Source organism: Pinus tabuliformis, chromosome J (genome assembly GCF_031772625.1).
Source record: "Pinus tabuliformis cultivar Carrire ecotype Pingquan chromosome J, CPIR1, whole genome shotgun sequence".
NCBI lineage: Eukaryota > Viridiplantae > Streptophyta > Pinopsida > Pinales > Pinaceae > Pinus > Pinus tabuliformis.
In genome coordinates this window covers 1,189,667,259-1,189,739,347 of record NC_142295.1, presented here as the reverse complement: position 1 = coordinate 1,189,739,347, position 72,089 = coordinate 1,189,667,259, and the positions used below count along the sequence as shown (strand labels likewise).

General features: G+C 36.7%; 1 protein-coding gene and 1 long non-coding RNA gene across 2 annotated transcripts; both read left to right on the top strand.

Moving 5' to 3' along the window:
* Window positions 1-28,651: 28,651 nt before the first annotated feature.
* LOC149231352 (uncharacterized) lies at window positions 28,652-29,235 on the top strand. The gene is made up of 2 exons (XM_089376275.1): window positions 28,652-28,841; window positions 28,886-29,235. The coding sequence occupies exons 1-2, from the start codon at window positions 28,652-28,654 to the stop codon at window positions 29,233-29,235; spliced, it is 540 nt and encodes a 179-aa protein (XP_089232401.1).
* Window positions 29,236-53,851: 24,616 nt separating this feature from the next.
* LOC149231351 (uncharacterized) lies at window positions 53,852-54,696 on the top strand. Its single transcript, XR_016247437.1, has 2 exons — window positions 53,852-54,009; window positions 54,179-54,696. It is a non-coding gene; the product is annotated as an uncharacterized LOC149231351 (long non-coding RNA).
* Window positions 54,697-72,089: the final 17,393 nt, after the last annotated feature.

Sequence of the window (72,089 nt, the reverse complement as noted above, 5' to 3'; positions counted from 1 at the left end):
TGATGATTTGAGGATAATCTATTTTGGAAAAATGGAACTATGCAACTATGTTGTTTCCCTGGTGAAACTACATTGGATTATACCAATTTAAGTGTCATAAAACAAATTTGTGTAATTTTGACATTATCCTTGAAACCATAGTTTCTAATAAGTTATGCAATTGCTTTTGTGAATTTTACATTTTTTTTTTTTTTGGTATCAAGGGTTAAAGTTAAAATTCATAATCTACATGAGATTAAGTAAAACATTGTTTTCATCCAATCGTACATCAAGCATTGTCAGAAGTTTTCCAATTATGTATTGCGCATTAGCTTTGTATATGCATTGTTTTTCTGATTTTCCAATTTTTCCAAGATTTCATTTCCATTAAATTTTCAAGTGATTCTTTATTGTTTTGTACTTTTTCTAACATGTTATACTAGAACCTTAGAAATATCATTTTCTTACTTATTCCTAAATTGTAAGCTCTTTTATATGTGCTCGTTGTTGTTTGCACTATTCAAATATTGCACCTGATCCAAAAAATTATGTATAGCTAAAAAATGGGCTTAAGGAAACCTCCCCATAAGATGCTTCAACGTTCTCTACTCTTCCTTTATACATAAATGTTGATTTCCATATTTGAAATTCTACTCATTTGTTTTTACATATTATGTTGCCACCATTTCCTGTACCATCTTAATGGGGATTTTTTGCTACAACATTATGACACACATAGGGTGCTTTTCTATTTGCACTTCTTGTGATAGCTTGGCTCATTTGTATCTGTGGAAATGGTATTCACATTGGAATATGAAAGTGTTCCAAGCACTTTCTACTTACGATATGGATAATTTTCTTAGGAAGACAAGATGTAGAGTGTTGGGTGTCCTTTGGAGGTATAGTCCTTTGCATCATAGGTTTGTGCCCATATCTCACTCGACCTTCAAAAGTGTGTTTGTGGTATTTGTAATCTTGTGTGACTTTGAATATTGAGGTTATGGAGGATGAAAATACATAAAAATTTAATTCATTTATATTAGTTTTCCAATGTGTGTTTGGTAGTTTCTAACTTTTGATGCTATGTTAGTTGATTTGGGACATTTCACCTAGTTTTCAATTAAGGTAAGTAATAATTGTGTATAAATAACTTCATGTATCTACATTCAATATAAATATTCTTTGTCTCAATAACTTCATGTATCGACATTTAATCTTCCAATACATTGATTTTTGAGTATGTTACCACATATGGCTTTCATAGGGTTGGTATATCCTACTTGATTATTACATACATAGGCCATGCTACTTTCCTCTCCAAATGTAAGTAGATGTTGGAGGGGCTTCAAATAAGCATATAATGTAAAGATGATTGTTAAGATAAGTCAAAGTAGTTAAGAAGTTTGGTCGGGCAGTTAGATTGTTATAACTGTCTTGACATGGTATAAATATTTGTTTATGTATCGATGTATCAGTTCAAATTTCCTTTTAACAGACATAACATAAAGTGTGGTTTTGTTGGTTCTCCATTACTTGTATCTCTTCTTTTCCTTTTAGTTGTGTTATTTTCTATGTGAATACTTGATGTCTATGCTACTGGTAACTATGTACACTTTTCCCTAGATTACAACATTGATTCCGTTGTCAGTATTCTGGACTCGAGTCATGAAAATGAAAGCATAAATGTTAACTTTATAAGAGATACAATTGTGGTGGTGTTGTAGAGGCTACAAACTCCCTCCAAAATTTTGCCTATGCTTCATTTTGGAGCCTCCCTTTTAAACCACAACAACTCATCTTGTACTAATCCAGGTACTTGCACTTTGATTGAGATTTATTACTTTCATCTTGGATTGTGTTTGCTCACTTGGTTAATTTTCTAACCCACAAGGCAATCTCTTGACTTGGTCTTTCGACAATTCCGGACATTCCTTAGAGAACTATGTAATTCTTGAGGGAAACTAGCCTTTCTCTTGGGAATTGTGCAGTCCTGACTGCCAATGAGCATTGATCTCAGGAAATGCATAGTACTGGATGGAAGCCAACCTTGAGATGGGAAATTGCGTAGACAGGAGAGGCAGCCCAGAGCCACTCAACCCAGAAATTGCGCAGAACCCACTGTGCTCAGAAACTGCGCAATGCATGAGCCTTAAAGTTGCCTGGTTCTTCCCAAAACTGCACAATCTTTTCGGGAAATGCATGGCATTTTTTCCCAAAAAAGAGAAAAAGAAAAAAAAGCAAAAAAAACATCCATAAAAAATAGGGATCTATTTTTAGCAACTCGAAGGAGGCACTTGAGTTGTTTTGGAAGCTGCCACCAAGTGTCACTTTTTCCTTGATTTTTGGCATACGCGTCATAAACCCTAACTTGACCAAATCTATTTAATCGATGTTGCTAGAGATCATTTTCAAAATCGATCTTGGAGCTATAGAATTCCCGAGGAGATCAAGGAACCTTCGGTGCGATCGTCGTCACTTTTCTGGGTGACTTTTTCTTTTTTAGTCTTTCACCACTTTTTCTATCACTTTTTGTTGTTTATCTTGTGAGAGTGTTGTTTCACTTGTTTCTTTGAATGACTGTTGGTTTTTTAACTTTTTTTAGCTTGTAGAAGTGTTGTTTCAAGTTTTAGATTGCCTTTCCCAAGTGTCGCATATGTTACCATTTTTTTGCACCAACTGTCGCCATTGCAACGATTCATTTCACATGCTTCATTTTCCTTCAGTTTAATTGATTCATGCACTTGTTTCACATGCATGCATTAACACAGTCATATCTGCACTCATCATCACACCATCCTTCAAATATGCTTGTTTTCCACACTCCCCTTGGGTAGATATTGCCCCCCTTACCCAGATCTCACACTTCACTGCATGCACTGTGCAATATAGGAGCTCAAGGCCTTTGCCTTGGCTTTTGGAATTTCACAAATTCTGTCCTAGCCTGGCTCCAACTAGGCACTACGTAGTTCAAGGAGCGAGCCTCCCAGCTTGGCCATTGCGCAGTCTCTCCCAGCCTTGGCAGAAGATTGAACTGCACATTGCACAGTTCTAGTCATAAAGCTTCTCGATTGACTGCTGGGACTGCACAATGTGTAGTTCCCACAATCAGCCAGTGGCCTCTGTCAGCTAAAATTGTGCAATCTTTCCCATCATGAGCTTGACTTGTTGCTTAATCTTGCCTTGAAGTTGCTTTGGCTTTAAGCTGACATTTTCTTGCCATGGGTGTCCTCTATGTCCCACAGGTACACCATTTGTCAGGCATCTCTCTAGTAGTTATAGTTAACATGGCATCCAAGAGAGCTGTATCAAAGGAAAGAACCGAGAGAAATACTGGGGAAGCAGTTGAGCAGCTATCAGTTGATCTATCAGTTTATGCATATACTTGGTTGTTCATCGAGAATGGTTCAACATTGACATGGAAAAAAATCAAATATACTTTCACAGAGAAATTCAAGGAAGGCTTAGAGGACTGATAGGTTTATCCTAGTATCCAACAGTTAGGCTTATACAAGGTTACATGTAGGTACATCGCCTTCCCATGTGCGAACATTATCAGCTAGATTGTCTCACACAAAGATGAATAGACTATGATATTGAGTAGTGCTAGAAGGATAAATCTTTCCACCTTCAGGGCAAAGAAATTTCTGTACATGTATCATTTACCCCAGCCGGTGAAGTGCATGGACTCATTTTTCTATGCCACCCATAGCTTTGTGAACACTAGAGATATCATCAAGCGCTGGGTGAAAGAGCCATCAAAATTTAGAGAGACACCCAATCATGTTTACAAGACAAAGTCCCTCAGGAAGGCTTATCAATTCTTGATCATCTTTGTCTGCAAAATATATGGTTAAGAGAACACAAAAACCTTTCCTGAAGGGTGGGTAGTCATACTGGACCAGTTGGTGAATGATGGGAAGCCATTCAACTAGTTAAATTTGTTGGCTCAACAGTTGAAGATCCATGTGACTTACGCTCGAAATCCGTCCAAGAATGAGAAAGAAGGGTTTTACATGTCTGCATCTTACTGGATGAAATCTGTGCCTAGCAGTATTTCCCTTGGCATGAGCTAGAGATGGACACCAAAAGAGGCTTTTGTCAACATATATTGCAAGTTTCTTTTCGATTGTAGTTATCGAGGAGTGATGGCAAGGCTAACTAACCATTTTATCATCCCATTGCACAAGCTTATATTTGAGTAGGATCCACCTTGAATGCCCCGAGAAGAAATGGAGGCAATAGTAAACATTGCAAATTGGTATGCCTCACCAAGTGGCACCTTCATCAGAGTGTTTGGCAGAGACAAGCCTCCACATGTTCTACCAAGGTATGCCATTGACAAGTTGATCATGCAAGAAGTGTCATATCACCTCTCTACAAGGTTGTCAGTAGGACTACATAGGAAGAAGAAAGCTCCATGGCCCGCTCTTCCTTTGCAGATCAGATTATACAAGATTAAGAGCTTGAAGGATGCAAATGTAAAGGCTAAGGAAATAGTGAAATTCGAGTTCGGTACCAAAGACTTTAATTCATATGATCCCCACGGTATTTGCAAGACCACTGTGAGAGGGTGTATTTTCCATGGATCCATGGGGCATGTGATTGCCCAAAGGAGGACCCTTGGAGGTACTGTTACAATTCCTCCAAACTCCATGAGCCAGTCAGTATAGACACAACTTGGAAGGTTGCTCTGCAGACAATAGAAACTCCGAAAGCAACAACAATAGTAGCAATAGGTAGTAATCTAGTGCAGGACAAAGGGAAGAGGAAGATTGTTGAGAACCCGAAGGCAGAGCAAAGCTGAAAGATGAAGGAAAATCCTCTCTTGGAGAAAGCATCTTTGGTAGCGGAAGAAAAGAGGGAGTAGTGCATAAAGAAAGAAGAGTGAAGGAAGAAAGAAAAGAAGAGGCTACATGAAGCAGAACTGAAGTTGCAGGAAATGAAGAATAAGTTGAAGGAAGAACATGAACTGAGGAGGAGAGAAAGAGTAGAGAAGAAAAAGTAAGAAGAGGAACAAAGGAAAGGTGCGATGATGGATAAAACAAGGCCCATACAGAAGTTGATGATTCAGAACAACCAACAACTGAGGAAGAGGGTGAACAGATGCAGGATCGAGAGCTTGTGCAATAGATTGAGCAACTGATTAAAGTGATAGAAATGGAGATGGAACAAGAGCCACATAATGATGATACTGACCTTATGCCGAGAGCACTAAAGGTAATCTCTCAGTTTGCACCACCTCTAGTGTCAGAACCTGTAACATCCCTGGTGAAAATTTCATGTAATAAATGTTAAAAACAATAACCACAGATGAATGGGACACTTATTCCAAGTTGAATGTTGAGAATTTCATCCTAGGGGGTGTTTATTTGGTTGTTCATGGCTAAGGAAATTGACAAAGGATATGGCTAAGGCTTTGGAAAGGAAAAATGGCATTTTTGGCACAATTATTTATGAAAATAATGGAAATTAGGAGAAAAGGGAGGGAAAGGTCACAAGTTGCATGTGAGGAGGAAAATGAAGGAAAATAATGGCAAATGAAGAAAATAGAGGCCTCATTCATAAAAATTCTTCTGAGGATCAGATGGTAACCTTTTTTTAGTTCATTTTTGGAGCACTCTCATTATTCTCTCTCTCTCATACTCTTGGATAGTTAGCATTTTTCTTGGAGGACCTTGGCATTGGAGAAAAAAAGGCAAAGAAGGCAAGAGAAACAAGCATCAAGGAGGGAAAGGTAGGATCAAGTAGCTACAATAGGCTTCATTGTAGGTATCAACTTGCATGTGTATTTTCCTTGCTAGATTTGGCATGCATGGTATTGCATGTGGTTCTTTTCTATCATGGCATGGGTTTTTCCAGGTGTGACAATGTTTTCAGCCTAGCCTTGTCATTTTTGGATAGCGATGGTGTGATGGGGTTCTCATGTTTGGTTGAGCTAGATTGCCAGATGGATTCAAAGTTGAGTGAGGTGGATCTTCAAAATGATAGAACACATGGCCTAGTAACCCCTGAACCCGACTGTGGGTTGCGGTAAAGCCATATTTTGTGTTGCCTTGGATGGCCTAGGAATCCTTTGTGGTGAATGGAAGGATATACGGTAAAGCCTAAAGGTGTTTTTCTATTCGTTGGGGCATAGTAATCCTGGTTTGGGATATGGGTAAAGCTTGGAGAGTGGGTGTCGGTTTAGGGCCTAGTGATTCAGGTTTGGATTGCGGTAAAGCCTGAGAGACTAGGAGACAGGAAATTTCTCATGGTGTAGGTGGAGAAATCTGGTGGCTTCCATGTTTGTTTAGCCTAGTGATCAGGTGTAGATCATGGTAAATCTAGTTATGATGTGTTCATTGTGTTATCCTAGTGATCCATGATGGATTACAGTAAAGCATGGTTTCTATTGATGAGGGTGAGGTGGTTTAGCCTCGATATTCCTTGGTTGAGTTCTTTTGGTGTGAATCCCACATTAATGATTGGAATATGTAACGGGGGTGAATGGCTAAAGAGAGATTTGGCTCAAACATTCTATATTCGGGTGGAACGTGGTAGTCCCATCACTAGTTGGTTCATTGTACTCATTAATGATAAATTCATTTCCTTGATTTTATGCTGGTTAGATGTATATTTTGTCACAACAACTATGTATGGCTCTCAGCATGTTTTTACTAGTATGTGAATGGATAATGTGTCTATGACCTAATAGATGAATATGTGGCAAAAATATGAATTTTTCTCCAAAAATCTGCTAACCGAGCAAGAATTATGCCATGTGGTGGGCCATAATCGGTCAACACTGACTATCCATCATAAATCGATGGAGCCCTACAGTCTTATGGACTGTGAACTAGGCAGGCGATATGCGATTGCGATTTAGTTGACCCAACAAAATTCTTAATTGGAGCTTATAATTGTATCATGTCTGGGATCCTTTCATAATCAGTGGAGTACTGGGGTCCTGTATATGGAGGACTTTGTACTGTTTTGTGATTTACAATTGTGATATCGCATTGCAACCCAAACCTGCCAAGGCCGATTCTGTAGTGTTGTTCGATATGTGCGATCGCATCACAACTTGGTACCTGCCGGGTGTCAATTCTATAACACCTCCCTTCACCAATGTGTGATTTGTGAAATGCAGGGACCAAGGGTGGCATACCACCTGGCACCTCCCGATTTGCTGATGGAACCTTTCATGTCATCCAATCCTGCCATTTGAACAAGTCAAACCTGAATTTTGACTTGCTCTAACTTCTGCATACGAGATCATATTTGAGTGTCGTTCACATCGTTGGAATCATAATGATTAGCTCTCTGATATGAAGCTAAGTTTAACAAGATTCTGGCACTTTTATTTTTGAGCCTAATTTTGAGCACCTGATGACTTATGGTTGACATATATATATATATATATATATATATATATATATATATATATATATATATATATATATATATATCTCGCTTCAATCATAGTATGGTATTGTTGAGAGTATAAGCGACATACGTTTAGTTTTTCGCTTTATTTATATACTTTAATTCTCATTCCAATTTCTTAGAAAATATTGTTGAGGGTTATGTCTTCAAACCATATGAGGAGTTTTCCCCTTTCGGCGAGCTCTGTACCAAAGATTAATCATACTTCCAGTAACATTTTCCCCTTCAATCCATGCTTCAATCATGTGGTTTCGAATGGTACAATTTTCCATAATTAGTATTCGAATAAAATCATCTCTGATTATTTTTCTCCTGCCTAACATGAAGCCGGGAGGAACACTTAGGAAAAAAATCTAAAATAATAACATTTCTTTTTAATAATGAAATAAATTATGGGTCCTCTAAATCTCTATCATAGAAAATGGAACCCTCTCTGAGTCAATTTTTCTGGATATTTTGATTTTGTTGAAGTTCCATCTCTCTAGGTTTGATAATCTCAGTTTAGAAACTAATTTTATTTATCCTTAACTAAAACCTAATATAACTTGTATGAGTGCAGATTTCCCTGTACTCATTAAGAATACATAAATGCACAAATAACCCTATGGTCAATAAGATTATAGAGGAACAACCTCTAATTGTAATATAAAATATTGGTATGTTTGGCTTCAACGCCAACGTAATTTATTCCATCACAAACTGTTCTGCATGCAATTGTTTTTCTTTTTCTTTACAATAAGCCTCTATGTCTGTCCAATCATGATCAATCAAGTATTTAGAGATTCATAGTGTGTATGTTTTTTTCTATGGAATAATAGAAAACTATAACTTGTTTCCTTCCATATATTTTAATGGTTCCTGTGAGAATAATTTTTGTTCTACCAGTTCGAATATTTGAGAGATATGTTCTGTTTTTTTTCTTCTCTTTTCCAGATTATCTGGAATCATCACAGTTCTATATTGATGTTTTACCATTAAAAGAAATAAGGAATCTATAAATTAAAGTGTATAAGTACAGACATAGTGAAATGCATTGTACTCAAGACTTAACCCGACTAACTCACAAATAGAATCATTTTTGTACCTTAAAGATGTCAGTACATAATCTAGAATTCACAACTTCTACATTAAATAATTCAGGAATCTCGTTTGTCTACTATAATAATAAATTTCCTCTTTTATGCATGTGAGCATTTACTTTTGAATATATTAAATCTCTTTTTTTCCTTCTAGATATCTACTAAATGTTAATGAGTTTGCAATGCATAACTACACCGATCAATAAATTTGACATGAGGTGTTTCCCTTAAACCATCTCTAATCTTCGTGATCCCCCCTGCCCCAAACAAGATCCAAAAACATGTACATAAAATATTCATGTACAAACTATTTAAATCACATTTAAGCTACTGCTAATTGTAAATATAACTTTTCCCACAACTCAAAAAACAACAAAACGTTCATATTGTAAACACTCAAAATGGTTCATGTAAGATAATAACTAAATAAATAAACATTCATTTAAATAAGTAACCATAAATTCTAGGCATCACACTTCTCAGATGTAAACAACATAATGTTTTTTCTGTAAATAATAAATTAACAACTAGAATCTCTCATCGTAGGTCAATTGGATCTTCTTGGGATGAACAAATTTCCACCCAATCTTGAACCTTCACCATTGGTTCCCCCTAAGATGAGATCTCAATACCCCTAAATCAACAACCTCTTGTGATTCTACTTAATATATTTTTATGCCTTGCTTCCCTAGCAAACTTTCCTTAGTGACGTCCCGCTTTCTAGGGTCTGCCAACCCAATAGCCTAGGATTTTTCCTATATTTCAAAAAATGTATCTTACCTTTTTCTGTAAAAGCTCTCCTTTTCCTCCTGTGGTGCTTTATTCACCCTTACTCAATGTCCTTTCTATACTAGTGATTTAATAGATTTTTTTTTCTCCAATCATATTAAATCTCATCAAACAACCCATAGGGATTTTTAGGAGTAAAATTGAGCGAATTTTGTCTTGATATTATCCATCTACATTAGTTTTTGGATATGGGTAATGATATCTTTAACTTAAGTGTTCTTTCCCAAGTAAATCTCCAATTTTTTTATTTATTAAAATTTATTTATGACATCATCATAATTTATTTCCAATTGAGTTCACTATAGCTTTCTAGTCATCACAACTAAAAATATTTAAATCTAAACAAAAAATATTTACATAGGAATAAAGGGGTATTTCATTTCCACACCTTCTGCGCGATGTATAAATTGAGATATTTTTTATAATTTCATAGGTCAAAATTGTAGAAATTCTCACTGTAGATCACTTGATAATGCAATGTAACTAAAGAAAAATACTTGATCTACTTCTACAAACAAACTTGCGGAAGCTTAATCAATTTTGAACAAGATCAAATAGAACACATATAACAAAGAATAAGAAATCAATCACACATGAACACAGAATAATAATCTGGGGAAAGCCTCAGCTAAAAACCCCGATCTCTGTTTTATCATACAAGTGGAAATATCTCCAGATTACACAAAGCTTTAGCTCACAAGCTCTCCAGCTCTCAGTACAATCCCTCACTGCTGCTTATAGATAGAATAGACAACATATATGCCTTCCTTCAGTCCTCCAAGCCTCCTATTTCCTTGCGTAGTTTCTCCTGGGTCCTCAAGCTGCCACTTGTGTGTAATTACCCCACACACTGCTCACTAACCTCTGAAATAACTGTGCAATCCTCAAGGAAAGAATTCCTTTTGCATGCAAGAGATATCCTCGTGGGAATATTCCTACAACTGATAGTACACTGTCTCGTCCTTTGATCTCAACTAGGTCTCTGTCTGAACTAACACGCATGAGTTATTTATGAGAGAATATTTAGCTATCTAAAGTACACTAGTTGCATGCATGCATGCATTGACTAACTGAACTCACAATCAGTTCCACAAATTGTTGGAACTAATCTAACTAGACTTAACTCAGTTAACTGAGCTAGCTAGTTACAACTCATCCTGATCTCCTTAATTAAGGGATAACTATTGCATGTATTCACATAGACTTCATGTTTGATTTTCTCCAACTAATTAACTCAAGATGAATAAATTAATTATTTTACAAACAACTACTGAGCTCAAATTCGAATTTTAATTCACAATTTTAATTTAGCGACTAATTAAAATTGGAAAGTATGCCGAAATGCTATCTATAGGAATACTTTTTTAGAATTTCTTGTTGCTATTTTCAACACTCCCTCTCAACAAGAAAGGGATTATTTGTCACCCCAATCCTGTCTTTGTGGAACTCGAATTTTCATTTTGACAATGCCTTAGTCAAAATGTCTACATCCTGCTCCTTGGTCGAAACATACTGCAACAACATGATCCTCTTCACCACACAGTCTCGACGATGATGATACCAGACATCGATGTGCTTGTACCTCTCATGAAATATTGGATTCTCAGAGAGTTTGATACAACTTTGATTATTGCAATTAATCACAATTGGATCCATCCTCTGATCAAACAATCCAACTAGAATTTTCCGCATCCAAATGGCCTCACATGCTGCCTAGCTTACAGCCATGTATTTAGCCTCTGCTAAGCTAAGTGCAACTGACCTCTATTTCCTGTTGTACCAAGAAACTACAGCTGAACCAAGGTTGAAAATTCCTCCTGAAGTGCTCTTTCAATCTGATGGACTCCCTGCCCAATCTGCATCTGTGAAGCCCTGAATCTTAACTCCCTCTGTTCGTCTGTACCATAATCCATACTGAGATGTGCCTCTGAGGTATGTCAACACATGCTTATCTGCCTTTCAAAACAACTTGGTAGGCTGAACCATAGCTTGACTCAGCTGGTTCACCGCAAAGCACAAATCTGGTCGTGTGTTCACTAAATACATCAATGAACCCATAAGCTGCTGATACACAGTAGCCGCTACTACCTCACCTAAAGTAGCATCCTCCTTCCTCCAGTTACCTGCTAGAGGAGTCTGCATGGGCTTGCACTTCTCCATGTGGAATCTCTTGAGTATCTCATTGGCATACTTGCCTTGACACACAAACACTTCCCCATCCTTCTACCACACTTCCATGCCTAGAAAGTAGTGCATGAGACCCATGTCTTTCATCTCAAACTCTCTTGCAAGGTACTCCTTGCAAGACTTGATCAACTGATCATCACCTATTAATATTAAATCATCAACATAAAGAACAATGATCAATGGCTTACCTTCTACCATGATGTGGTATAGGTTTTCATCCGCTTCACTCTTTGTGAAGCCCAACCTGGTGAAATAGTTGTCGATCCTGGTGTACCAAGCATGAGGTGCTTGCTTTAGCCCATACAAAGCTCTCTTGAGTAGGCACACATGTGACTCATGATCAAGGTCTCAAATCCTTCCAGCTTCTCTATGTACACCTCTTCCTCAATCTTGCCATTGAGGAATGCAATCTTCACATCCATCTGATCGATCTTCCAACCCATCTATGCTGATAGTGGCAACATCGATATGATAGATGAGTACCTAGCTATATGAGAAAAAGTCTCATCATAGTCAATCCCCTCAACCTGTGAGAAACGATGGGCAACAAACCTTGCCTTATGTTTCTGCACACTACCATCAACTGCTTGCTTTACCTTGTAAAGCCAATGGGAACTCACCACTGACTTGTTCTCCGGTCTCGGATCAACATCCCAAACACTGCTTTGAACTATGGAGTCATACTCCTCCACCATAGCATCAACCCACACTGGCTGCTGCACTGCTTCCTCGAAGGAAGATGGTTCAGTCTCTATACATTCCCCAACAAGGGCCATGTAACCAGTGTACCGCTCAGGTGACCTCCTCTGCTTGGATTGAGAAGATGGCTCTCCCACATTCTCTCTCACATCCATCAATAATCTGTTAGCTTCCCTTGAGCATTTTCGCTCATCACTAGAAGACTTTGTATGAGTGGATGTCTCCACTCCAAGATCCTCTCCATCTGGCTGCTCCACATCAGTATGAGGCTCATCCTCCTTAGGAACCAAAAATTCCTCCTCTGCATGCAACTTGAGCTCCCTCTCAAGGGATACTTGTATGGACTTCTACTCGTCGAACTTTAGATCTCTGCGTACCACTGTCCTCTGAATGGTAGGTAAGAACACCCGATAGTTGTGGGGTGTATCAGTGTACCCCACAAGTATCCCAAACTCAGCTGTTGGCTCAAGTTTCTTCCATGTATCTTTGGTCACATGGAAAAATACCGATGAGCCAAAGATCCTGAAGTGACTCACATCTGGTCTCTTCCTGGAGAAAGCCTCCTCTGGTGTCTTCATCCCCAGTATGCGATGCAGGCTTCTATTATGCAAGTATACCACTGTATTGCATGCCTCAACCCATAAATGAAGTGGTAGGCCTTGGTCATGCAGCATCACCCGAGCTGCTCCCACAATCGTTCTATTCTTCCTTTTGACCACCCCATTCTGCTGTGGGTTATGGGGTGTCGTCAACTCCCATTTAATTCCTTCTACTACACAGAAGTCCTTAAACTCTTGAGAGACATACTATCCACCATTGTCGTTTCACAAGGCCCTTATCTTATTTCCTAATTCTTTCTCAACCAAGGATTTGAACTCACGAAACCTTAAGAAGGCTCAATCCTTCTTCTGCATGAAACAGATCCAACATCTACGAGAAAAATCATCAATGAAAATAACATAGTACCTTTGTTTAGCGGTGGAGGCTGTCAACAATGGTCCACACACATCGGTATGAACTTGCTCCAAGATTGCTTTAGCTCGACTATCTCAATCCTAAAAGGAAGATTTTGCATACTTACCTAAGGTACAATCTTTGCATGTATCCACTTGCTCAAGTTTACCCTTGGGAAGTCCGGTAGAAATCTGTTGCATGATCTTTAAGGCCCCGTGGTGCTAGTGGCCCAACCTTCTATGCCATAGCTCACCAATATCTTGGCTTTGCACCAACTCTGCTTTGGAACTCAATGCAACATAGTCATCTACCTCCAGCTTGTAGATATTCTTCACTCGAATCCCAATCCTTTTGGTTTGTCCCGTGGCAATGTGTCTCAGGAACGCCTTTCCTTTATTGAAGACTACATCATATCCTTTGTCTTCCAACATTGTGATGGATACCAGGTTCTTCTTTAGTCCAAGTACATACTTTACATCCATTAGGGTGAGAGGAGCTCCATGCTCCCTCTGAAACACAATGGTACCTTCACCTGAAACATGGTACTTTCCATCTTTTCCCATCTCTATGTGCATCTGGAGGTCCTTCTCCTCCAAGGTAATGAACAAAATCTTGTTACTGGTCATGTGGAATGAGGCTCCATTTTCTAGGTACCAAACACAACCCACCATCGATGAAACCATGCATGCGATGAGGGTAAAATCCAATTCGAACTATGAGGCTAGTGCCTCACCATCTGATCCTTTCGAGGATCCCTTCTTGGATTTCTTCTGTGGACAATTTGTTGCATAATGGCCCACCTCATGACAATTAAAGCATCGCACTTTAGATTTGTCAATCTTCTTCCCACCATGGGAAGAACTCGATTGGGAATGGGAAGCCTTCGCTTTCCCTTTCCTCGCCTTACTCGCTAAGGCTAGATTTTCTTCATCATCATGCTTTGATGAAGAACCATCTCTGGTGCTTCTCCTGATCTCCTCCTGCATCAGATCCGACCACAGTCGTTCCCAATCTAGCAGTTTCTCTCTTCCATTTACTGAGTCTTGGTAGCTATGCCAGCTCTTAGGAAGACCGAGGAGAGCAAGACTCACCATGTCATCATCGACTATCATGATTCCTACACTTCCAAGCTCATCCCTGCAGGTGGTGAGCTTGTTTAGATATGTAGAGATCGTGTCGCCCTTTTCATACTTGATTTTCCGAAGCTTGTCTTTCAACACCAGCTTCCTCTGATTGCTTCTGTTCTGATATAGATCCTTCAATGTTTTCCACATTGAAAATGGTGTCTCCTTCCCATGGAGACTCAAGACAATATTATCTCGAACTCCCTCCAGAAGAATCCTCCTCGCTCTAGCCACACATTTCTTCCATTCCGCTAATTCTTCGGCATCAGTTTTTGCTGGCTTAGGGAATTCTTGATCAATGAAGTCCTTCAAACCGTTGTCCTTTAATACCACTTCCATATGATCCTTCCAGGCTATGTAATTTGAGCTGCCATCTAGCGCATACTTGAGTCTCAAACCATTGAATGCCCTTGGTGAACTTTGAGATGTGATAAGAATTCGATTTCTATAATCAAGAACTTCAAACTTCGAACTTATCCATTCTTTGTATATCGTTCTCTGCTTTGATCACCTTTGCTCCGATACCATGTAGAAATTCTCATTGTAGATCACCTGATAATGCAATGTAACTAAATAAAAATACTTGATCTACTTCTACAAACAAACTTGCGGAAGCTTAACCGATTTTGAGCAAGATCAAATAGAACATATATAACAGATAATAAGAAATCAATCACACATGAAAACAGAAGAATAATCTAGGGAAAGCCTCAGCTAAGAACCCCGATCTCTATATTATCATACAAGTGGAAATATCTCAAGATTACACAAAGCTTTAGCTCACAAGCTATCCAGCTCTTAGTACAATCCCTCACTACTGCTCATAGACAGAATAGACAACACATATGCCTTCCTTCAGTCCTCCAAGCCTCCTATTTCCTTGCGCAGTTTCTCCTGGGTCCTCAAGCTACCACCTATGTGTAATTACCTCACACACTGCTCACTAACCTCTGAAATAACTGTGCAATCCTCAAGGAAAGAATTCCTTCTGCATGCAAGAGATATCCTCATGGGAATATTCCTGCAACTGATAGTACACTGTCCCATCCTTTGATCTCAACTAGGTCTCTGTCTGAACTGACATGCATGAGTTATTTATGAGAGAATATTTAGTTATCTAAAGTACACTAGTTGCATGCATGCATGCATTGACTAATTGAACTCACAATCAATTCCACAAACTGTTGGAACTAATCTAACTAGACTTAACTCAGTTAACTGAGCTAACTAATTACAACTCAAAGTACAACTCATCCTGATCTCCTTAATTAAGGGATAACTTCCTCAATCAAAGGGATAACTATTGCATGTCTTCACATAGACTTCGCGTTTGATTTTCTCCAACTAATTAACTCAAGATGAATTAATTAATTATTTTACAAACAACTACTAAGCTCAAATTCAAATTTTAATTCACAATTTTAATTTAGGGACAAATTAAAATTGGAATGTATCTCGAAATGGTATCTATAGGAATGCTATTTTTAGCATTTCTTGTTGCTATTTTCAACAAAAATTTAAAAATATATACCTTGTGGACGACATTCGCAAGAATGATGTGATCCTTTCATAAAATCCATGCAAATTCACAACACTTCTTGGAAAACGAGCAAGTGAAGGAATGACATAGGAAAATGACACTAAGGTGGAAACACAACCATATGTGAGAATAACTTGACTATGAACATATGCAGATGTAGGAACACCTATAGGCACTAGAATTAACTTTGTTTGTGTTGTCTTTGCATCATCCCTAGGAGCAATAGGCCATGTTGGAACATCTTTCGTAGTGCATCATTAACGGGAATAAGAGATTTTATAAAAAAACCACAAAACTAAAACTAGCTATGTTACAATTTGAACATGCTATAACCCTGGGACTATAATAGGATCAAGATCTAGAGACTCTATAACACACCTTCAACCTCGAAGGGATTCTAGGTGAAATTTTGGTGGAAGAGTGGGAGATGGTGCCTCTGCCTCTAACTATGATGCCTTTTCCTATGCCTTTGTGGGTTCTCGGTTTAGATCACAAAGTAAGTGAATCTATGATATTGAAGTAAAGGTTGTCTCATGCTTTGATTCGTTGATTGGGCTATTGAGACCCAAAGGTAGTTGTTTACTCAAAATCCATTGTAGTAGTTGTAGCTTTGCAGACGTCATAGTATTTGTAGGTATATTAAAGTGCCTATGCAACAAATTATGCCTCTCAAACTATATCAATTGGAACATATTCTTTGATTGGACCCTCTACTGGTAAATATACAGGTTCTGCAAAAGTGCTAAACTACATTGGATCAAGATCAATTGTTTCAAGTTTATAATATTATCTAATATACCACAACGTATGCAAACACATAGAAATAAGTACAATTTTATCACAAATTACATATAAATACCCTTTGTATCCCTCACATGCAGTGGTATTTCATGCACTTGAAAACTTGCATAGTTTAATTTTCTAAAATTTAATGGTTATAATTTTTTTAAATATTTATTAAGTGTGGAGGTGTGGAGGTAGCACAATGAAAGTTTCCTCCACACCTTCGCACTCCGCACAATGCTTATAGTTTAATGGCATACATATTTGAATGTTGTTTTTATATTTTATATCTTATACATAACTGTAATAATTGAGCTAAAGACCCAATTAAGTGGTTTGATCACCTAGTTAAATTGGAAGTTGTAGAAGACCATAAATAATAGTTCTTTTGTTGAAACACCAAAATTGATAGTGGCATCCACGTTTGAGACATATGCGGAGTGTGGAGGCGTTGAGAAAGAAAGCTTCCTCTGCACCTCTGTATTTTACACAATTTATCAATGTTATGGCAAGCAAGCAAAATACCATTCACGTGTGTTCTTACCCATTTTCTTCTTATCACTTGCAAACTGAAAGGTTATAGTTGGAAATTGGAGAGTATGCAGAGCTTTCGAAATTGCCAATCATTGCAAAAATGATCTAAACTTGTAATAATACATGCATTAATTGGACAAACTAATATAAGTCATTCAAAAATCAATGATAATACTTCCGCTTCCATTTTCTTAAATATGCTTCTATGCAGCTATACCCTTGTTTTAAAATACACCTAAGTCAAAAATAAATCAATTCTACCTCTTATACAATGACTCAAATCTAAAACATGCCTTTCATGCTATTTACTATATTTACCAGTTAAATGTCTCTACTGTTAGGATATTCCGACACATAGGAAATAGTTAAGTATAACTTGATCTAGTATAGAGTTAGGTAAGGTGTGTTTCTTTACTATGTACTTTTGTAACTTACAATCTGACGGTCACGATATGTTCTAGTCATGAAGTGATCCGATAGTTCATTCTCTTCTCGGTATTACTGACACTTGATCCGTGGTTTAACACCCGATTGGTCCATGATATCTATTTAAATAGCATGGATGGTAATTTATAGGGTGTCCATGCATAAGAAAAGTTTATGTAAATTTTCATACTTTTATTAATAAATTGCCTGAAGTGGTCACGTTGGCTCAGGTCGTGGACTATTTCCCTCTTTAAGGGTTTTAACCACGTCAAGAATACTGCTGTATTGATTTATGATCTGTTTGTGAGCGGTGTCCTTTGGTGTTCTATCTGAGGAACTTACCTTGTAAATTCCTACATGGTATCAAAGCTATTTGAGGGCTGCATCCGTTGGTGATCCAAATCTGAAGCCGGTACAAGTGCATGTGACTGTGGCTTCCTAGATCTACTGTTTCTGACTACCTTCAGGCCAAGAGGATTTCTCTATTGTGTTAGGAGCATCTATTCCAATGAGGAACCCCTTTTGTTTCACGTGAAAAGGTTTCCATTAGCCCTAGCTACGTCATTTTTAAGATCTGGAGGTATATAATCTTTATTTGAAGTTCTATTTATTCATCTCTCTGTTTATTTTGATTTATTTAGCTCTCTGTTTTTTTATTACCAGATCTATACCTTTCATTTCTGTGTATGCTCTTTTCCCTATGACTCTATGCAATCTGGGCAAATCAAAAACAAAAAGGAAGGATTTTTCTCATGTGTATGCTCTTTTCTATTGCACCTTAGTGTGATCCTGGAAAATTAAAAACTTTGAGGAAAATATTTAGTTTCTGGCAAAATCTAACTTCATGCCATAAGGTTTGTTTTTTTGTATGTCTGTGTTAGGTTGTGTGGTTTTTTGTTTTGTAGGAAAAAAGGGCTTTTCCAAGTAAGCACGCACCTCAAAGCTTCAGTGAAAAAAAAAATAACCCCTTCCTCTTTTCCAAAAATCACTACCCTTTTAAACTAGCTCACTTGGTCCAAATTTACTTTATGAGAATAGAGGTCTTGAATTCAAGTATTTCTTTTTGTTGGGTTATTTTTTAGAAAAGCACATGTAACTTATGTTTTAAAGTTAATTTATGTAAAAGCATTCTCACCCATTATAAAAAGTGAGCCACTTATAATTCTAAAGTCTCTTTATCTTTTATTTAAGTTATAATTTAGTGAGTAGCTCATAAAGTACCATTGTAAAAGTGACTTTCACTTATTTATAATAGTGGGTCACATAAAATATTTTTTTAAAGTGAGTTAATTAGATTAAGTTTGGAGGGGGGTTAAATATAACATTATCATTCACTTCCACACATTCCTACACTTCGTCGGCATCTTCAACAACTTTTCTTCAAAAAGCCATAACTTCTTCATTCGGAAGCCGTTTTTTTGAATCAGCCTAATTTTTTGAGATATTTTCATTGGAACACTTAGTTTCAACATCTACAGCTTCGGTTTCTATTAAAATGGAAAGTCCATGCCTAGTTATTCTTGACAACACCAACTACTTCCAATGGTGGTCCTACATTGTGGATTTACTTAGAAGTAAAGGCCTTTAGAGAATAGCCTTAGGCCAAGAAACTAAACCTAAAGATGAAGATAAGGTAGCCAAATGGGAAAATAGGCAAGATCAAGTACATGGGTTAATAGGGATTTCTATTTATCCAGGCCTTCGATTCCATATCACAAAACTTGATACCCCTAATGAAGCAATGAAACAACTCACTAAAGTTTTTGGAATTAAAAATGAAATTAGAGCCCATCAACCTGAAAATGAGTTGCTTACGTTGAACCCCAATAATTTTTCTTCAATTGAAGATTTTTTGTCCAAGTTAAAGACCCTTAGACTTCTCTTGGAAGGTGTTAAGGTTAATAAAGAAGATGGTAACCTTATCTATTCCATTCTTACGAAGTTGGGACTAGCCTACTCTGTGTTTGTTTCCACCTTCCATTCTACTAGAGAAGCCTTCATTTCTCAAGGACAAGACTACAAGTCCCCCTCTTTTGATGCCTTTTGCGATTCTTTAATAAGAGAACAGGAAAAACTCTTACATCTTGGTATTTTTAATCTTGGAAACTATTCTAAGAAAGCCTTAGCCACCTAGCAGCAACCAAATTCAAAGAATCCTAAGAAGCAGTATCCTAAAAAGAATGGTCCTAAATCAAACAAGTTTCCTAAGCAATTTTAGCCTCAAAATGAAAAATCAATTCAACAAAATGATAAGGCAAATAAAAACAAAGGGAAGAAGACTGATAGACATTGCAACTTTTGTAATCGAGATGGCCACTTAGAATCTAAATTCTTTAAGAATATGGAAGCTTTGGAAGCAACAATGAAGAAGCATAACATCCATTTAGAGCACTCTTCAACATCAACTTCATCTTCATGAATTGCGCTTTCTGCATGTGGTTGTCAAGCATCTCGGTCTAGTTATGCACTAAATGTATCTTCTTCTTCTCATTCTCATGAGTTGCTCATTGATTCTGGAGCTTTTTATCACATGGAAAAAAAAATCCATGTTTTCTTCTTTAAATGACTGTAACACAAAAAATATATATGTTGGTGATGATAGATCTCTTAGTGTTGTAGGGATTGGAGCTATTCATCTAGACAATGGTCAATTTAATGATGTATTATGTGTTCCAACCTTATCCTACAACCTTCTATTTGTATATCAGATAACCCATTCAGGTGAAGGTAAAATCATTGAATTCTCACCTCATGATGTTGTAATTAAGGACCTAAGAGATCCTAGACAAATTTAGCTACTGGCGTTGCTGATGATTCTACAAGGTTGTATAAGTTTAACAACTTTGGGTCATCAACTCTTCCCTTGGTATTTGTTGCTCATAATGATGAAGTGAGCAAACTTTGGCATGAATGATTTGGTCACTTAAACTATGGCTCCCTTCAAAATATATTTAAAGAAAATATGGTGACAAGTCTTCATATGGTATCTTGTAGAGATGGTGTTTGTTCTGGATGTGCACTCGGAAAACATCATCGAGATAGTTTTGAAAAATGTGCCTCTTGGCACGCCTTAGCCCCTTTACAAATTGCACATAGTGATTTATGTGGCCCACTTCCAGTTGTTTCATTCTCTGGCTACAAGTATTTCTTAACTTTCATTGATGATTTCTCCAAACGCACTTGGGTATACTTCTTAAAACTCAAGAGTGAAATATTTAACATGTCCTTGGCCTTTAAGACCTTTGTTGAGAAACAATCTGGAAATCAAATTCTTAAGCTAAGATCTTATAATGGCAGAGAATATGTTAACAACAAATTCATCAACTTTTTCACTGAGCATGGAATTCAAATGCAACATATTGTTCCATATACTTCACAACGAAATGGTGTAGTTGAAAGGAATAATCACACTTTAAAGGAAATGGCTAATTGTATGCTTCAATCTAAAGGACTTAGTCTTAATTTTTGGGCAGAAGCAATTAACTATGCAAATTACATAGTAAATCACACTCCTACTAAGGTTTTAAAGAATATCACTCTAGAATAAGCATGGAGCTCAATTAAACCAGATGTAAGTCACTTTCGTGTTTTTGGAAGTGAAGCATGGGCCCCTATTCCAGATGAGAAACATAAAGATTTAGAACCTAAGAGTGAACAATGTATTTTTGTTGGATATTTTGAAGATGTCAAAGGATATAGACTTATTCCACTTAAGTCCAAAAATGTTATCATTAGAAGAGATGTAAAGTTTGCTGAAAATATATTGGCCTATGACCCTAGTTCGACAGATGTGCCACCTCTCTCTGTCCCTTCTACTTCTAAAAACATTTCTTCTTCAAATGATGACAATGAGGATGACAATCCTCCCCGACCTTCTCAGGATCCTCCTTCAGCTCCTCAACTTCCTAAATGGGTCTGTGCTACTCGAGATGCAGTAGGTGTTCTTGTAGGTGATCCTACATATCAGTGACATACATGTTCTCAGTTCGATAGAGCCTCTTCTTTACTGGCTCAAGCTTCAGCGAATCATAATCGTGACACCTTTTCAGAAGCTTTAGGCCATCTAAATTGGGACAAAGCTATGAATGAAGAATATCATTAATTCTTGGCAAATGATACATGGGATATTGTTCCTCTTCCAAAGGGACGGAAACTTGTTAGATGCAAATGGGTTTACAGAACCAAGTTTGTACCAGATTAAAAGTTGATAAACATAAAGCTCGTCTTGTTGCTAAGGATTTTTCGCAAGTTGAAGGCATTGACTATACTGAAACCTTCTCCCTTGTTGCCAAAATGAACTCTATCCACCTCATTCTTTCCCTTGCTGCCTCTTTAAAATGGGAAGTCCATTAGATGGATGTTAAATATGCCTTCTTGCATGGGGACTTTCATCAAGAAATCTATATGGAACAACCTCTTGAATTTATACAAACTGAATCCAACCTTGTATGTCAGCTTAATAAATCCCTTTATGGTCTCAAGTAAGCCCCTCGGGATTGGTATGCCAAAATGGATAACTTTATTTTAGATACTCGCTCTTCAAGGTGTCATTCTTACAATACTGTTTACACCAAGAAAGTGGGTAAGTCTCTTATCATTATTGTTCTTTATGTTTATGATCTTATCCTTACTCGTAGTGATCCCAACCTTATAAACCATGTGAAGTCTAGCCTTAAAAAGCAATTTAAAATGACAGACTTAGGACACTTGCATTATTTTATTGGTCTTCAAGTCATGCAATCCAAGGAAGGTATTTCCCTTTCCCAGTCCAAGTATGCTTGTGACCTTCTACGCCACTTTCACATGGAAGACTGTAAGCCATCCCCTTCTCCCTTTTAGTTCGGAGACAAACTTTCAGTCACTTGTACTTCACCTGAAGTTAATGCTACCTTATACCGTCAGCTTGTAGGAAAACTTTGGTATCTGACCCATACCCATCCTGACCTTTCCTTTGTTGTTGGCCTTATTGCCCGATTTATGAAAAACCCACATGAAAGTCATCGGAAAGAAGCTAAAAGAATACTTTGTTATGTTTGAGGTATAGTTTAGTTTGGGATTCATTATAGTGTAGAAGCATCTCCTCTATTGGTTGGTTTCACTAATTTTGATTGGGCTGGTGACCCTGATGATTGGAAGTCTACTACGGGTTAGGTGTTCACTCTTGGTTCTGGACCTATTACATGGGCTTGCAAGAAGCAAAGTACCATTTTTATTTCTTCAGTAGAAGCAGAGTATCATGGCATTGTAGAAGCTAGTAAGGAATCCCTGTGGCTTCGTCAGATCCTGTCAGAGTTTAGCTTTCAGTAGCAACATCTGACTACACTTTGGTGTGATAATCAAAGTTCCATTCAACTATGAAAATATCCAGTCCAACATCAGCGCAGAAAACACATTGAACTACACATGCACTTCATCAGAAAGCTCATTCATGACCATGTTCTTGAAGTGCAATATTGTTCAAATGATGATCAAGTTGCAGACATCTTTACAAAGGCTCTCATAGAGGTGAAGTTTACTAAAATTTGATTTATAGTTGGAGTTCAGGAAGTTGTCACTAAGGGGGGATAGGCTCTAATGCCTCCTTCCTTCTCCTACTTTGTCATATTTGTACATCCTTCAATCTTATCCCAAGTTGTTCTTAAGGGGGGATGTTAGGATATTCTAACACATAGGAAATAGTTAAGTATAACTTGGTCTAGTATAGAGTTAGGTAAAGTGTGTTTCTTTACTATGTACTTTTGTAACTTACAATTCGGCGGTCACGATATGTTCTAGACATGAAGTGTTCCGATGGTTCATTCTCTCCTCGATATTACCGACACTTGATCCATGTCTTAACACCCGATTGGTCCATGATATCTATTTAAAGAGCATGGACGGTCATTTGTAGGGTGATCATTCATGAGAGAAGTTTATGTAAATTTTCATTCTTTTATTAATAAATTTCCTGAAGTGGTCGCGTTGGCTCAAGCCGTGGACTGTTTCCCTCTTTGAGGGTTTTAACCACATCAAAAATACTGGTGTATTGATCTGTGATCTGTTTGTGAGCGGTGTCCTTTGGTGTTCTATCTGAGGAACTTATCCTGTAAATTCCTACATTTACTTATAATATTGCAACAATGGACAATAGTTACTTACTTATGATATTATATGTTTTTTTTGTGGTGGTTAATGAGCTCAATAGAGTCATCATAGATTTTGTCATTTGAATAAAAGGATAAGACTTTATCTATGCATGGGTGTATGAATAGCTATATCATTCTAGAATATTAATTATGAGTATAAATTATGGAGTTAACAATTTATGAATTACCATTCAGGAGCTAATGATTTTAGTTTTCTTTACCTTAAAACTTTTTAACCTTTGTTTCAACAAACCACCTATTATTTATGGTCTTCTACAACTTTCAATTAATTGGGTGATTTGTATGTGGGAGACATTGTAGACCACTAAATTGAGATTGTGATTGAAGGTGGATGGATTGTCGGGTTCGAAAAATAGGTTGTTCTCCAACAACCTACCATTGTAAAAGCTAGAAACATGTAGGAACGAGACAATATGAGGGATCAACCTCATAGGGTTCTCTAACTTAAAGCTCCTTAGTAAAAAAAAACCCCAAAAAACAATACAAGATGATTGATGTTAGTAGCATTAATTGAGCCGAGAGGCTCATTCTACAACCCAGTATGATGTGTAACCATGTTCGTCCATCATCAAAGTTGAAATTTTGCTCATGTTGGCGCAAATAAAAATTTTAAAAATTTTAAACATTTTAAAAATAAAAATAAAATAAATAACTGTACAAAATAGTTAAATAATGTTGGTCATAAAAAATTTACACGTGATGAAATTGGATCCCTCTCAGTTCATGTTAGATCTGTATTTAAGATGGATCTATGCTAGTATTAGATCAAAGCTCAATTTTGTGTAATAAATGATATGATATAAGAGGATCTTAGTATGGGAAGGAGAGGTCTCTCAAATTTGGAAGACTTCGATGATGAAATTATACAAATTAATGTGAGTATTTATAACTTTAGACTAAACTCTTTTACTTCCATATTCATCCTACGATGTTATGACTACCTTCATGCTGGTTTGAATCATTCAACAAAAACCTGTATAGTGGAATGAAGAGATTGATATCAGTGTGAGCTTCGTCCAACTTAGAAGATAAACATTAATGGAAACTAAATGAAAATTCACCTATTACATTAAATAAAAGATACTAAGTATAAAGGGGGTTTTACTTTGTTTGACAAATCAAAGCCTTAGAAATCAAGGTTTTGAATGTCAGTCCATGTTTTAATATCATTAGTAGTTGCATATTAGAAGCGTTAGGATTCAAAGAAATAGTAGCTAGAATGGAATACTCAAATAAAGTTTTTTTAGAAGTTTAAAGAATAACCAATGATGCGAAGTGCGGAGGAAGCTTCCTTTGTGCAATTAAAGCTTTAATTGTAACCTCCACACAATGAAATATTCATACAAGGAAAGATCTACACAATCATATAGATGGTATAATTGGAAGGATTTGAATATATTTATCTTATTCTTAATTATTTGAAATAATATTGATTTAAGCTTTGCCACTAGTCTTTACCATCGTTTTCACCTCCGCATATTTGTTCAACCACCCCCCATCCCCTCGCTTACGTAAAAGACCTAGAACACCATCAGTTTTGGCATCATAGGGAAGATAAGTAGCAGTGTCATGATGTCAATGTTAGAGCATTCACCAATAGAATGACCACTCACAAAATTAGCCTTTTTTATTTTAAAATTATTTATCAGACATTGACAAATACTGAAAATAAAAGGCCCTCCACTAGGGGAATTATGTCTCATCAAGGATCACTTAACCAATGGAAAGTTAGAAATAAGATTTCCAGAAACTAGGAAATTAATTTTGAATTTACACAAAAGTATGAATATTAAGCATTTTCCTGAAAAAATTGGTTAAAGTTGAAAAATATCATCAAAATAAACAAGAGCCAACGAACTTTGATCGTGGGGTGAGTGTTACAATCCCTAGTGAGGAATGGACTAATAAAGAACAATATATATATATATATATATATATATATATAAAATATCAAATAATAAATTAGAAATAAAGAGCAAGTTTAGAAATGATAACACTTAAGTTTATAATATAATTTCTTCTTTTATATTTTTTGGTTTAAATAAATATAAGGAAAACTAAATAAAACATGCATACAAATTAATCATCCTATGAGAAAAATAAATAAATAAATATATCTATATCTATATATATATATAGTGAACTATAAGGTAGGATAAAGAAGATTATTGCCTTGGATAAGGCAAGATAAATAAAATTTATGCCTAGGATATGGGATCTTAGCAAAAGAGAATGTTGAATGGCTCATTGTAGGCTCAAAGAGGAATGGTATCATGAAGATTACTCATGAAGTGCCATTTATGAAGAAAGGAAGGGGAGTTGGAGATCAAGCTCATGGCGCTCTTGTTTAGAATCACACCGACAAGAAAAGGAAATGCAACATTACCAAGACAGAGATGTCAAACCTCAATGTAGAACCTATTTATGTCTGATGATCAAAGAAGAGCCAAGTGGAGACCACAAATGAGAGTTCCTCTCTCATGGAACTAGATATCTTTCTTAGTCCTCAATTATAGCTTTGTATTCCATAGAAACACAAGAGACATGTGTTTCCACCCCAATAACACAAAAATAGATGAAAATTTATATGTCCATCTATTCTAGATTAGGTGTCATGTAATGCAACATGTGTTAATCCCAATAAACTAAAGTAGGATGAATGTCACATAAAATAGGAAGGAGAAAAAAAGGCTTGCATAGATATCTATTATAGTACCTAGAACTTTTAACCATAGGTTTGCATTTGGAGTTTTTTTCTTTCAATGTAGTCTAATAGGTCATCCAAGGTCGAGATAGATATATGCTTGAATATTCAAAATTTGAGAGACCTCATTATCCTCCTCATATGGTCTTGTGCGACAAACATTAACAATCGTGTAGGGTCCTAATCATGAAACAGATGAAACTATGGATGAGAAGGATGGGACCATGATGTTATGATACCCTAAATGGAATTGCATAGAAACATTAATAGGCAAGTTGCGAGGTTAAGTTTCCCTACTAGAAATGGTTTAGATGATGAATAAAGATGGTACAAGGTTGTGGTTGGTAAAAAAGGTTATGCTTGTTATCTTTCTTACTGATATTTTCTTTGATTAAAAGTGAAGTGTTCACTTGAAACAAGTGGCTTAAAAATCTTTTAGGCATGTCAAACCAAAACTGTGAGAAAAGTTTTGAATGCCTACTTGGTAATGGAGAAAACTATGAATAGTTCATGGTTTCACCCATTCTTAAGTAGAGAATCACAAGCTTGTGCCTTGGTGATATATGGTTTTTCTCATATTTAGCTCTCGTGTTCAGGTTTCACCCATTTTTGTGTAGGAAATCATAACCTTGTAACTAACCCATTCATTATTTCACCATTTCTAAGCATAATCATGATTGAATGCATTTCTAGGCAACAAATCTTAAAAGTTTGTAAGGTGGATAATGTTTGCAAACTTGAACAAGGTGAGAATAGGGTCACACTTGTTTAATATTGTACATAAAATCCAGCGTAACACAATTATTTTCATTATATACTTCTAAATATATCTCAATAAAGATAATTACTTATTAATCATAACTATGACAAAGTTTTAAATTTGAATACACAAAAACGTGTGGAACCATAAACATAAATGAGCAAGTTGCAAGGTCATGATTTCTTACTCATAAACAAGCAAAACCATGAATGTGTAAGTTAAAGGAGGGAAGGCTTATTACCTATAAAAAAAATAATGTGTAAGTTAAAGGAGGGAAGGCTTATTACCTATTAAAAAAATAATAATAAAATCATGTAAGTGGCATTGTTATGATCAACTACCTATAATGACAAAACCACTATATTAACAATAACAGAACCACCATATTAACTACCTATAATGACAAAACCACTATATTAACAATAACAGAACCACCATATTAACATGGTTGTGATGACTTATTTCAAAATAAGTAAAATCTTAAAAGATTTATATTTCTACCCATTTTCAAGTAAATGATCATAACCTTTTATCCTTGTGATTTCACTTATTTTCAATTTACATATTTATATTTTCTTCCGAACAAAGACTCATATACTTATTTACAAGTCCGCTTATTTTCAAGCTACATATTTATATTTCTGCCCATTTCTAATCAAAGAATCATAACGTTGGAACTTACGAGATGACTGTTACGATTCAGGACCAACTTTAACCTGTTAACCTTTGAAAAGAACACATTTATATATTCATGATTTTACCATTTTCGAACTTTACCCACGCCCAGAACAACCATACTTGAGAGTCTGAGTAATGAGTTGGGCCGCCCAGATTGTCGAACATGGATTCCTATACAATACAATTATTTTCATGTATTAATTTAATCAATATCCAGAGGACCATAACCGTTAGTAACGGTAACGAAAGAAAAGTCGACCGTTATACGAACAGAGTGCTCTGATAGAGAATGAAAACGACGGACAACAGCCTATGTACAAAGACCTGGAAACTTGCAAATTGGATAGATGCGAAGCTCCTCATGCCCTCAAATATTTTTGCAAACAGTCATCGGCAGCGGCTTCGAATAATCTAATTTCACTATTCATGTCTACCGGCATGCAATTAGCAATAAATAGTATTTGCCCTCTCCATAAACGTAAGGAACTGTGATGTCAATGTTGCGAGAAAGTAAAATGTACACACCATGGTGACCAAAATCGCCCGTATTTGGGCCAAAAATGAGAAAGTTCGAATGGCTTAAAAATCGCATTTATGAGGTGGGTGTTGTTAAAGAAAATCCAAGAGTAAAGGTATCGGAACTGAAGCTAACAACAATTATCGACCAGAGCACAGAGCATTAACTGGGCTCTTTTTAGCTGTAAGTTATTTTAAAACTAGGGCAGTTGGGCTGTGATCTTAGCGGTAGGCCTGTGGGAATTTATCAGATTGGATTTCCAAAAAAATTGGATGGTCTATTCAAGAAAATGTTCAGAATGTTTTGTGATCTGTTTTTAATTTTTCAATGTCTTCAAGTGGCAACGTCAACTCTGGCATCCCCATGTCTGGGCATTCCCAGTTCGATTATTTTTTCTTTGATCCGGAAATAGACTATGCTCAGGTTCTCACCCAGATCCCATGTCAGGCCGCCTCTTATAAATATTTGCAGTTTGAACTTTGCATTAAGAAAAACAAGACGAAGGTGCATTTTACAGTTTTTAAGGATATTCTTATATTGTAATGTTTCTTTCGTCTGTCTCGCATTTGAAAGCCCCATTGGATCAACTTCACAAATCGGTGGAGGATTTGAAGAAAAAGAAGTCATGGAAGAGTTCTATGTTCTTCTGGAGGAAATCCAGTGAGAAGCAGAAGCACATGAAGAAGACAGTTCCTGTGTTAGAATCCCAAGCCAAGCCAATTTATATGAACGATATCGCTCCTCCCTACAGATCTGGTCGACCGACTTCCATTCCCATTCCGCTGGCTGCCATGTACAGTGCGATGCAAAGAAACAAGACCGATGTGCCCTATATGCCTCTGGTGCATCACAGCCATAGCCATAGTCGTACCAGGGTTTCTCTGTCCAGGCCAATATACTTGGTTACATGAAGTCTCTGTAATTTGAAGTGTAATGGTTCGTTTGAATATCTTATTTGAAGTGTAATGGTTCGTTTGAATATCTTGAATTTGAAGTGTAATGGTTCGTTTGAATATCTTGAATTATATAATTAGATGATCAATTGTTTGACTATTTTTGGATAGCAAAATTCTGAAATATTTTCAAAATATGCAATCATCTATATTTGAATATATTTAATTTATTTAAGCGAAACAAACCCTTGAAAACAAATTCGGTGTTGTTTATCTCCCAGAGATTTTGTTTGCATTGATACTAATTCTGACAACTTAGATGATAACGCAAATGACACCTTCTCCACTTTGTCTCAACTGGGTGATTTTGCATGTTGTATGACCATGCTGATTTTAGATATATACGCAGCGTTTTTCCAAGAATACAATACATGGTATATCATGTCAACCACGATGACGTTGTTGTCGTTATACTTTTATAATCTTTTGTTAAACTTAGCCATGAGACAAGCCCTTTTGCTACTTGAAATGGGCTGAATTTTATTCTAATACCTATTTGAATTCACTTAAGGGAAGGTTACATGTTAAAGGGATCAAAATGAGTCAAAGACATTGATAAAAGATACAATAAAAAGGGATAAAAGATACAATAAAAGGGGATTTTTTTATAGATCTGAGAAGTTCAAGTCATTTGAAATTTCATATCAGAAGGAATTATAAATTGTAATTGAAATAGACACTCGAATAGCCCAAAAACTTCATCAATACGAGGTCCTTGGTAGAACTTACGCACCAACCCAGCTTTGTAGAGACAAAATTTTATTAAAATTCCTTAAATAATGAATCTGATAAGTGAAAATAGTGGTGAAACCTGAAGTGCAAAAGAGTTTGTTTTTTTAATTTTTATTTTTTTTAGTTTTACAGGGTGAATGGGTGATTGCCAATCTTAATGGGAGACCTAGGATCAATCCAGGTAGTTGCCACTATAACACCAAGAGTACATCCAATTACCTGCAAGTCCATATACTAAGATCCTATGGTTTTAGCAAAAGCAAGACTCTCCGTGCCTCCAAGACGTGGGTGCGTGTTAATGAGATTTGAACTACAGTCTCCCAGGCTTCCCACAAATTGACTTACCGTCAAGCCACACATCACTGTACTTCTTGGAATGATTTTTATTAATAGCAAAAAATATTATATTGAGGACCCTTCCTAATAGCTAAAAATTGATATAGACGATCATGACTGGCTACCAAGGTAAATATATACACAGCAGAAACTACTAATAACAAAAATTTGCAAGAGGAAACTACCTACTAGAATGCACGAAAGCTGGAAGCTGGGAACTACAACAAAGTGCAAAGGAAATTCGTCAGGCCTAACAGACTCGTCATAGGTAATAAAATATGCTTAATCTATTTTGGAGTCCGAATGCTATACCTCTCAACCCAAAGCGAAGAAATCTGAGGCATTAAAATATTATCTGGTTGAAGATTTCCATGTGGCAGCCATATCAAAGCCAGAAAGGCATGAGCTAGAACCCTGGTCACGATGTTAACCGTTTATTGCATGTCACATGGTAATGATAATTTTGGTTTGACTTGTATATAAAACCATATTAACCAACGCATGGCCATCTGCAAATTAAATAATGAAACTAAATTATGAATCGCCCACGCCAATGCAGAAACATTGTCATTCCACTTCGACTTCGGTCGGATTAGGTCAAAATGTGCCCCCTTCTTTTCTCCCTGGTCCTTAGTCTATATTTTATTTCAAATTTATCCTGTATTTTATTTCAAATAATAAACTAGAAATAAATAACAACTTTGGAAATGAAATCACTTAAAATTTACCAAAAAAAAAAAACTAAAAATTGTTGGGTTTAAATATGACTAAAACTAAAAACTAAAAATTGTTGGGTTTAAATATGACTAAAACTAAATCAAACATACATGCTAATCAATTATAATAAAAGAATTAAATATTAATTAATAATTTTTGTTTTTTTAAAGTCTTCAGAGTTAGTTTCGAATTAGTTGAGTTCTCATTTTTAAGTATCTTGTTGATTGGGAGATTACGTGGTATTTGGGTTAGGCCTTCTTAGTTTGACGATGTGATCTACCCAAATTTCCCCTCATCAAGAAAATAAAAAGAAGAAAAAAAGAAAAAGAAAAGAAGAAAGAAAGAAAAAGAAGGATAAATAAGATTATTCCCTAGGATAAAGTGGGATAAAGAAAATTTAGTCCCTAAGATGTGGGATCATATCAAATTAGTGGGTTATGAATGGTTCATTGAAGACTCAAAGAGGAATGGTGTCGCAAGTATCATGAAGATTACCCATGAAGTGTCATTTACGAAGAAAGGAAGGGGAATTTGAGTTACCCATGAAGTGTCATTTATGAAGAAAGGAAGGGGAATTTGAGATTACCCATGAAGTTTCATTTACAAAGAAAGGAAGGGGAATTTGAGTTACCCATGAAGTGTCATTTGCTAAGAAAAGAAGGGGAATTTGAGAAAGGAAGGGGAATTTGAGATCAAGCTGGGGGTGGTCTTGTTTAGGATCACACTGAGGGTTGAAGTTCAAGAAAAGGAAATGCTGTCTTGTTTCTTGACACTGAGGGTTGAACTTCAAGAAAAGGAAATGCTGTCTTGTTTAGGATCACACTGAGGGTTGAACTTCATGGTGAAGGTGGTATTGTTTAGGATCACACTAAGGGTTGAACTTCAAGAAAAGGAAATGCATAACGACTAAGCCAAAAAAGTCAAACGTCAATGTAAAACATATTTATCTTTGATGATAAAAGAAGAGGCAAGTGCATACCACAACTTGGAGTGTCTCTCTCATCAAACTAGATATCCTTCTTAGGCCACAAATATAGATTTGTCCTCCACAGAAACATAAGAAACATTTGTTTCATAACCCTTTTATAGAATTATAATCATCGAAACACCAATAGTGCATCAAACAAGCTCATCATTATTCTTCCACCCTTACAAATGAGAATGCCTCTTCCTTAAATATATTGAGCCTCTCATTACAATTACGATTGGTAACAATGGGCAATTCAAAACAATAGTGCTCAAACCATGGGTTGAAAGGCCATAAGTCAAATACAACTCAAAACTACCACCTTTGATAAATTCCCTTTAAATAAGGGTTACATTCCAAATCATAGGCCAATGAAGATCCTTTTGTTCAATTATAAATTAAAATACTTCACGTATAATTGGAAGTTAGGACAATGTTTAAGCTTGACCATCTTCTTTAATGCTTGTCATTGATTAGAGTTAAAATGTCTATGAAATTTGTTGATGTGGAAACCTTTGTAGAATTGTTCATTGAGATCTTCAATATAAATGGTTATAAATAGCCCATTGGGGTGATTAGATGATGCAAACCCCAACAATTCCTCTTGACATAGTATAATCAAAACAAATTTGTTGAATTCCCTAAGTCTACCATGACATACATTCACAAAACTTTACACATGCAGTCACAACCTAGGACAAAGTGTGTTTCCTACAAGGCTTAATTGCTATGCCAGGTGGGAGATCCAGTATGAAATGAAAGGGGAAAACCTTCATGACACAACTCTGAAGCCTTTAAGAGAGTTAGGTCTTTCATATATGTCTATCTTTTAGCTAGGATTTTGTCAACAACCTCTCAAGTGGGAGCATAAGGTATTGAGGGGTCATCCCTCTGCATCACTTAATACCCCTAAATAAAATGACATTTGATACATTGAACATACCCCTTTTATTTTGATGTTCTATAGATGAGCCAGAGACCAGGAGAGAGCCACATAATGACATGACACCTTACTCAATCTTTTTTTGTTTGATATAGCTCTCCACCTCTTTTCTAATTTAGATATTCTTTAGGCAACATTGGTAATTTTAAATTTATTTAGGATTTATCAATTCATGCTTTCTTTCACACTAAGTTTTTACACATGCCATTGAGCAAACACGAAGGGGGGATGATCCTTGCTACATGAATAGAGTGGAGGTGATGAAAAAAAAGTTGAAAGTGTTGTGTGTGAGGGGATATGGGGCATTATAGTAAGCCGATGACATGAATACCCCTTGACCATGGAAAATTATGCACTTTACAAAGTAGAAAGTGTTGTGTGTGAGGGGATATGGGGCATTATAGTAAGTCGATGACATGAATACCCCTTGACCATGGAAAATTATGCACTTTACAAAGTAGAAAGTGTTGTGTGTGAGGGGATATGGGGCATTATAGTAAGCTGACAACGTGAATACCCCTAGAGCATGGAAAATTATGCACTTTACAAAGTACACTATGTGGAATCATGACTTGATGAGACAAAACAATTGCTTGGGGACTATGAAATGATAACAAATTCGACTCAGGAAAACAACACCACGATCACACTTAGAACCACAACACCATCCAATTATTTGTTTGCACTTTTCAACTATCATTCCTCACTTTGACATTTGAGTTGAGGAAGAATTAAAAAAGGCACCATGGCTAAGCTAGCATACTTGTGAAAAGACAATGAGAGAAGTTTAAATGAGTGTTGTCAAATGTGAGCAAAAAATAAATTAAAATAAGTAATATACACCCCTAGGATGCCCTTTTAAATAGTTACCCTTTAAAGACTAGCAAAATAAAAAATGTAAATAAAAAAAATCATAAATGACAAAGCTTTCAATTATACCTTTAAATAAGTGAAACTATAAACATAAATGAGCAAAGATACAATGCCATTATTTCCTACATAAAAATAAACTACACCATGGATACACAAATGAAAAATAACTAAAACCATAACAAATAAATCACATAGTTATTATTTCCCAAAAAAAATGGTGAAACCATAAAATTATATCACAATATTATGATAAGTAACTTAAAATAGTAAAATCCTTAAAGATCCATATTTTCTCCCATTGTCAAATAAACTTTAATAACTTTATATCTTCACCATTTATAACTAACGATGAGTGTTATAGTCCGAGCCCAACTTTAACTTTAACTTATCTAACCTTTGAGGAAAAAAATAATGATTTATATTTTCATGATGTTTCCAAATTTAGCCAAAAACGATGTTTCCAAATTTAGCCAAAAACATCATATATTGTTCCACATATTTCTAGAACTATCCTTGAGAGACTCAGTGGAGGAGGATGATATCGTGTAGGTCGGGCAAGTTGTCGAACATGGAATCCAATACAAAACAATTATTTTCATTACATAATTTAAGAACATAATCATTAGTAACGGTTACTAAACAAAAATCGACCGTTAGACGAGAAGAGGGCTGCAGTAAAGGATTAAAAGGACAGACGACATAAACTTGGAAATTGGATATACGTTAAAGTTGTTGAATGGTTTTTTTTTTTTAATTTGTTATATTAATTTCTAGAAAGAAAATTTTAAGGGTTGATATTGTATGTGAGTTAATTTTTTATGGCTTAAAAAAAGAGTGAATTTTTATTTTTTTGAAAATGATTCATCAAAATTTTATAACATAAAAGTATTTTAACTTAAAAATCTCTAAAATTTTATGGAGATTATGTAAAATCATTACAAAAATATGGTCAAGGCTTTTAGAGTTTGCATATTAGAGACTAGAGACTAATAATATTCGCCAAAGTTTCTAAACTTCAAAATAAATTTCTATCTTTAAATTTTCCATGGCTCTTAGGGTGGCTCTATTTTTGCACATGCATTGGCAATATTTTCACCATAAAGTGCCTTAACATAATACCTAATATTTTCACCATAAAATGCCTTAACATAATACCTTGTCAATCTCTACTCCATGTGGACTATATGTTTAAAAATTTTTAGTTTGTTTTAAATGAAATATTTTCTAGTTAAATTGTATTTTTTATTACATAAAATGTGTTTTTAATTATATTTTTATTATTTAAAATGTGTCTTTAATTATATATATGAAATTTATCTAGACATTTTAAAACACAAATCAATTTAAACTTGTAATTTCCAAAAATCCCTCTCCAATTTTTAACCAATTCAATTAACCAAAAAACTATTAAAACAAACCAATTCAATTTTTAACTAATTCAATTAAAAAAAACTATTAAAACGAACCAATTCAATAAAAAACTCAAAAACATATGACAGTTAAACTACGGCTGCCCTTAAATATTTTGCAAACTGTCGTCGGCAGTGGCTTGGACTGTGAACTGACACAGCAAGTATGCGGCATTGCTTGTGAGCCTTTCTGAAGTGCTGCAGACAGACTACTGCAAAGGCCTTGCAGAGCCACTTGAGAATTCCACGTTTTTTCCGAGACTCCCATCATTGACATCATACCTCTGTGCTCTTTGTACATTTATCTTTTGTCACATCATTGACATCACACCTCTCTCCATGTATATACCATTTATTGTTAGATACCCATCCGATAATGTATATTTACTCTCATGCAGCATTCAATACGCATATTATAGTGACATTCACCTTCGTGCAACATTCATACAATATCCAATATCGTGTAACATTGCGGATATCGATAAATAATAGTAACATTGTAGAGAAGTGGATAGTGATTTGCGTACCCTTTGTGCTGAATATTTCAATATAGTATTTTCGTTGTGGTTTTATTAATGGCTCTTTTATATGTACAACATGCAATGTGTCATTCATTTGTTGATATGATGCAATGAAGTGAATTCCATGAAATCCAAACCTAAATTAATTGCATAAATGGAAATGTTACTCTATTTGCAGAGAGAAAATCCTAGTTACTTTTGCAGAAATGAAAGACTATTCTACTTTGCATGAATGTAAATGTTAATCCTATTTGTAAAAATGTAAACATTGACCTATATCCAGAGGGTAAATGGTACATCAAAAGGTTGCCTAGTCTATGCAATAGAAATAACAATGTTGGAAATGGAAACCATAACATAAGATGTATGAAACAAAATGAAATCATTCTTTAATCACTACATTCAAGATAGATTTTGTCGATAAAGCTCACAAAATGCTTCATGAAAATCATCATTACGTTCTTCAATTTATGAATCTTTCTATTAATCCAAACCATCGAGGTGAATTGCAATGGAGAAGAGGCAAGACTTAAGAAGTCTTTTTGTCTTACTAAATCACGGATTTAGAGCATAGGGGTCATGTTTCAAGCCTAAGAGACAAAAACCAAGCTTTTGGAGCAGATATGGTCAAGTTTACACGTGCTACATGAGTGCTACAGGAGGTGCTACAAGAGGTTCTGTTTACTACACGAGCGAGATAACTTGTCGAATGCCCAAGCAAATAAAATGCAAATGGCATGAGACAATTTTTGTTATTAAGTAGGATGTATTAAGACTCTATTCCAAGTGCAATCACTCCAAAATACCCCTGTTAACATGTGCTAAAAAATAGCAGAAAATCACTACTCTAAAAACTGGAAATTCAAAAACTAGTGAGCTAGTTAACATACCAAATGCCTTAATCAAGTGCAAATGCTATGGGGTAAATTTTGTTACTAATTTGAATGTTTTTATGACCCAATACAAATGGAATCAACTCAAATGAAACTCATTAACACGTTCTAAAAAATAACAGAAAATTACTACTATTCTGCTATAGGAGACTTCAAGAAATTCTAGTTTTGTGAATTAGTAGACCAATCCAAGTAGCTCAATGGTGGATATGACTTTTCAAAGTTTTTATAAGGATGCATCATGCTTGTGAATCTATAAGTAACCTGCAAAACAACTCACTTCAATCATTTAACCATTGTAACGAACAACAAAGGATGTATGAATAGTAAATGCAAAAATAAAAGATGCAAGTGAAAAAGACATTTAAAGGAAATAAACAAATTGTACAAGAGGGCTCTGAGGCTCTTGGGATGGCCAAGCCCAAGAATACTCAGAGTCCTATGAAGGAAACCTAGCTTTAAAAGCTAAAAATGACACCAAACTTCATTATTTAAATCAATACAAGTACATCCCTGCAAGAAATAAAAGTGGAGCTGCTAAACAATAAGTTTTCTCCACAAGAAAACTAAGAAATACATGTCCCTAGAGGAAAATTAGAATTGGTACTTATATAAATAGATGAGGAAGCATTCTCCATGAAATGAAGCAACTTTCCCCTCCAAAATCCCTCAAAAAGTGGATATGGTTCTCAATGCTACGAATCTTCATTAAATGACAGAGAACACATTCTTAGATTTTCTCAGCCTCAAGAATTTGTGCAATAATTTCAATATATATTCTTAATTTATTAACCAATCTTGGTCCATCATGTAGTAGGGAGCAAGTCCCTAGATTATCTCATTCAGAATTTACTCAATATTTTCTCAATTTTTTTGCAAAAATAAATAATATTAAGCACATAATATGCAATTACCTATAAACCTTCCTAAGAACATATTAAAGCTAGCAAATCTGTTCTTCTTGTAGCAGTGATTTTCCTTCCTGTTGCAGTTTTGTTCCTTACTGTAGCACACAACCCGAATCTTGTAGCAACTAATTTTGGCATGCCAAGAGGTGGTAGGTCCACTTTTTATTTTTTATTTTTGTTTTCTTATTATATCTATCTATCTATCTATCTATCTATCTATCTATCTATCTATCTATATATATATATATATATATATATATATATATATATATATATATATATATATATATAGTTTTTTTTTTTTTAATTTTTTTCTCTTTTTTCATTGCATGAAAAATAAACTCATAGTGCTTTTTGTTAACTGAGTTGGCCCTCACTTACCCCTTCGCACTCTTTTTCCTCCATCATGACTAAATGATTACAACCCACTTTCTCAAGTCCTCTTCACTTTTGTCTTGTTCCTCTCCCACATGTGCATGTGTCTTGGTGGAAAAGTGAAGCTAACTGCTAGATAAGGCCAAGGTTGCTCTGCTACTAATTTTGGCTATAAAAAACCTTTTCCTTCATACACTTGCAATGTTTTTTAAACTAAAATAAGTTTGTAGGAAAGGTTTAGGGGATTGCATACCTGAGCCTTACCCTTGATGTGTTTTTGCAGGTGATATTGAGGCTGCTGATATATCTGTTGAAACTGCCTTTGGTGGTTCTGACGCTGCTAGTGATGATACTTTGATTGCTTTGTCTCCCTCTCCTTGTGCAATTTCTTGAGAAAAATACAAACATTTTATGTTCTTTGCTGCCTGAAACTTAATGATGCATGTCCTTTGTATTTTGTGTAGATGCTTTTGGAATCAAGTGTCACTGCTTGCTAGGTGATGAAGAATCCCGTAACAGCTATTATGAGGTCATGTGGCTACTGAAGGATCAAAATTGCAATCTTCAAGTGCTCATGGTGACTTAATTCTAACTTTGATGCTCTAGCTGTGCTTTGATAGGTGATGTGTAGACTGCTACAAAACTGTGTCTTCCTGTAGCAGTCACATAGACCCTCCTATGACCATTATTTTTTTTAGGTGATATCTTTAAAAAAACTGCTAATTCATGAGTAATCTATTGACAGTGATTAGAGACGTTTTTTGTGGTGGGAGGGATGGAAGAAGGGGTGAAAATGAGTTCTTTTCATGGACAAAGATGAAAATGAGAGTGGAGAAGGGGTCAAGTGGTGTGGAAAATGAATGACGAGGCTATGGTGGAACCTTCCTCTTGTTCATAGATGAAAAACATAAGATCTGAACCATTTTTCCATGTCAATCACGTTCTTGTAGCAATTCTGGTCACTCCTGTAGCAATCCTGGAATGCTCGTGTAAGGTAATTGTTTTATCAATATATCTCAAATGGTAGGTTGGATTGACTTGAAATTTGGTGAGCACGTTTATATTATTCTTATGCATCTCCCCATAAAACATTTTGGCCAATAGATGAATGATTCTCAAGAAAAAAATAAAAATCGTTGTAGGTGATGGAGGTCAATTTCTCAAAAAGCGTGCATTGGAATTTGTTGAAATTCCTTGAGCATGTTACCATCATCCATATGCATCTCCCCATGAAACAACTCGTCCAATGGATGCACGTTTTTTGAGGTATGGTAATTTTTTTCCCTTTGTATTTGGCCTCCTGTAGCAAAACAAAACCTTCATGTAGCATTTTATGACATCGAGGGAAATGGATGGGAAAGGCTTGGAAATGATGGGTGGATGTTGGAAATGGATGAGGGTGATGGATTGACATGACCTTGGCTATGTTGGAGCATTTGGGCAAAGGCGGAGAAAGCCCAAGTTTGACTAGGGTTTTGATAATTTTTTTCTTTTGGTGCTAAATGGTTATTGTTGCTTGCAAAGGTTGGAGAGCACCTCCATTGATCAGAGAGAGATACATGGAGCAGATAATTTTTTCCTTTTCATTTTTCATTCCCCCCCCCCCCAGGTCTACTTCTTGTCGCAATGAGGTTTTCAACCAATAGGTGTGCCTAGGCGCCTCAGAGGAGGTTTTCACCTAGGGTCTTTCCATTTTTTTCCTTTTTTTCTTTACAACCTACTGACCACCTCAAGGAGGTTTTCAATCAGTGAGCCAATCTCAGGCTCCTCAAAAGAGGTTTTCACATGATATTTTATTATTATTATTATTATTTTTTATTTTTTATCCTACTCTACTTGAAAAAAACTAATTTATTTCAAGTGTAGGAATATTTCCAATGGAGCCATGTGCATAACAAGATTATAGATAAACTCATGTGTAAGCTCGAAACATATGCTTTGACATGCACCTAAATATTAGAGACCAAATGCTTTGACTTTGATGATATCAAGCACTATTGAAGAAGAGAGTGATGCCCCATATTGTTGATTATTTGGAACCAAAACTCAATATAGTTTTGATGCCTTTGGTTTGCTTGCTCATTTGGATCATTCTCCATGTTTTGTTTTTCCGTGCCATTCAAAACTTCTACTTTATTTTTTTTCGATTAGTCCCTTGCACACATAAAAGATCTGATGGTAAGCATAAAAAAGGTCTTCAATCTCAGGTATAATTAAATGTGATACATGATTCTTTTAGATCTTCTTCTTCTAGACGTTGTTTTTCAATGAGATCATATTTTTTTTTTTTTTGCAATACTCTTCCTGAGCTAAGATGAATACCATTTAGATTAAGAGGAGTTGTTTAGAAGTCTTGTAACTCAACATTGTAAGTGGGTTGAGTTACTTCATTGTTTGGGTTTGGAAATGGTGGTACAAGTAGTTGAGTGGGAGTGGATCTTTGAAATGGATGTGGTTGGGGTTATGGTTGTGGTGGAGGTGGATGGTAGGGATAACATGGAGTTGGGTATGGAGGATATCGAGGAAAATATTTAGGATATTGCGGATTGCTCCCATAAGTTCTTTTCCAACCTTGTTGCCAAGATTGGTTTTGGCATTGAGATGACCATTGTTTCCAAGGAAGGAGTGTGTTCCAATTACTTTGAGATGGATGTGCATAACTTTGAAATTGTGAATTAGGTTCTTGCATCATATCAAATTGACTAGGCTGTCATGGTCTTGTTTGAGCTATATAACATATCTACTTTGGTGATTGACTTGCTCCATTGTCCTCTTGGTAAAATTCCTTCAACCTCAGTAATGATAGGCAATATTTAGTAACATGTGATTTTTCATGGATAACACAAATATCAACATATTATTTTTGTTCATTTTGCATTCTTAAAATTTTTGCTTGTTCATTTAGACGGTTAAGAATTTACATTTTAAAGTTATCAAACAAATTTCCAAGTTCATCTTGACTTACTGATCTTGATGTTGATTTACTTACTCTTTCCCTTCCTCTTGATATGTATTTGCATGTTTCACAAATTTATTCAAATGATAATTGGTATACATCACCTCTACTCATGAGATCAATCCATTCATCTCTAATTGTTCTACTTAAGAGGGTTTTTAGTATGTCAGATCCTAAATGATATAAATTTCCCCTCTTAACATTATACATGAACATCTCTATTAGATCTTCAAGGCTCTCATCTTATTTTTGAGTCATTTTAAATATTTCTTCTTTAAGATCATGATCTTTATATTTTTCTAGAAATATCTTTTGCATATCATTCCATGATCTTATTGAATTAGTCCCTAAATTCATGAACCATTTAAGATCTCTATCCTTAAATGTTTCCAGAAACAATCTCAATTTTGAGTGTTCAGTAAGTAACTATAAGATCTACAAAGGATTTTAGATTGAAATAGAAATGTTTCTAGATCCTCTGACCTCATACCGTGGAAGTTGGGAAGGAAAGATGAAGGGATGTTCTTTATATGAACACTGATATCAGTACCTTGAATGGGATATACAAGATGATCTTATTCATTGTCATCATCTCCATCCATTTCTTCTACCTTCTCTGCGACCTCTTCTTCTTCTGCTTACAAAAGTGGATGCTGATGTGGTTCTTATTGCACCATGTGATCAAGTGGGGGGTTGTGGTATTGAAGGATTTTTTTTGGTTTTATGATAATTTTTTTTAATGAAAATGCTAATTCATATTTCTATTTTTGAAATGAAAGATGCTTAATGAATTTTTTTTTTTGTGCTCATAGAAATGGATCAACTAGGGAAGAAAACAATGCATACTTTGACACCTCCCTGACAACGACTCCAAAAAGTGATGAGCCTCAGTATTGCAACAAGAATGTTGCAACTCTCAAGGCTACCAACTTAAATTATCAACCCGAGGTTCGTACAAACTTAAGAGGTGTCGACACTATATGTGGAACATGCAATGCATCCTTTTTTTTGTTGATATGATGCAATGAAGTGAATTCCATGAAATCCAAACTTAAACTAATTGCAAAAATGAAAATGTTACTCTATTTGCAGAAAGGAAACTTAATTACTTTTTCAAAGAGGAAATCCTAGTTACTTTTGCAAAAAGGAAAGACTATTCTACTTTGCATGAATGTAAATGTTAATCCTATTTGTAGAAATGTAAACATTGACCTATTTGCAAATTGTAAATGGTAGATCAAAATGAAGCCTAGTATTTGCAATAGAAATAACAATGTTGGAAATGGAAACTATAGCTTAAGATGAATGAAACATAATGAAATCATTCTTCAGTCACTGCATTCAAGATAGATTTTATCGATAGAGTTCACAAGATGCTTCATGAAAATCATCATTATGCTCTTCAAGTTATGACTCTGTTTATTAATCCAAACTGCAGAGGTGAATTGCAACAGAGAAGAGGTAAGGATTAAGATGTCTTTTGGTCTTGCTCAACCATGGATTCAAAGCCTACGAGTCATGATGTAAGCCTAAGAGACAAAAACCAAGCTTTTGGAGCATATCTGATCAAGTTTACACGTGCTATAGAAGTGCTACATGAGGCCTTGTTTTGCTACATGAGTGAGATAATTTGTCGACTGTCCAAGTAAATAAAATGAAAATGGTATGAGAAATTTTTTGTTATTAAGTAGGATGTCTTAGGACTCCATTCCAAGTGGAATCACTTCAAAATACTCCTGTTAACACATGCTAAAAGATAGCAGAAAATTACTACTCTAAAAACTGGAAATCAAGAACTAGTGAGCTAGTTAACCTGCCAAATGCCTTACCTAATCAAGTGAAAATTCTATGAGGTAAATTTTGTTATTAACTTGAATTTTTTTATGACCCAATTCAAGTGTAATCAACTCAAATGAAGCTCATTAACACATTCTAAAAAATAACAGAAAATTACTACTACTTTGCTACAAGAGACTTCCAGAAATTCTAGTTTTGTGAACTAGTAGACTAATCCAAGTAGCTCAATGATGAATATGATTGTTCAAAGCTATTCTAACGATACATCATGCTTGTGAATTTGTAAATAACCTGAAAAATAACTCACTTCAATCATGTAACCAACGTAACCTACAACAAAAGAGACATGAATAGTAAATGAAGAAATAAGAGATGCAAGTGAAAAAGACATTCAAAGGAAAGAAATAAACTGTACAAGAGGGCTTTGAGGCTCCTGGGATGGCCAAGCCCAAGTATACTTAGATTCCTATGTGTTGATAAATCTAGGGCTTAACAATTAAGCGATTTCTCTTCTATTAAAAACTGCTTGTGAGTGCTTTTTACTTCTTTAGATTATGATCTTCTTTTACTTAGGTTATTAGTGTTCTTATTCATCAAACAACTATCAATGCATAAGCAATTAAGATACAAGTGGTACAAAATATACGCTATCAACCAGAGCCAAAACCTCTCCCACTTGAGAGGAAAAGCCAAACAAATTCTTCTTCTTATAGAGAGTCCAACTAATGAATACCAAGACCAAGACCCTTTACTTATTTTCCACTCCAAGACCAAGATACAAGTTCCCTTGATGAGATCCTTAGACAATGATAGTCAAATTTATGCTCCTTCCCTTTTCTCGGCTCCTCTTCCACTTTGACCTCCTTCTACTTCAAACCTTCAGCCTCCTTGAATTAGGTATGCAATCCTAATTAAGAAACCCTAGCTTATGCACAATACATTACGTTATGCCTTCACTTTCTTTTCTTTTGATATGGTATTCTTCTAGCTTGAATCAACTCCCTTCTTATCTTGACCTTCTTCCAACTTGGCTACCCATTGAGGACCATTATTCTTCTCGGCTCCTTTTGCTGCAATTGATCTCTTTCTACCTCACACCTGTGGAGGATATCAACCCAAAAACAAACTAGAAAAGATCTCGAATTATCACAGGTGAAAAAAGGTTTCCATTTTTCACAGGTTGAAGGCATTGACTACACCGAAACCTTCTCACCTGTTGCCAAAATGAACTCTATCCGCCTTGTTCTTTCCCTTGCTGCCTCTTTCAAATGGGAAGTCCATCAAATGGATGTTAAGTCTGCCTTCTTGCATGGGGACTTGCATGAAGAAATCTATATGGAACAACCCATTGGCTTCATACAAACAGACTCCAGCCTTGTGTGTCGACTTAAGAAATCCCTTTATGGTCTCAAGCAAGCTCCTCGGGCTTGGTATGCCAAAATGGATAGCTTTCTTTTAGAATCTGGCTTTTCTAGGTGTCATTCTGACAATACTGTCTACACCAAGAAAGTGGGCAACTCTCTTATCATCCTTGTTCTTTATGTTGATGATCTTATCCTTACTGGTAGTGATCCCAACCTTATAAACCATGTGAAGTCTAGCCTTAAAAGGAAATTTGAAATGACAGACTTAGGACACTTACACTATTTTCTCGGTCTTCAAGTCTTGCAATCCAAGGAGGGTATTTCCCTTTCCCAGTCCAAGTATGCTTGTGATATTCTACGTCATTTTCACATGGAAGACTGTAAGCCAGCCCCTTCTCCCTTTCAGTCTGGAGTCAAACTTTCAGTCACTTGTACTTCTCCTGAAGTTGATGCTATATTATACCGTCAACTTGTAGGAAAACTCTTGTATCAAACTCATACTCGTCCTGACCTTTCCTTTGCTGTTGGCCTTGTTGCTCGGTTCATGCAAAACCCCCGTGAAAGTCATTGGAAAGCAGCTAAAACAATACTTCGTTATGTTCGAGGTACAGTTCAGTTTGGGATTCATTATAGTTCCGAAGCATCTCCTCTATTGGTTGGTTTCACTGATTCCGATTGGGCTGGTGACCCTGATGATCGGAAGTCTACTGCCGATTATGTGTTCACTCTTGGTTCAGGACCTATTACATGGGCTTGTAAGAAACAAGTTTCCATTTCTCTTTCATCAGCAGAAGCAGAGTATCGTGGTGCCGTAGAAGCTAGTAAGGAAGCCTTGTGGCTTCGTCAGATCCTGTCAGAGTTTGGTTTTCAGCAGCAGCATCCGACTACACTTTGGTGTGATAATCAAAGTTCCATTCAGCTATGAAAAGATCCAGTCCAACATCAGCGCAGCAAACACATTGAACTGCACATGCACTTCATCAGAAAGCTCATTCACGACCATGTTCTTGAAGTGCAATATTGTTCAACAGATGATCAAGTTGCAGACATCTTCACAAAGGCTCTCACAGAGGCGAAGCTCACTAAACTTCGATTCATGGTTGGAGTTCAAGAAGTTGTCACTAAGGGGGGATAGGCTCTAGTGCCTCCTTCCTTCTCCTATTGTGTCATATTTGTAAATCCTTCAATCCTATCCCAAGTTGTTCTTAAGGGGGGATGTTAGGATATTCCGACACATAGGAAATAGTTAAGTACAACTTGGTCTAGTGTAGAGTTAGGTATAGAGTTAGGTAAAGTGTGTTTCTTTACTGTTGTACATTTTGTAACTTACAATCCGACGGTCACGATATGTAGTGATCCGACGGTTCATTCTCTCCTCGGTATTACCGACACTTGATCCGTGGCTTGACACCCAATTGGTCCATGAATTCTATTTAAAGCGCATGGAGGGTCATTTGTAGGGTAATCCGTGCATGAGAGAAACATATGTAAATTTTCATTCTTTTATTAATAAATTGCCTGAAGTGGCCGCGTTGGCTCAGGCCGTGGACTGTTTCCCTCTTTGAGGGTTTTAACCACGTCAAAATACTGGTGTATTGATCTGCGATCTAGTTGTGAGCGGTGTCCTTTTGGTGTTCTGTCTGAGGAACTTACCCTGTAAATTCCTACAGGAAGTAATGCATCAAACTTAGGTCCTTCTTCTCGAATTTGGAATCCAACTCCCTCTAACATTGATAAATGAGAGGGTTTGCACCTGTCAGAAAAAGATCATCCACATAAAGGACCAGAATGAGAGGCTTGTCCTTTTCAACGTTGAAGTATAGATTCGGGTCAACTTCACTTCTTGTAAAACCCAATTTCATAAGATAGCTATCAATCCTCTCATACCAAGCTTTAGGGGCTTGCTTCAACCCATAGAGGGCTTTCTTCAACATGCATACATGTGTCTTTCGATCTTGAACTTCAAAACCCTCAGGTTGCTCTACATAAACTTCCTCCCTAAGCGAGCCATCCAAGAAAGCAGTTTGACATCCATTTGGTGTAAGCTCCTTCCTTGAGAGGCAACAAGAGCAATGATGGATCGAATAGTGGTGTATTGAGCGACTGGTGCAAATATCTCGTCATAGTCCACTCCTTCCTTTTGAGAGAAGCCTCGAGCGACGAACCCAACCTTGAACTTTTTAGCACTCCCATCAACTCCATGTTTGATTTTGTAAAGCCATTTTGAAGTGACCAATGACGTGTCCTGGGGTCTAGGAACCACATCCCAGATGTCATTATTCATGATCGATACATATTTCGCATTCATTGCATCCTTCCATACTTGGTGCTTCATGACTTGTTCGAACGTACATGGCTCAAATTGAACAATGGTACTCATAATGGCTAAGTACCCTTGGTACTTGTTCAACTTCTTACTTTCACGAAATGCCCCCCTTGGTGCAACATGTCTTTCAACATCTTCAAGAGTATCTTTGAGCCACAAATGTCTTTCCCTTGAGGTAGAGGGCTCACCAGGAGGTGGATCAATGGGATCCATCGGGCCTTCAACATCGGGCATCAAATCATATGTCAAAGATTCATCCTTCTTTTCTGCATTATCATCATTGTCCTTCCTAGGGATAGGAAGATCTTTGACTTTCCCAAGGGTAGAATCTTCATCAAAGGTGACATGATGACTTATTTTCTCTTCTCTTTGACCAAACACATAGATTTTATATGCCTTTGAAGTTTCACTGTAGCCCACAAAAGTTCGTTTCTTCCCAAATGCATCTAGATTGTTTCTTTTCTCTTTCGGCACATAAAAATATACGGGACAACCAAAAATTCTAAAATGAGAAACATCAGGTTTCTACTAGAGGAAACTTCTTCAGGTGTTTTGAAGTCCAATGCTTGATGTGGGCACCTATTTTGAACATATCCAGTAGTGTTGGCAACTTTTCGCCATAAGAACTTCTGTAGGCCTTGGTCATGAAGCATAAGACAGGTAGCTTTTATGATTGTTCGATTCTTCCTTTCGTCAACTCCATTTTGCTTGAATTGGTCCTATTGAGGTCTAGCCTTGGGGATGCTTAGGCACAATTTGGTCCTAAAGCTGGGGCTTGGGATTCCCAGAGATTCCACCGTTAAAATTGCCTCAAATTTGGAGGAGAAGGAGGGGACCCACTAGCGCACGTGACTATATGAGATCAAATTTTTTCCTTGGTTCAATTTCTGGGAAATTGATGCCCTAGGTGACCTAATGGGCTAGACTTGGGGAAGAAGGGGAAAATGGTTAAAAGGGGGTTGAAATGATCACCCTTTTTGTGGGATCAATTTTCACTTGGGGATATGGAGTTAATGATAATGATGAGTAAGAACTTGGTTTCTTGATCAAGGAGGCCCAAAAAGTCAACTTTGTCCAATGTTGAGAAAAAGAAAAGAAAAGTGACCTTCAAGCATTTATACTTCAAAACAAATGATGCAAGCTTCTCGAGATAAATAAATGTCTAGGACATTTCATTCATATAACATTGGCCCATACACATTAAATTAGCTAAAACATGCTCAATTCTACATTTCGATAATGCAACAACTAACCCTAATTTTAGCAGTATGTAGCAACAAGAATGATAACAGTATAATTTACTTACAACGTCATAGAGTATATCCAACCAGCATATTGTTTGCTCAATAAAGCGCCAAGACAAGAGAAATAGCCCAAATCCATACATCAAAATTCATATATCTCCAAAAAGATATCCACCAAGGAAAAAGTGCAAAAATTCTCTATGATTAGAGAGATCCCAAGTCAAGGGTTGATACAAATGAATGTATCTAACATCAATATATAGTCTCCTAAGGAGTTTGAATTAGCCTTTGGGCCCCTAATGATAAAATAATGTGCAAATAATAACCCCTAATGGTGACAAGCCCACCATACTAGCTTGTAATGTAAAAACAAGTTTCACAAGGGGCCAAATAATGATGTATGCGTGTCGTAGGGCCCTCCAAAGGCTCAATAACATCTTGAAGTGCCATATTGAGGAATAAATTCCTTGGAATCTGATGGACAGGGGGGGGCGACTTCTTCTCCAAGTAGTAGACCTGTGGTGCTCTCAGTGGGTCTGAGGGCATATCAATGACCCCATGGGTCTCCATATGAATTAGAGATGTCTGTAGATCCTTTGCGATGGTCCAGGTGGTGGAATGAATGTTTCCATGACATCATACAAGTGTTGGGACACCTGCGAAGAATGTGGGGCTCCTGTGGGCATAGTGTACTAATCATGTCACCATCGTCCCAAAAGTGGATCGCTAGTAGTCTCTGAACATCCACGAAGATCTATGGAGTGTTGTCTGTTGCTGTGGAGGCCCATGACTCCCTATGCACACCCTATATGTGCCAATGTGGACTTGTGGGGGTCAGGATTCTATATAGGGAAACCAAACACAAATGGAAACCACATGCAATCCTGCATAAGATCCAATGTGTCCCCTAGGCTTCTAGTACAATCAGTCAGAATAATCAAGTACAAGACCTTACGAACCATGGATAACAAAGTGGGCACTTCATAATGGCATGCCCTACCGTAGTGGGCTTTGGCATGTGCTAATTTCTCCAAACTCCAAAGGGGGTCAGCCAAGTACCTTATTAGGTGGGGTCAGCCAAGTACCTTATTAGGTGGTTTCAACCCTTAGAGGGGATATTATGTCCAATTTACACCCTTCTAATGGAGGTGGAAAGTGACAAATAGGTGAGATGGAATCGAGAATGAGAGGGGTAGCCCTGGGCCACATAATGGGGCATAGGGGTAGCTAGATAAGGGGAAGCCCACACTTGGATATATAATGTATATGAGGGAGTAGTTGTGGTACATGAGGTGCCCCGACCTTGATTTTTCCACCCTTTCTTATATGCCTTTTGCCTTTTATGAATTTTCTTTAATTAACTGCTTGGGGCTCAAAGGACAAGAACATGAAGTGTATAATATAGCAGTGATCACCCCTTTTGAGGTAGGGCGGTTAATTTCCCTCCAGGGGTTAGGACAATCATGGGTCCTTGAATGATAGAGGAGGCTCATCTAGGACCTGTGGACCCAGGGTGATAGTCATGGATGGGGTAGAGCTCACGTGTCGACTTTTGCCCAAGTGTTAATCACTTTTTTCCCGACCATCTTTTGCATTTTGTGGTACGATATCTTGTTAAATGTGGCCAATTATGTTTCTTCTTCTTTTTGATAGTTGCTTCAACCTCTGGGGCATCATTTTAGGCCTGACCCAAGGTGGGGGCAAAGGTGATAAGGAGGCTAGCCCTATGTGGACCTAAAATGGGAATGTGGACCCAGGTGGGAGAAATGATGAATGGTGGTATAGTGAGTGGAAAGGGAGTAGTATGTGTGGGTAAGGAGTGGGACAACGCACCCAAAGTCGTGGTTTCCCAAGTATTACCACCCTAAAACCAAATGGTCAATAAAGGAGATCCCACTAGACTAAGATCCAAGGGTAACAACCAAAAGAGATCATGGGGATAACTTTTGGAATGAATGTTGCCATGACATCATACAAGTGTTGGGACACCTGCCAAGAATGTGGGGCTCCTGTGGGCATAGTGTACTAATCATGTCACCATCGTCCCAAAAGTGGATCGCTAGTAGTCTCTGAACATCCACGAAGATCTGTGGAGTGTTGTCTGTTGCTGTGGAGGCCCATGACTCCCTATGCACACCCTATATGTGCCAATGTGGACTTGTGGGGGTCAGGATTCTATATAGGGAAACCAAACACAAATGGAAACCACATGCAATCCTGCATAAGATCCAATGTGTCCCCTAGGCTTCTAGTACAATCAGTCAGAATAATCAAGTACAAGACCTTACGAACCATGGATAACAAAGTGGGCACTTCATAATGGCATGCCCTTCCGTAGTGGGCTTTGGCATGTGCTAATTTCTCCAAACTCCAAAGGGGGTCAGCCAAGTACCTTATTAGGTGGGGTCAGCCAAGTACCTTATTAGGTGGTTTCAACCCTTAGAGGGGATATTATGTCCAATTTACACCCTTCTAATGGAGGTGGAAAGTGACAAATAGGTGAGATGGAATCGAGAATGAGAGGGGTAGCCCTGGGCCACATAATGGGGCATAGGGGTAGCTAGATAAGGGGAAGCCCACACTTGGATATATAATGTATATGAGGGAGTAGTTGTGGTACATGAGGTGCCCCGACCTTGATTTTTCCACCCTTTCTTATATGCCTTTTTCCTTTTATGAATTTTCTTTAATTAACTGCTTGGGGCTCAAAGGACAAGAACATGAAGTGTATAATATAGCAGTGATCACCCCTTTTGAGGTAGGGCGGTTAATTGCCCTCCAGGGGTTAGGACAATCATGGGTCCTTGAATGATAGAGGAGGCTCATCTAGGGCCTGTGGACCCAGGGTGATAGCCATGGATGGGGTAGAGCTCACGTGTCGGCTTTTGCCCAAGTGTTAATCATTTTTGTCCCGACCATCTTTTGCATTTTGTGGTACAATATCTTGTTAAATGTGGCCAATTATGTTTCTTCTTCTTTTTGATAGTTGCTTCAACCTCTGGGGCATCATTTTAGGCCTGACCCAAGGTGGGGGCAAAGGTGATAAGGAGGCTAGCCCTATGTGGACCTAAAATGGGAATGTGGACCCAGGTGGGAGAAATGATGAATGGTGGTATAGTGAGTGGAAAGGGAGTAGTATGTGCGGGTAAGGAGTGGGACAACGCACCCAAAGTCGTGGTTTCCCAAGTATTACCACCCTAAAACCAAATGGTCAATAAAGGAGATCCCACTAGACTAAGATCCAAGGGTAACAACCAAAAGAGATCATGGGGACAAGAGCTCACACTTTCCCCCAAATGCCCCCATTAATCCATACCTGGAAGTATCCAAGATAAGTAAACCCAATACTCAATTACCAAATGAAAAGACATACCTTTAGATTTGGGAGGCTTGCCTTCAAACATACGATCAATACAGGGGGGTGTGGGACCACATGGCTGGCTTAGGTGGGAGATAAATGGCACAACGAGCTAGTAGGAGGCATCAAGGGGCTGCCGGCTGAGGCTCATCATGGAGAAAAATTTCTTGTGGATGTCACCCACAAAGTGGTGGGTATCAGGCTGCAAAATGAAAACCAAGAGTTAACTGAAAATAAATCAAAACAAACAAACTAGAATACAAATTTAATGTACAAAAATACTAGCTCAAGTATTGGGAGTAAATCCCCATACTTGCCTAGTTTTGATGATGGTCATTGAAAAACAAATATGACTTTGAAAAGCTAGAATAAAAGAAGTATTTAAATGATAATCAAGTAACTATAGAGTGAAGAAACTCCCTATTGTTTCGTTGGATGGAACACTTTGGAGTGGAAGATGGTTAAGTCTTGGATCACTATGGCTCGAAGAGTTGGTTGATCTCGTGAAGATTCCCCCCACTTCCGGATGGATTTCCTACACACAAACGAAAATCTTTCCTACACATTTGAAAAAGATATTAGTTCATACATGGATTAGAGCAATATAATAAACAAGATAACTAAACATTTCTCCTAAAATGAATTGGAAAGCCTATTCATAGAAACTCTAAATCAATGGGTTCCAAATAAAATGGTAAAATACACTCTAATATTCATTCAATATGCGAAAAGAAATGAACATAAAAACATTAGCATGAAAATAAGTCAGTTCATTACGCCAAGAGAACAGAAGCCATGTTGCCCCAAAGTCTTGATTATATAAAAAATGTGCAAGTACAAACATGCAGAATCTCATGAAGCCCAATAGCTCATAACATGATACAATAGAAGAGCCCATAGCCTCATTATAAATATATAGAGAGTTGGGAGCAAATTTCAATGTAGAAGTCATTAAACAAGTGACATGAGGTGACAATCTCAAAGAGAAATTCGAATTTGTTGAATGGAGCTCCAATGCCAAGTGTAAAAATCGATTTCTGGCAAGTGGACATCATTTTCTTCTTCACTTATTTGCCAAATTCGAATTTTATGATGGAATGACAAGTGTAGATGGGTGGTAACCCATGTGGGGACAATTTCCATAAAAAGCTCCACCAAAGATTTTCCCAAGTCTTCCCAAATGTGCATTAACTTTGCAAATTCGAATTTCTAAATAAGCAACTTTTTCATTTAATGCCAGAAATTCGATTTTATCTGAGAGCACATGTCCTCTCCAATTGCCGCAAATTGCTGACTTGCAGGTCAACAAAGGGCACTTTGATAAAACTGCTAAAGTAACTTAAATTATAATTACTACAGTAGGCCCCAAACCTATAAAATGGAACCCTTCCCCCATTCTAGGACACAAAAAAGATTTTTCTCATTTGCATTTATACTATTGATGGGTTTGTAAGAGGGTTTTGGAGTTTCTGTCTATGCGCTATTTGTGATGTATAATATTATACTTTATGAATTATAAAAAATGTAAAATTTTTATGCCTGCTTGGGTATGTGTCTGGATCTAGATCATGCTAAGGTTAAGAAAGATGGAATCAAAAGCCTGCCATATTTTTTCTCTCCAAGGATAAAAGATTCCTGTGACAACCAATGGTTACTAACAGAGGGTGGACTTCTTTTTATCAAGGAGGCAGATACATGATTGTGCACACCCTGGCCTACCCTACATGCATGTACACCTGACATGGAACATCTGTGCAAATAATAAGCCATCACTAATACGACAATCCAGTTATCAGCAAGAGATTTACGGCTATTTACTTTGATAGATGGAATATGCCACAAAAACTATGATATATGCTGCGGCCTGCCCAGAAAAGTCTTACCACAATAGTAGTTTTCCATTAGTTTCTCTGGACTGTCCAGAAAAAGCATGCAAATTCTTCCAATAAAGATGCCAGAATTGCAAACTGCCAATGCCAACGTAGACCCAATTGAGGTGCTGTACAAATTTAGTGCACTAAATGGCATACTTGCAGTGCATGTTTATTAAGCTTATGAGCTTTCATAGTTGAAAAGCGGCAAAATGCTTCTGTCATAGCCCAACAATTTGCCTAGTAAATTTTCCTTAATAATGGAAGTGACTAACCCAATTGTGAATGAGGGTTCCTATGTCCTACCTTATCTTTAACTGGTTCCTGGGCCTCATTGTGGCTTTGGTGCATATTCTGTAGTCTGTAATAAGGTGATCTTCTTAGCCTTACTGAAGTAAAGCATAGTCAGTGGGCAGTGGCTCCTAGCTATGATTAAGATTGGCAGTTATGTGGGTTGGTATACCGGTATAATTTTGGGTGTGTGTAAATGCTGATTTGTGTCAGTAGTATTTAAAGTCCTTTCATATGGTTTTTACAGAAAATAATATTGATGGTGCTTATTATTTGCAATCTTGTTGGTTTTAATTTCTACTAGGTTTTATTGCCACGTCTGAAAAGTAATTTTTGGTTTTTACTATAAACTAAATGTAATTCTGTTTTTATCTACTACAGTATGCAGTTCGGGCATTTGCAGATGCTCTAGATGCTGTACCAATGGCTCTTGCAGAAAATAGTGGACTCCAACCTATTGATACTTTGACAGCAGTAAAGGCTCAACAGATAAGGGTATGCATATAGTCTCTTTGACCAGACAAGACATTCTGGAACAAGAATTGGCTAAATTTGTTTGTTATGTGAAAATTCTATGAAGTACTTTTCCGAGGAGGATGGTTTTAACTTTTAGCATTGGTTTCTTATTCTCAATTTTTATGCATGAAGTTTCTTTTCGTAATTTGCTTGAATTATTAACATGTGCAGGAAACTAACCCACATTTTGGAATAGATTGTAATGACGTTGGTACAAATGACATGAAGGAGCAAAATGTCTTCGAAACTCTGATCGGTAAAAAACAACAGTTGTTACTTGCCACACAGGTGGTTAAGATGATTCTGAAAATTGATGATGTTATAACACCATCCGGGTATTAATTTCTACATTATCACTTCAATATTAAATTTATCCTCCAAAGATTCTTTAAAGAGTTGATTCTCAGAAGAAAACTATGACATTTTTGTATGCGTGCTGCAAAGCTTCTTCAGGACGGGAGCTGAAAAGCAGTTATACTGAAATCCGTTTTGTTGTGCATGTAGTGTCTAAGCACAAATTTGAGGATTTTTCTGCTGTCTAAAACTCGAGATGATTCCTGGATGGTGCATATTCAATTTGGGATTTGCTTTTCCCACTTTTATGGGATGGTAAAAAGTATGTTGTAGTCTGTAAAGCCTCTCTATACAAAAATATATTATAAACATACACTAAACAATACACATTTATTGATGAGTGTTTAAATCAAGGTAGATTATATGAGATATAATCTATTTTTGATCTTTTAGGTTCCTACAATCTAGGGTTTTGTTACATGTTCATTGGGGTCCTCATGTTCATGGGTTCATTATAGTTGCTAGAGCATGATATTTTAAACTATCTCATATGTTCAGGTGCTGTTTATTGTCTACATCAGTACCATTTGATAATTTGCATTTTTGGTTTTGAAAGGAGACTACTTTTTCTCTGTATAAAAGTAAGCCAGATTTATATTTGTCTGAGGTTTACAAATGAAACAAGAAAGGTTTATGGTGTGCCTCTACTCCATAAATATTTTGTTCTTTGGGGATTGTGTTAATATTTCGAAGGTTGTCGTCTTCAAACAGTATTGCTCCATTGTGCTTTAAAATCCAAAACAGCAGTGACTTGTTTTGAACCTTTCTGGACTTGACCTGGTAATTGTGGCTTTGTGCTGATTTCTATTACTAGTTGCTATTATAGATTGGATTGTTATGTCTAATAGAGATACAAAATGACGGGTTTGTATGGTTATTGAAGTTGATTTCTTTTATTGTGAAACTTGTTTTTCTTAAAAGCTGAATTCTAGGCAATTCTTGCTTATATTGCTGTCATGGTTTCTTCTATGGTTGAAGCTTTCCTTTCAACTATATATGTTGGGGATGGCATTGTATATAAACATTGGTCCTTATTAGCAGGTACTATAATCATTTTAGTGTATTTAATTAATAATTATATTAGTTTCAAACCATGTGATTAGCTTATATGAGCACTGACATTTTAGTAGTCACCAACTTGGTTTAGCTTTGCTTTCACTTGATATATCAGAAAGAAACCATATTAGATATTTGCCCTGTTGGACAGGGGCGCACCGCTAGCATTTCTTGCATAAGGATAGGGTGATAGGTTTAATAATATCCCGGTTGTCCCTGATAAGGAGGGTGCAACACAGCAATGGTCCCTTGGACATCATCTATGGAATGAAACTATCTTGGGGATATCCCCAGCATAATGTAGATGCTGGGATGTAGCCACCTTGTATGATGGTTCTGCCCCAAATATAGTCATGGAAAAACATTTCATCTTTTTGCTCTATTTGTTAATATATTACTAATTATTTGTAAATTTTTATAGTTTTATCTATATTGTAAAAGGGCAGGTTCCTTTACAACTACTGTCATCACTTGATCAGCAGTCCCTGAAATTTGTCCTCATATCCTTCCCGTCCTTTAACCTTGACTAAATATATAATTGGGGAATGTGGTCTATGATACCAATTTATCATTGAAGTGATCTTTTACAAGGGAAGTGATACTTGCCATGAGCCCCTTTAAAAGGCTTTTGCAGTGTTGAGATTATGTCCTTTGTACATATTAGTAGGTATGAAATATTTTTTTTAGTGTTGTGTCTATTCGGACATGTGGTGTTTTGTGACATTCTTTAATAAACTTATTATTCTGAGTTTTGGCCACTGAATCATCACAACAATAAGCTTAATCCCAATTATAACATATTTTCATGATGTTATTTGATCAAGATACCTAATCATCACCAATGTTATGGCCCAGACATCATAAAGATGGAATTAAACTGCATTGGTTGCCCTCGTGTAGGTGAGTACCTAGGGCCATTTGTTGGATGGTCTGGAGATATCCTAGTGTGTACCCTACCAAGAGAGGACATCCTCTTATTTTTTTTCGAGTAATTGTTTCCTCCACATTCAGGTGAAGGGCACACGAACAGTTGTTGGATGGCCTGGGATAGTCGAAGTGCTTATCCTATCAAAAGGTTGCATTCTATCGAAGGGGGGCATCCTCTACTTCTGTAAATTCCAAGTGCAGGTTGTTTTTGAACATACATTTCTAACAAAGACGAATACTGTAGCTGATCAATAATGATGAGTAAAGCACATTGCTTTCTCAATGAGATGGGGAGTTCAAGGACATGTCCATATGGAAGACAATGTTGTCGTTGATAAGACAAGTCTCGTAAGATTAGATTTGTTGGACATAATCTGTTGTAAACCAACTAGATTCTCGAGGGTTTAGCCACCTTGAAATCTTTGTCCAATCACGATGTTCCTTGATTTAAGTTTAAATAGAGAAGTCATTAATGGAAGTACATACAAAACAATGGAGGTTAATGTAGGGATAGAGGAAATTTCATAGTTTAATTTGGGGCAACCTGGCACTAATGAAAAAAACCACGATTCAATGAATTTTTTTTCACTGTATGAGCACTTTTTGTGGTCTTGTTGATTTTAAGATCTACAATTATCGCGATGAAACTTATTATTAATAATCTTTAAGATCGTAGTCTCAACCCACTTGTTTTTTGTTATTTTTATTCCAAATTATAATATTTTTACTTACTATTAACTATTATTTTAATATTTTTTTGTTAGTTTACTTTCTAGGTTTTTAACTAATTTATGTTTTTAATATATATATATATATATAAATAAATAATTTAATATATATATATTTTATATATATATATATATATATATATATATTGATAAATATAATATATAAATATATATATATATATATATATATATATATATATATTTATATTTTTATATATATATATATAATATATAGCTATTGAATAAATAATTTTTTTTATGGTTAATAACGTTTGAAGTAGTGTCAGTGTCTATGACAATTACCATTATTTAGGTTATGTTATTTTAGCAAATAGCCAACAAAGATATTTTGGACTTATAAGTTTAAGTTATGTACTCTATATAGCATTGAAAAATAAAACTTAAACAATGAAAAATTACACATTGTATTTTGCATTCTAGAAAAAATTTGCATGTGAAGAAATTTTGATCCCACTCGGCTCATGTTAGATCCGTGTTTAAGATGGACTTGTGCCGGTTTATTTGCAAAATCAAGATGGAGACAACAGTGTAACATTGTATTCAAGAGCTCAATAATTTTGAAGATTATGAGCATGAGTATATTCTAAGGGCAAGATATGTCTATGCTTTGGATTAATTTTCTCACGACATATGGGTAACTTAGACATTAAGCCACTCAACGCAATAAAAAGCTAGGGGCTATGGAAATTATGTTTCCAATTTTGAAGGTTATGCCTCTCAAAAGGGGATACATGTATGAATGGTGCTGATGATAGACCAAGATTGATTTAAGATCTTAGATATGCAAACGATGTTTACAATGCTAGAAAATTTGAGTTCTTAAGTCCTTGTTCCACCTTAGAAGCTACACAATTAGGTGCCTTGATATTGTGCATCTTCATAAGGTTCTTTCCAAATTACATGAGATGTGGCTCATTATGTTGCTCCAATGATCATACATAAGGTGATCAAGGATGGTTTTTGATATGTATATAATAATACTAGTTGTGAAAATCTTGTCAAAAGTTTTATGAGAGTGAAAGTGGTCTACTATGCCTCTATAATTTGTGTTGGGTGTAATTCCACTTGTCAACGGGGGCTTACATATAATTGGTCCTACTTACATTAAATAATGTTCATGCTTACATATTAATTGCCACTTAATATCCCAATAAGACACTAAAGCAAACCATTACTGTGAAATTATAGGCATCCTAGAGAGTAACATAATTGATGCAGAAGATCATAAAATCTTGCACGCAATCAACTACTAGAACCCAGTTTCTGCCCATAGTGCACAACTACTTGTATGCTAGTGTTGACATAATTTATGTACTAACAAGTATAATGAGGGATTGAGTTATAGGGAAAAAGGTAAGAGACCAACAATTTTTCATTTCTTATTCATAAAGACATCAATTTTTTCTTACAATATGTGTACATTCATACTCTAAATTATGGCTTTCCATATGCATTGTTGGTTTCGCCACTAGATGCACCTAATTGTTCTTCTTCTCGACTTCTCCATTATTTTCTAGCTTCACAAGCAATTCTACCATTTGCTTCTCCCTTCTTGCCCCCTCTGTTTATTTATTGCTTTTAATTGATGGTTGGAATTTGAATGGTTGCATTAGTTCAACTTTCTCCTCTACTTCTCGAACTAGTCACCATTTCTTAGCATAGGTGATGAACTTCGGTATTGCAACAAGAATGCTGCAACTCCCAAGGCCACCAACTTAAATTATCAACTTAGGGTTCGTACAAACTTAAGAGGTGTCAACACTATATGTACAACATGCAATGTGTCATTCATTTGTTGATCTGATGCAATGAAGTGAATTCCATGAAATCCAAACCTAAATTAATTGCATAAATGGAAATGTTACTCTATTTGCAGAGAGAAAATCCTAGTTACTTTTGCAGAAATGAAAGACTATTCTACTTTGCATGAATGTAAATGTTAATCCTATTTGTAAAAATGTAAACATTGACCTATATCCAGAGGGTAAATGGTACATCAAAAGGTTGCCTAGTCTATGCAATAGAAATAACAATGTTGGAAATGGAAACCATAACATAAGATGTATGAAACAAAATGAAATCATTCTTTAATCACTACATTCAAGATAGATTTTGTCGATAAAGCTCACAAAATGCTTCATGAAAATCATCATTACGTTCTTCAATTTATGAATCTTTCTATTAATCCAAACCATCGAGGTGAATTGCAATGGAGAAGAGGCAAGACTTAAGAAGTCTTTTGGTCTTACTAAATCACGGATTTAGAGCATAGGGGTCATGTTTCAAGCCTAAGAGACAAAAACCAAGCTTTTGGAGCAGATATGGTCAAGTTTACACGTGCTACATGAGTGCTACAGGAGGTGCTACAAGAGGTTCTGTTTACTACACGAGCGAGATAACTTGTCGAATGCCCAAGCAAATAAAATGCAAATGGCATGAGACAATTTTTGTTATTAAGTAGGATGTATTAGGACTCTATTCCAAGTGCAATCACTCCAAAATACCCCTGTTAACATGTGCTAAAAAATAGCAGAAAATCACTACTCTAAAAACTGGAAATTCAAAAACTAGTGAGCTAGTTAACATACCAAATGCCTTAATCAAGTGCAAATGCTATGGGGTAAATTTTGTTACTAATTTGAATGTTTTTATGACCCAATACAAATGGAATCAACTCAAATGAAACTCATTAACACGTTCTAAAAAATAACAGAAAATTACTACTATTCTGCTATAGGAGACTTCAAGAAATTCTAGTTTTGTGAATTAGTAGACCAATCCAAGTAGCTCAATGGTGGATATGACTTTTCAAAGTTTTTATAAGGATGCATCATGCTTGTGAATCTATAAGTAACCTGCAAAACAACTCACTTCAATCATTTAACCATTGTAACGAACAACAAAAGATGTATGAATAGTAAATGCAAAAATAAAAGATGCAAGTGAAAAAGACATTTAAAGGAAATAAACAAATTGTACAAGAGGGCTCTGAGGCTCTTGGGATGGCCAAGCCCAAGAATACTCAGAGTCCTATGAAGGAAACCTAGCTTTAAAAGCTAAAAATGACACCAAACTTCATTATTTAAATCAATACAAGTACATCCCTGCAAGAAATAAAAGTGGAGCTGCTAAACAATAAGTTTTCTCCACAAGAAAACTAAGAAATACATGTCCCTAGAGGAAAATTAGAATTGGTACTTATATAAATAGATGAGGAAGCATTCTCCATGAAATGAAGCAACTTTCCCCTCCAAAATCCCTCAAAAAGTGGATATGGTTCTCAATGCTAGGAATCTTCATTAAATGACAGAGAACACATTCTTAGATTTTCTCAGCCTCAAGAATTTGTGCAATAATTTCAATATATATTCTTAATTTATTAACCAATCTTGGTCCATCATGTAGTAGGGAGCAAGTCCCTAGATTATCTCATTCAGAATTTACTCAATATTTTCTCAATTTTTTTGCAAAAATAAATAATATTAAGCACATAATATGCAATTACCTATAAACCTTCCTAAGAACATATTAAAGCTAGCAAATCTGTTCTTCTTGTAGCAGTGATGTTCCTTCTTGTTGCAGTTTTGTTCCTTCCTGTAGCACACAACCCGAATCCTGTAGCAACTAATTTTGGCATGCCAAGAGGTGGTAGGTCCACTTTTTATTTTTTATTTTTGTTTTCTTATTTTATATATATATATATATATATATATATATATATATATATATATAGTTTTTTTTTTTTAATTTTTTTTCTCTTTTTTCATTGCATGAAAAATAAACTCAGAGTGCTTTTTGTTAACTGAGTTGGCCCTCACTTACCCCTTCGCACTCTTTTTCCTCCATCATGACTAAATGATTACAACCCACTTTCTCAAGTCCTCTTCACTTTTGTCTTGTTCCTCTCCCACATGTGCAAGTGTCTTGGTGGAAAAGTGAAGCTAACTGCTAGATAAGGCCAAGGTTGCTTTGCTACTAATTTTGGCTATAAAAAAACTTTTTCTTCATACACTCGCAATGTTTTTTAAACTAAAATAAGTTTGTAGGAAAGGTTTAGGGGATTGCATACCTGAGCCTTACCCTTGATGTGTTTTTGCAGGTGATATTGAGGTTGCTGATATGACTGTTGAAGCTGCCTTTGGTGGTTCTGACGCTGCTAGTGATGATACTTTGATTGCTTTGTCTCCCTCTCCTTGTGCAATTTCTTGAGAAAAATACAAACATTTTATGTTCTTTGCTGCCTGAAACTTAATGATGCATGTCCTTTGTATTTTGTGTAGATGCTTTTGGAATCAAGTGTCACTGCTTGCTAGGTGATGAAGAATCCCGTAACAGCTGTTATGAGGTCATGTGGCTACTGAAGGATCAAAATTGCAATCTTCAAGTGCTCATGGTGACTTAATTCTAACTTTGATGCTCTAGCTGTGCTTTGATAGGTGATGTGTAGACTGCTACAAAACTGTGTCTTCCTGTAGCAGTCACATAGACCCTCCTATGACCATTATTTTTTTTAGGTGATATCTTTAAAAAAACTGCTAATTCATGAGTAATCTATTGACAGTGATTAGAGACGTTTTTTGTGGTGGGAGGGATGGAAGAAGGGGTGAAAATGAGTTCTTTTCATGGACAAAGATGAAAATGAGAGTGGAGAAGGGGTCAAGTGGTGTGGAAAATGAATGATGAGGCTATGGTGGAACCTTCCTCTTGTTCATAGATGAAAAACATAAGATCTGAACCATTTTTCCATGTCAATCACGTTCTTGTAGCAATTCTGGTCACTCCTGTAGCAATCCTGGAATGCTCGTGTAAGATAATTGTTTTATCAATATATCTCAAATGGTAGGTTGGATTGACTTGAAATTTGGTGAGCACGTTTATATTATTCTTATGCATCTCCCCATAAAACATTTTGGCCAATAGATGAATGATTCTCAAGAAAAAAATAAAAATCGTTGTAGGTGATGGAGGTCAATTTCTCAAAAAGCGTGCACTGGAATTTGTTGAAATTCCTTGAGCATGTTACCATCATCCATATGCATCTCCCCATGAAACAACTCGTCCAATGGATGCACGTTTTTTGAGGTATGGTAATTTTTTTCCCTTTGTATTTGGCCTCCTGTAGCAAAACAAAACCTTCATGTAGCATTTTATGACATCGAGGGAAATGGATGGGAAAGGCTTGGAAATGATGGGTGGATGTTGGAAATGGATGAGGGTGATGGATTGACATGACCTTGGTTATGTTGGAGCATTTGGGCAAAGGCGGAGAAAGCCCAAGTTTGACTAGGGTTTTGATCATTTTTTTCTTTTGGTGCTAAATGGTTATTGTTGCTTGCAAAGGTTGGAGAGCACCTCCATTGATCAGAGAGAGATACATGGAGCAAATAATTTTTTCCTTTTCATTTTTCATTCCCCCCCCCCAGGTCTACTTCTTGTCGCAATGAGGTTTTCAACCAATAGGTGTGCCTAGGCGCCTCAGAGGAGGTTTTCACCTAGGGTCTTTCCATTTTTTTCCTTTTTTTCTTTACAACCTACTGACCACCTCAAGGAGGTTTTCAATCAGTGAGCCAATCTCAGGCTCCTCAAAAGAGGTTTTCACATGATATTTTATTATTATTATTATTATTTTTTTTATTTTTTATCCTACTCTACTTGAAAAAAACTAATTTATTTCAAGTGTAGGAATATTTCCAATGGAGCCATGTGCATAACAAGATTATAGATAAACTCATGTGTAAGCTCGAAACATATGCTTTGACATGCACCTAAATATTAGAGACCAAATGCTTTGACTTTGATGATATCAAGCACTATTGAAGAAGAGAGTGATGCCCCATATTGTTGATTATTTGGAACCAAAACTCAATATAGTTTTGATGCCTTTGGTTTGCTTGCTCATTTGGATCATTCTTCATGTTTTGTTTTTCCGTGCCATTCAAATCTTCTACTTTATTTTTTTTCGATTAGTCCCTTGCACACATAAAAGATCTGATGGTAAGCATAACAAAAGGTCTTCAATCTCAGGTATAATTAAATGTGATACATGATTCTTTTAGATCTTCTTCTTCTAGACGTTGTTTTCAATGAGATCATATTTTTTTTTTTTGCAATACTCTTCCTGAGCTAAGATGAATACCATTTAGATTAAGAGGAGTTGTTTAGAAGTCTTGTAACTCAACATTGTAAGTGGGTTGAGTTACTTCATTGTTTGGGTTTGGAAATGGTGGTACAAGTAGTTGAGTGGGAGTGGATCTTTGAAATGGATGTGGTTGGGGTTATGGTTGTGGTGGAGGTGGATGGTAGGGATAACATGGAGTTGGGTATGGAGGATATCGAGGAAAATATTGAGGATATTGCGGATTGCTCCCATAAGTTCTTTTCCAACCTTGTTGCCAAGATTGGTTTTGGCATTGAGATGACCATTGTTTCCAAGGAAGGAGTGTGTTCCAATTACTTTGAGATGGATGTGCATAACTTTGAAATTGTGAATTAGGTTCTTGCATCATATCAAATTGACTAGGCTGTCATGGTCTTGTTTGAGCTATATAACATATCTACTTTGGTGATTGACTTGCTCCATTGTCCTCTTGGTAAAATTCCTTCAACCTCAGTAATGATAGGCAATATTTAGTAACATGTGATTTTTCATGGATAACACAAATATCAACATATTATTTTTGTTCATTTTGCATTCTTAAAATTTCTGCTTGTTCATTTAGACGGTTAAGAATTTACATTTTAAAGTTATCAAACAAATTTCCAAGTTCATCTTGACTTACTGATCTTGATGTTGATTTACTTACTCTTTCCCTTCCTCTTGATATGTATTTGCATGTTTCACAAATTTATTCAAATGATAATTGGTATACATCACCTCTACTCATGAGATCAATCCATTCATCTCTAATTGTTCTACTTAAGAGGGTTTTTAGTATGTCAGATCCTAAATGATATAAATTTCCCCTCTTAACATTATACATGAACATCTCTATTAGATCTTCAAGGCTCTCATCTTATTTTTGAGTCATTTTAAATATTTCTTCTTTAAGATCATGATCTTTATATTTTTCTAGAAATATCTTTTGCATATCATTCCATGATCTTATTGAATTAGTCCCTAAATTCATGAACCATTTAAGATCTCTATCCTTAAATGTTTCCAGAAACAATCTCAATTTTGAGTGTTCAGTAAGTAACTATAAGATCTACAAAGGATTTTAGATTGAAATAGAAATGTTTCTAGATCCTCTGACCTCATACCGTGGAAGTTGGGAAGGAAAGATGAAGGGATGTTCTTTATATGAACACTGATATCAGTACCTTGAATGGGATATACAAGATGATCTTCTTCATTGTCATCATCTCCATCCATTTCTTCTACCTTCTCTGCGACCTCTTCTTCTTCTGCTTACAAAAGTGGATGCTGATGTGGTTCTTATTGCACCATGTGATCAAGTGGGGGGTTGTGGTATTGAAGGATTTTTTTTGGTTTTATGATAATTTTTTTTAATGAAAATGCTAATTCATATTTCTATTTTTGAAATGAAAGATGCTTAATGAATTTTTTTTTTTGTGCTCATAGAAATGGATCAACTAGGGAAGAAAACAATGCATACTTTGACACCTCCCTGACAACGACTCCAAAAAGTGATGAGCCTCAGTATTGCAACAAGAATGTTGCAACTCTCAAGGCTACCAACTTAAATTATCAACCCGAGGTTCGTACAAACTTAAGAGGTGTCGACACTATATGTGCAACATGCAATGCATCCTTTGTTTTGTTGATATGATGCAATGAAGTGAATTCCATGAAATCCAAACTTAAACTAATTGCAAAAATGAAAATGTTACTCTATTTGCAGAAAGGAAACTTAATTACTTTTTCAAAGAGGAAATCCTAGTTACTTTTGCAAAAAGGAAAGACTATTCTACTTTGCATGAATGTAAATGTTAATCCTATTTGTAGAAATGTAAACATTGACCTATTTGCAAAGTGTAAATGGTAGATCAAAATGAAGCCTAGTATTTGCAATAGAAATAACAATGTTGGAAATGGAAACTATAGCTTAAGATGAATGAAACATAATGAAATCATTCTTCAGTCACTGCATTCAAGATAGATTTTATCGATAGAGTTCACAAGGTGCTTCATGAAAATCATCATTATGCTCTTCAAGTTATGACTCTGTTTATTAATCCAAACTGCAGAGGTGAATTGCAACAGAGAAGAGGTAAGGATTAAGATGTCTTTTGGTCTTGCTCAACCATGGATTCAAAGCCTACGAGTCATGATGTAAGCCTAAGAGACAAAAACCAAGCTTTTGGAGCATATCTGATCAAGTTTACACGTGCTATAGAAGTGCTACATGAGGCCTTGTTTTGCTACATGAGCGAGATAATTTGTCGACTGTCCAAGTAAATAAAATGAAAATGGTATGAGAAATTTTTTGTTATTAAGTAGGATGTCTTAGGACTCCATTCCAAGTGGAATCACTTCAAAATACTCCTGTTAACACATGCTAAAAGATAGCAGAAAATTACTACTCTAAAAACTGGAAATCAAGAACTAGTGAGCTAGTTAACCTACCAAATGCCTTACCTAATCAAGTGAAAATTCTATGAGGTAAATTTTGTTATTAACTTGAATTTTTTTATGACCCAATTCAAGTGTAATCAACTCAAATGAAGCTCATTAACACATTCTAAAAAATAACAGAAAATTACTACTACTTTGCTACAAGAGACTTCCAGAAATTCTAGTTTTGTGAACTAGTAGACTAATCCAAGTAGCTCAATGATGAATATGATTGTTCAAAGCTATTCTAACGATACATCATGCTTGTGAATTTGTAAATAACCTGAAAAATAACTCACTTCAATCATGTAACCAACGTAACCTACAACAAAAGAGACATGAATAGTAAATGAAGAAATAAGAGATGCAAGTGAAAAAGACATTCAAAGGAAAGAAATAAACTGTACAAGAGGGCTTTGAGGCTCCTGGGATGGCCAAGCCCAAGTATACTTAGATTCCTATGTGTTGATAAATCTAGGGCTTAACAATTAAGCGATTTCTCTTCTATTAAAAACTGCTTGTGAGTGCTTTTTACTTCTTTAGATTATGATCTTCTTTTACTTAGGTTATTAGTGTTCTTATTCATCAAACAACTATCAATGCATAAGCCATTAAGATACAAGTGGTACAAAATATACGCTATCAACCAGAGCCAAAACCTCTCCCACTTGAGAGGAAAACCCAAACAAATTCTTCTTCTTATAGAGAGTCCAACTAATGAATACCAAGACCAAGACCCTTTACTTATTTTCCACTCCAAGACCAAGATACAAGTTCCCTTGATGAGATCCTTAGACAATGATAGTCAAATTTATGCTCCTTCCCTTTTCTCGGCTCCTCTTCCACTTTGACCTCCTTCTACTTCAAACCTTCAGCCTCCTTGAATTAGGTATGCAATCCTAATTAAGAAACCCTAGCTTATGCACAATACATTACGTTATGCCTTCACTTTCTTTGCTTTTGATATGGTATTCTTCTAGCTTGAATCAACTCCCTTCTTATCTTGACCTTCTTCCAACTTGGCTACCCATTGAGGACCGTTATTCTTCTCGGCTCCTTTTGCTGCAATTGATCTCTTTCTACCTCACACCTGTGGAGGATATCAACCCAAAAACAAACTAGAAAAGATCTCGAATTATCACAGGTGAAAAAAGGTTTCCATTTTTCACAGGTTGAAGGCATTGACTACACCGAAACCTTCTCACCTGTTGCCAAAATGAACTCTATCCGCCTTGTTCTTTCCCTTGCTGCCTCTTTCAAATGGGAAGTCCATCAGATGGATGTTAAGTCTGCCTTCTTGCATGGGGACTTGCATGAAGAAATCTATATGGAACAACCCATTGGCTTCATACAAACAGACTCCAGCCTTGTGTGTCGACTTAAGAAATCCCTTTATGGTCTCAAGCAAGCTCCTCGGGCTTGGTATGCCAAAATGGATAGCTTTCTTTTAGAATCTGGCTTTTCTAGGTGTCATTCTGACAATACTGTCTACACCAAGAAAGTGGGCAACTCTCTTATCATCCTTGTTCTTTATGTTGATGATCTTATCCTTACTGGTAGTGATCCCAACCTTATAAACCATGTGAAGTCTAGCCTTAAAAGGAAATTTGAAATGACAGACTTAGGACACTTACACTATTTTCTCGGTCTTCAAGTCTTGCAATCCAAGGAGGGTATTTCCCTTTCCCAGTCCAAGTATGCTTGTGATATTCTACGTCATTTTCACATGGAAGACTGTAAGCCAGCCCCTTCTCCCTTTCAGTCTGGAGTCAAACTTTCAGTCACTTGTACTTCTCCTGAAGTTGATGCTACATTATACCGTCAACTTGTAGGAAAACTCTTGTATCTAACTCATACTCGTCCTGACCTTTCCTTTGCTGTTGGCCTTGTTGCTCGGTTCATGCAAAACCCCCGTGAAAGTCATTGGAAAGCAGCTAAAAGAATACTTCGTTATGTTCGAGGTACAGTTCAGTTTGGGATTCATTACAGTGCCGAAGCATCTCCTCTATTGGTTGGTTTCACTGATTCCGATTGGGCTGGTGACCCTGATGATCGGAAGTCTACTGCCGGTTATGTGTTCACTCTTGGTTCAGGACCTATTACATGGGCTTGTAAGAAACAAGTTGCCATTTCTCTTTCATCAGCAGAAGCAGAGTATCGTGGTGCCGTAGAAGCTAGTAAGGAAGCCTTGTGGCTTCGTCAGATCCTGTCAGAGTTTGGCTTTCAGCAGCAGCATCCGACTACACTTTGGTGTGATAATCAAAGTTCCATTCAGCTATGCAAAGATCCAGTCCAACATCAGCGCAGCAAACACATTGAACTGCACATGCACTTCATCAGAAAGCTCATTCACGACCATGTTCTTGAAGTGCAATATTGTTCAACAGATGATCAAGTTGCAGACATCTTCACAAAGGCTCTCACAGAGGCGAAGCTCACTAAACTTCGATTCATGGTTGGAGTTCAAGAAGTTGTCACTAAGGGGGGATAGGCTCTAGTGCCTCCTTCCTTCTCCTATTGTGTCATATTTGTAAATCCTTCAATCCTATCCCAAGTTGTTCTTAAGGGGGGATGTTAGGATATTCCGACACATAGGAAATAGTTAAGTACAACTTGGTCTAGTGTAGAGTTAGGTATAGAGTTAGGTAAAGTGTGTTTCTTTACTGTTGTACATTTTGTAACTTACAATCCGACGGTCACGATATGTAGTGATCCGACGGTTCATTCTCTCCTCGGTATTACCGACACTTGATCCGTGGCTTGACACCCGATTGGTCCATGAATTCTATTTAAAGCGCATGGAGGGTCATTTGTAGGGTAATCCGTGCATGAGAGAAACATATGTAAATTTTCATTCTTTTATTAATAAATTGCCTGAAGTGGCCGCGTTGGCTCAGGCCGTGGACTGTTTCCCTCTTTGAGGGTTTTAACCACGTCAAAATACTGGTGTATTGATCTGCGATCTGGTTGTGAGCGGTGTCCTTTTGGTGTTCTGTCTGAGGAACTTACCCTGTAAATTCCTACAGGAAGTAATGCATCAAACCTAGCTCCTTCTGGAATTTGGAATCCAACTCCCTCTAACATTGATAAAGGAGAGGGTTTGCACCTGTCAGAAAAAGATCATCCACATAAAGGACCAGAATGAGAGGCTTGTCCTTTTCAACTTTGAAGTATAGATTCGGGTCAACTTCACTTCTTGTAAAACCCAATTTCATAAGATAGCTATCAATCCTCTCATACCAAGCTTTAGGGGCTTGCTTCAACCCATAGAGGGCTTTCTTCAACATGCATACATGTGTCTTTTGATCTTGAACTTCAAAACCCTCAGGTTGCTCTACATAAACTTCCTCCCTAAGCGAGCCATCCAAGAAAGCAGTTTGACATCCATTTGGTGTAAGCTCCTTCCTTGAGAGGCAACAAGAGCAATGATGGATCGAATAGTGGTGTATCGAGCGACTGGTGCAAATATCTCGTCATAGTCCACTCCTTCCTTTTGAGAGAAGCCTCGAGCGACGAACCCGACCTTGAACTTTTTAGCACTCCCATCAACTCCATGTTTGATTTTGTAAAGCCATTTTGAAGTGACCAATGACGTGTCCTGGGGTCTAGGAACCACATCCCAGATGTCATTCTTCATGATCGATACATATTTCGCATTCATTGCATCCTTCCATACTTGGTGCTTCACGACTTGTTCGAACGTACATGGCTCAAATTGAACAATGGTACTCATAATGGCTAAGTACCCTTGGTACTTGTTCAACTTCTTACTTTCACGAAATGCCCCCCTTGGTGCAACATGTCTTTCAACATCTTCAAGAGTATCTTTGAGCCACAAATGTCTTTCCCTTGAGGTAGAGGGCTCACCAGGAGGTGGATCAATGGGATCCATCGGGCCTTCAACATCGGGCATCAAATCATATGTCAAAGATTCATCCTTCTTTTCTGCATTATCATCATTGTCCTTCCTAGGGATAGGAAGATCTTTGACTTTCCCAAGGGTAGAATCTTCATCAAAGGTGACATGATGACTTATTTTCTCTTCTCTTTGACCAAACACATAGATTTTATATGCCTTTGAAGTTTCACTGTAGCCCACAAAAGTTCGTTTCTTCCCAAATGCATCTAGATTGTTTCTTTTCTCTTTCGGCACATAAAAATATACGGGACAACCAAAAATTCTAAAATGAGAAACATCAGGTTTCTACTGGAGGAAACTTCTTCAGGTGTTTTGAAGTCCAATGCTTGATGTGGGCACCTATTTTGAACATATCCAGTAGTGTTGGCAACTTTTCCCCATAAGAACTTCTGTAGGCCTTGGTCATGAAGCATAAGACAGGTAGCTTTTATGATTGTTCGATTCTTCCTTTCGTCAACTCCATTTTGCTTGAATTGGTCCTATTGAGGTCTAGCCTTGGGGATGCTTAGGCACAATTTGGTCCTAAAGCTGGGGCTTGGGATTCCCAGAGATTCCACCGTTAAAATTGCCTCAAATTTGGAGGAGAAGGAGGGGACCCACTAGCGCACGTGACTATATGAGATCAAATTTTTTCCTTGGTTCAATTTCTGGGAAATTGATGCCCTAGGTGACCTAATGGGCTAGACTTGGGGAAGAAGGGGAAAATGGTTAAAAGGGGGTTGAAATGATCACCCTTTTTGTGGGATCAATTTTCACTTGGGGATATGGAGTTAATGATAATGATGAGTAAGAACTTGGTTTCTTGATCAAGGAGGCCCAAAAAGTCAACTTTGTCCAATGTTGAGAAAAAGAAAAGAAAAGTGACCTTCAAGCATTTATACTTCAAAACAAATGATGCAAGCTTCTCGAGATAAATAAATGTCTAGGACATTTCATTCATATAACATTGGCCCATACACATTAAATTAGCTAAAACATGCTCAATTCTACATTTCGATAATGCAACAACTAACCCTAATTTTAGCAGTATGTAGCAACAAGAATGATAACAGTATAATTTACTTACAACGTCATAGAGTATATCCAACCAGCATATTGTTTGCTCAATAAAGCGCCAAGACAAGAGAAATAGCCCAAATCCATACATCAAAATTCATATATCTCCAAAAAGATATCCACCAAGGAAAAAGTGCGAAAATTTTCTATGATTAGAGAGATCCCAAGTCAAGGGTTGATACAAATGAATGTATCTAACATCAATATATAGTCTCCTAAGGAGTTTGAATTAGCCTTTGGGCCCCTAATGATAAAATAATGTGCAAATAATAACCCCTAATGGTGACAAGCCCACCATACAAGGGGCCAAATAATGATGTATGCGTGTCGTAGGGCCCTCCAAAGGCTCAATAACATCTTGAAGTGCCATATTGAGGAATAAATTCCTTGGAATCTGATGGACAGGGGGGGGCGACTTCTTCTCCAAGTAGTAGACCTGTGGTGCTCTCAGTGGGTCTGAGGGCATATCAATGACCCCATGGGTCTCCATATGAATTAGAGATGTCTGTAGATCCTTTGCGATGGTCCAGGCGGTGGAATGAATGTTGCCATGACATCATACAAGTGTTGGGACACCTGCCGAGAATGTCAGGCTCCTGTGGGCATAGTGTACTAATCATGTCACCATCGTCCCAAAAGTGGATCGCTAGTAGTCTCTGAACATCCACGAAGATCTGTGGAGTGTTGTCTGTTGCTGTGGAGGCCCATGACTCCCTATGCACACCCTATATGTGCCAATGTGGACTTGCGGGGGTCAGGATTCTATATAGGGAAACCAAACACAAATGGAAACCACATGCAATCCTGCATAAGATCCAATGTGTCCCCTAGGCTTCTAGTACAATCAGTCAGAATAATCAAGTACAAGACCTTACGAACCATGGATAACAAAGTGGGCACTTCATAATGGCATGCCCTACCGTAGTGGGCTTTGGCATGTGCTAATTTCTCCAAACTCCAAAGGGGGTCAGCCAAGTACCTTATTAGGTGGGGTCAGCCAAGTACCTTATTAGGTGGTTTCAACCCTTAGAGGGGATATTATGTCCAATTTACACCCTTCTAATGGAGGTGGAAAGTGACAAATAGGTGAGATGGAATCGAGAATGAGAGGGGTAGCCCTGGGCCACATAATGGGGCATAGGGGTAGCTAGATAAGGGGAAGCCCACACTTGGATATATAATGTATATGAGGGAGTAGTTGTGGTACATGAGGTGCCCCGACCTTGATTTTTCCACCCTTTCTTATATGCCTTTTGCCTTTTATGAATTTTCTTTAATTAACTGCTTGGGGCTCAAAGGACAAGAACATGAAGTGTATAATATAGCAGTGATCACCCCTTTTGAGGTAGGGCGGTTAATTGCCCTCCAGGGGTTAGGACAATCATGGGTCCTTGAATGATAGAGGAGGCTCATCTAGGGCCTGTGGACCCAGGGTGATAGCCATGGATGGGGTAGAGCTCACGTGTCGGCTTTTGCCCAAGTGTTAATCATTTTTGTCCCGACCATCTTTTGCATTTTGTGGTACAATATCTTGTTAAATGTGGCCAATTATGTTTCTTCTTCTTTTTGATAGTTGCTTCAACCTCTGGGGCATCATTTTAGGCCTGACCCAAGGTGGGGGCAAAGGTGATAAGGAGGCTAGCCCTATGTGGACCTAAAATGGGAATGTGGACCCAGGTGGGAGAAATGATGAATGGTGGTATAGTGAGTGGAAAGGGAGTAGTATGTGCGGGTAAGGAGTGGGACAACGCACCCAAAGTCGTGGTTTCCCAAGTATTA

Bases quoted from the DNA above. Each gene is read 5' to 3' on its own strand.
- LOC149231352 (XM_089376275.1), top strand. From the start codon at position 28,652: ATGTCTTCAAGTGGCAACGTCAACTCTGGCATCCCCATGTCTGGGCAT. The intron at 28,842-28,885 runs TTTTTAAGGATA...TTTCGTCTGTCT, and splicing joins GACGAAGGTGCATTTTACAG to CGCATTTGAAAGCCCCATTG.